The sequence below is a fragment of the Lipophrys pholis genome (genome assembly GCF_963383615.2).
Source record: "Lipophrys pholis genome assembly, chromosome: 6".
NCBI classification, from domain to species: domain Eukaryota; kingdom Metazoa; phylum Chordata; class Actinopteri; order Blenniiformes; family Blenniidae; genus Lipophrys; species Lipophrys pholis.
The window spans coordinates 30,084,079-30,155,667 of NC_137629.1; the positions used below are offsets into that span (position 1 = coordinate 30,084,079).

Genomic DNA, 71,589 nt, shown 5'->3' on the forward strand with positions numbered 1-71,589 from the left:
CTTCAGTATACATATTGTAAAAATGAATTCATCATTGTGGGAAATGTCTGCCAAAATCCACAAGAGCAAATGCCATTTGGGAATGTAAAGGAGGTACATGAGCAGATGACCGGGTTGCGCATGGTTTCTTACGTCCGTGAGCATGGATCTCATATGTGTTCGAAAATTTTAGCTGGTATTCCTCACAACACAAACCACATCAAAATGTGGTGTAAAGCCAGTGAGTTATGATTATTTTAATCATGTCAGGATCTCCATAATCACTTAAATAGAAGTGAATGTAGGCAGTCAATGACGTGGGGATGAATGATGATCGGGATGTTGGGAACTGAAAAGAACTTTGTCACTGAGATAAGCTCCATGTCAGATTAAATGCATTAAATGTCTTAATGTGTTATTTTTCCCTTAAATTAATGAAACGTACTCCGCACAAGAAAATCCGAGCTCTAGTCTTTTTCCGATTTTGCGTTGTCCTTCCATTTAGTTTTAGCCTGCAGGCGATTATGTCACACACATTGACAAGAGAATATCAAATTTACACTCTGTTATAGAAGGGTCGCTGACCCATGGGATAAACATATTGCCAACTAATTGTAGACTTTATTTCAGCTATGTTGTCTTTCTGAATGTTTGTGCAGCTGCAGAACAAACTTCAACCTTTAGACTGGTCACCATGGCCACTGGAGTGGCCTCAGCTGGCTTGTCAAGGTGTTTTAATGGGGCTTGTTGATGGATGACTCCATTACTGTACCACAGCATGCTGTGTCACCTCCAGCTGCACGCAGCACTGGCATGCTCCGCTCCCCTTCCCATCCCTCTCTGTTCCGCAGCCCTATCCGTGGTGGTTGTTTTAATGTTTGCACGGCAGGAAATAAATATGACTGAAAGACAACAGACAAACAAAAATATCTCCTCCAGAAATACTTCCTGGAGACAAGTGAAGAGCTTGATTACAGTGGGGTTGTCGGGAGATGAGGCGAGCGCTGACCGCTGAGATGATAAGGCCCACATCCTGCTGGGAGACGGCCGAGACGTGACGCCGTGTCCTGAGGTTCCACACCACAGCAACCAGGCTGGAAAAGAGGTCAGGCAGCTGGTCTTTCATTTGACTGGCTCGCTGAAGCGGAGCGGCGCTAAGGAGTGGAGAAAAAGGAGAGTGGAATCGGCCAGGGCAAAGCCGCCACAACAAACAAGGTATAGCCCAGATCAAGGTGCTCCCCCATCGTCCTCCTGCACACTATCTGAACCATATTAGTCAAGCCTGAAAAGACTCCCCTCTGTTCCCCGCAAGAACCCTGAAGATGGACGAGCAGCAGGGAGGCAGATGAAATGCAGGTAAAAAAAGGAAGGGGGGAAAAAAAAAAAAGGGAAAAGAGGCAGAGAGTTACAACTTTTCTTTTCTTTCCAAGACAAAGGCCAAGACTTTTTGTCTGCATGCAGCCACTCGGGGCTCTCCCACTAATAAATCCCATGTGTTCATGTCTGTGAGGTGTTAAATCTGAGGGGTCCTGCCCTGTGGCCTTGGGGCAGCGCTGAGCCGAGCCGGGTGGAGGACCCCAGAGACCTGACCGCACTGTCACACAAGATCACATGTTGCATTTATTCTGTGGCCTGAAATTTGAAGTGTGAGGCTCCCACACGTGAGCAATACACAAGACGATGTTTTATTTCGTTCCTCGAATCAGGAATAGTGGGAAGTTGTCGTGAGAGGCGTTCGGTCTGAGACTGATACAAGTTCACAGGCTCCCATCAGGGGTCCTCTGAAATGGGGTGATAAAAAATGTATGACGACACAATAAATTTTTCACTGACAAAACAAAAGAAACAAGCTGCCTTACAGCCATTGTTCTTTCTAGATTTCTTTATATGCTTTAAATGTTTCTCCAAGGAAAACGTCAGCTTGAGGAACATCTTCCTGAAGTTGAACTCTGCTCATCTTCTGAGACACTTCCTCTCTCAAATGCTGTTCCAGCCTTCCGTTGCCCCTCTCCCAACTCTTTACAGATGTGTTACTGCAACTTCGAACATGTCTATGTTTTTGTGTAAAATGTCTTCATTCATCTTCTGTACTGTTTTGTTAAACTAACGTGGGGTTGCCCTCTGATGGTTGGATGGTTGTCACCAATTAAATGTGAATTGCACGGTGGAGCAGTGTTAAGCACTTTAACCTCACTGGAAGGAATTCCCTGGTTAGAGTCTATTCTTGGGGCATTTCTGTGGAGTTTGCATGTTCTCACTGTGTGGATATGGGTATGCTTTTGCTGTTTATTTTTCTTCTCGACATAAAACACGCATTAGAGGTCAGTTGGTGACCCTGAAATTGCCAGTATGCATTTCACAGTCTCTCTGTGTTTCGGACTGGTGACTTGTGAATGGATGAGAATGCCCTCATATGTTTACGCTTTATTGTGACTCTAATGTATTTTTCTAAGAGTTACAAATCATCATTTTTTTTAACCATAAATATCTTACACCTAATGTAAACATTACTGGAATTCAGGTTGTATTAACTGATGCCTATAAATATTGCCAGTCATCCATAAACTTTCATCTTCTTTTGAGTGATTGTTTCTAAATGTTTTCATTTTAAGGGGAGTAAAGTACAATTTGGCTAGAGGGAGAAAATATCATTCGACTGTCTGATTGCATTGTCAGTGAACCAGGAAGTGAAACTTGAACGAATGTGGTCATGAGACTCCTAAATTACCTCCACGTTCAATGTAGAGGCCTACAATAACACACTTTTAATTCATTCCTTTAGGCGAATTCAACAATGCAAACATGTAAATTAAGATGAGAAACCAATTTCCTTTTCCAATTATGCCTTTCATTTAGTTTTATCCGAGTTTGCTGCATTTGCCAAAAGCCTGCCACTGTAATTCAAACAGAAATAAATCACGAGTATCTCGACGACTGCGGGGCAGGAAACACAAGTTTGCTACGGACTACAAACTGTTTAAATTTCATGCTGAAGGAATGTGTCGCTTAACATCTACAAGTTTGTTGCAGGCTGAACTTGGTAGCCTTTTGCTTGTGTATGAGGGTATTTGTAGCACACAGAAACGTGAGAAACTGAGCCCAACTAAACCCGGCTGAACCCCACTGAGCTGCCGGGGCACCTGTTTTCTGCAAATGCCAGCAAGCCTCTGCACCTCACAATAACACCCTCTGCTCGCAGACCCTGCCTCCCCCTCACTCTGAAACACTGAAATCTCTTCCTTCAGGGATCCTGACTCCTCTTATCACAATTGCACAGATCCTCTGTCCTGGATTATTCCCGTCCTGCGCGCTGAGTAGCGGGTGCCAGCAGGCCACGACTGCCGACACAGATGGGAGTCCAGGCCTGCGATGGCTTCCATATGTCACATCGCTCTTGTGAGTCGGTGCGTTTGTTAAAAAAAAAAAGAATGTTTTTCTTTCCATCTCTCATCTCCCTCTGTTTTTGTTCTTCAAAACAGCCCGAGCGGGTAAGGAGAGGTGAACGCCACCGAGGTTAGAGAGGGTCGAACGTGATGCCCATTAATACATTTCATCGCAAAGCGGGCATTCAGCCGCAGCTTGAAGCGTACCTTTTCCTGAAAGATTATTGCGAGGTTAAATGCTGCGGGGTTAACACCTCCACATTTTACTGCCAAAAAACCTACAGGAGATAATTTGTACGTTTCGGAGTGCCCTCGGTGTCCACTTGGCCCTTGGAATTGGACCCATGGTGAGACTTCCCACCATAACTCTCTTTCTTTCTTTAACTTGAGACGTCTTAAAGCCGCCCTGGGGACCCTGTGACATGGCTCTGTGTTTTTGCACGGTAAATACGAACCAATCGGAAGCTGAAAATCTTGCTTTGACACTGCAGCACTGGGAGGTTTTCCCCGTCTTGACTGACACATGAGAACGCTAATATTCCCTGCCTGATTATAATCCCTGTAGTGGACCTCATTAGCCAGGCATCCGCATTGAACCTTGGCTGAGTCGGGTCCAGGAGCTCAGCTGTCAGTCAACACCTTTTTCTTCAGACAAAGGGCATCAGGGAGAAATAATCCAGCTCTCCTTCTCCCTCGAGCTTATGAACAGCCTGTTTCAGGATTTATGTAGACTTATGCATGCAAACAGGCACGCAATTATGGCACGTTAGCACTGGAATGAATGGCGAAGGCCTGCAACGGGACAGAAACAAGCAAACAAAGGAGACGACTCTGAATTCAGGAATCCTGTTTAATTGCAAGCCATGTTGAAATTTTAGGTTTCTATGATATTGTGCATTGACCCCATGACCAAAAGAGAACAGAAAATTATGTGAAATTTACTGACACATCACAGAAAAAACGTTGTGAATACACAGTTTGATTCCCAATCAACTGCTGATGGAAAATAACCTAAAGTTGATGCACTTATACATGAGTAAGTGAAAAAGAAAATTGTGACTGACACATATATATTTTTCTCTTCATGAAGCATTTTTAATGTTGGTAAGAATTACGTGCTTAGACAATAATGGTCAAATTATGTGTTCTATAAATATCACAAATGTAAACGTAACTTTTTACTGATTTCGAGTAAATCAGTGTAAAGTATTTGAATTTTAGACTCTTTGCTGTTGCTTTTTGACAAGTGTTTTACCAGATTTTATACAAACATTTTTACAGTGTGGTTCTCCACAGAAATGTTATTATATAAACAGTTATTCTCTCCCATGCATCCCACACACAAAGTAATTCATTCATACTACATAATGCTCACGCTAATGCAAGTTAACGTATACTTTCAGGTTCACATCCTCAAAGAATGCAACAAAGCCTCCACTTTCCATACTAAAAGAATTAACTGAATTCCTCGAAGTTCAGATGCTGGACAAAGGTTGGATTGAGGCTCCCCAGTGAACTTTGGGTCTACTCTCTGTATATGTCTTCTTATTCATGCCTGGTTTGATTCACCTCTTAGAGCAAACACATCGGCATTTAAAGCAACATCATTTCAAAGCCCCTCTTTCTGCAACATGGAGTGAAATAACAACCTATAAAGTGACGCCCGGCTCTGGGCAGTCTGTCGCTTCAAAACACAGAGCTGCCAGGGTGATTTACGGCGTGCTCACTTTTCCCGAGGGTGACAGCGGAGACAGAGAGGAAGAGTGATTCGGGCCTTTGTGAGGTCTTCTCATAAACGGGTGAGCGATGAGACCCCTCCCGCTCTCATAACATTCCTTTGTTGTTTGGGTAACATACCCAAACAGAAAATGATATGCCATTTACGTCGTTTGCAGTGTCACCAAACACGGATGCTGCTCGCCATCCTGCTCGTTGTCATGAAAGGGAGCTGAAGTGTGTTTTTCGTGGGAAGTTCACAGAGCTTAAGGCAAAAAAATGCACAGAGAAAACAAACACTTGTACAAATTCAATATTTCGCATTTCTGCGTCATTTATCTGCGTTCTGTAACTTTACGGCTCAGCAATGTGCAGCATTTTGTGACTGTGCCAGTCTTGTTGTCTTGGAGTTGAGAGAGTGCCACGGACATGAAAAACAGACAGACGATAGACAGATGGGCAGTCTGAGTGTATCAGAGCTTTTTTTTTTTTTTGCTCATCTGTGTGTAGCCTGAACGAACCCATTCCACCTCTACAAAGAGACATGGGAGGCCGGCACACACAGCTATCTTAATAAGAAATGCTGCAATGCCAATAGTGTGGCCGGGTGGGCTGCTCCTTTACTCCCACATGCCTGTGCGTTCAACGTAGCACTGCTGGACCGCCGCCTGGGAAACAGATGGCAGGGAATAACACTATCACCCACCCTGAACACTGACATCCTGGGCCAGGCCTCTGCCATGCACTTTGCTATCAGTCGGTTTGTATCGCCTTTGAAATCCCCCCCCTCCTTATCCTCATAGAGCCATCACCAGATTAGGAGATATACATGAGTGAAACTGACTGGACAGCTGAGCCTCATTAACCAAACATACGCTCCCATTTTACAATGACTCTGTCTGCTTGAGGACGTTAAAGTGGTACGGGCGGGTCCGGCGGGTGGCTGTTGTTTTGGATTTAGCACAATGGGACTAATAGCCAGTAAGCCAGCCCCTATCTGAGCTCTTCAAGGGCTGAAGGATGAAGACGGAGGTCTCCTTATTCTCTGTCTAGATTTAAACATTTAGACAATTAGCTATTTAAGAGGGATCAATTGGTGCCGGGATTAGGAGTAACAGGAAATGCTGAAATACTTCAGATTAGAAGAAGATTACAAAGGCAGTATGAAGTTCTAATGCCGATTTAAAATGAAATAAGCCTTCCTATTCTGATGCAAAGCTGACATTTGTTAATGAAGCATCTGATCGCCATCGAGTTTCATGTATCTTCTGTGTAAATGATTCCTAGAATTTACAACTCGATTCAGACCTCAAATGAAACCAAACAAATGAATCACTCCCTGTCACGTTTTCTTTTGCATTTTGGGGAACAATCTGTCCTGAATACAGCTTTCATCTTGTTCAGAGTCTTGACAGCAGCATGGGTCCTTTTTAATATCAGTCTACACACCCTCTCCTCAGCAGCACTCCTCTTCTGGCTGGCAGGAAGTGATTTGATCTTGGTGAAAAGCGGGGCATCTGAAAATTCAATAGACTGGGACATGAAGTACTGCTCCAGTTATTTGACCTTCTGGGTTCATGCTGGTTTTGAGAATGGGACATGGTGACGGCGGGTGTTTTTTGTTGTTGTTTTGTTTAGGGTTTTTTTGTGTGTCTGCAATGCCTTGTGATAGCACTCATTTGCTTCCTACATGTGCTTTCTGTGAGTGGTCTCAGAGGCGACAGGTAAACACAGACCAATTTGAAAAAGCAAATCAACGAGGTTGGAAGGCAGCCAGACGTTTAGAAGACGTCACCAGCTCCAGACGAATGGCAGACCTGATTCAGAGTCTGTTTCTAGCCAAATACAGATCAAATACCCAGAAGAGCTTCGTTGTTTCATTGAGACATTTTTGGGAGTTGACCATGTGGCTTGCTAAGTTTTCAAGCATGCATCACGCATCAACCACTGGACAAACTGAGCCAGAATTTGAACCGATATCAACAGTGTTGTAATGTTTCATGCCACGAAAGCAGCAAATTAGACGTCAGACATTTGGCCAGTTTATCCAAAAGAGGTGTAACTCAAATCACCGTATGATTCATCATTTTAAACACACATGAGCAACGAAAGTCATGGTGAGCAGAAACTTAGACGATATCAATATCAGTGAGTTCTTTATATATTAAGACAATCAAATGAATTTGATCTCCAGATTCACAGTCCCAGAGCCAAACTGATTAAGTGACCAACCAAGTGATAGAAAATATTGAGGATTGTTGATAATTGAATAGGTGACTGTGGTTGTGTGTTTCCACAATGAATGCACATATTGATGTATATAAAGTGCAATCTCTGCAGTGGAAATTGTTAGGGAACATAAGTAGTACAAAGTGTAACGTTTCCTAAAATATATTTGCACTTACTAAACGGAACCACAAGGTCACAGCAACATTGACTCACAGTAGAAATGTAAACAACTAATTTCTGAGTCACAGCGAACAAGCAAGTTTACTTGATTTCAAACATAAATCTTTCAATTTCAGTGGACAAAACAAATCCAGCTACATATGAACAGTACATACCTCCATAATGCTGAGTGAAAAAAGGTTTCAATTACATTCTTGGCTGTGTGATTTGTCTGAATCGACCCTTCAACAATAGCAAAAAAGTTTTCTGATTAATGAATAGATATGGGCACAGTGACTCACATGAGAAAACAAAGGATTTTCCAAAAGCCACCCACAAAAACACTCTCATAACTGTAAACAATCCCTTTTTTTTCAGTTTTCACACAGCCCCCTATCACCAGCCAAGTGAATCAGATTCCAACAGTTTAAATAAACACAAACACCTCTGACTACACTCAAAGTTGTCAAATGCCAAATCCCTCTTCGACTAGTTTCCTCTTCTTGCTGTGTATGTATATATCGGCACCTTTGAAGGGTTAAAAGTAAAGCTTTTCAGGCTCATTCGTGGTGACATGTCATCTCTTGCGGCTGACTCATGCTTATAGCTGATGCCTTCACTTTTCGGTTGGTGTTTCAACCTTTTCATGCTCATTCATGGTGCAAAATGTCAGAATACCCCAGAGGCGGTTTCCATGATTCATTTTTCTCTGGACCTTGACTGGAGACCCTGCAGTGTCTTATATCCCCTGGCTCCCGGGGAGGCCGCCCTCACCTGAAACCCATCACCTCTCAGACCACCAACAGTGCCCTCCACTCAAATATGTTGTTTTTTGATCACAAACCATCAAGGGAGTCAGTCAAGAGGGTTTTTTTTCTGGAGGGGGGGGGTCTTCTCTGCCTTTGTGGCTAGAATTCACTGTCCACCCCCCCTTTTTTTTCAACAGGTGGCTCCACATCTGGAAGTTCCAGCTACAGGAGAGCGTGGATCCGGAAAGGCAGATGGATGGACGCACTGTGGACGGTGGGAGTCCTCATTACCCGTTCCACATCCTTCTAGAGGAGCATGCCTATTGAGGCCATTAATCCTTGGCTGCTTCAGGGGTCATGTGTCACTTCTAGTTCATCAACCCTTCGTCTACCACACCATCGTTTTCGCCCTCCCTCCCTCACACACACACACACACACACACACACACACACACACACACACACACACACACACACACGCACAATGTCTGGCAGGCCTGAAGAGACAGGCTTGTTGTGATAGGTCTGAGCTGACCATGCGTGAGGAGCCAAAAGGATGTTTTCATCGCTGGGAGAGGTACACTGACAACAGACAGAGTGGTAACCTCAACAGGTCAGTCAAACTCATCCGCTATACCGGCAGCGCATCCTAAGACCAGCCCGTAAATAATCCACCGACCCCGGAGAGAGGTTTTTTCAAATGCTTACAGTAAATTCTCAACAAATGCCTGGCAAACAACATGGATTTCACTTCCAAGCTGCAGTCACCCAAGAAAACATATGAATTTGCTTTGCTCCCTTAACCTTATAAAAGCAAAGATGTGTTTTCCCAACTCATCATTCCCACGAAATTTAACATGGGAATTGTAGACCTGTCTACAAGAGAAAAGGTAAACAACAGTTTAAACCTTTTAGTGAGAGTGAAACATACCCTGCAAGATGACAAAACATTCATCAAAGTGTCAACAATTCATGTGGGAGTGGAAAAACTACAGCTCTTGTATTGTGAAAAGTGTGGATGTGGACCGGAAAAGTGAGTGAAGAAAAAAAAAAAAGAAATTCTGTCTGAAGAGTAGAAAGTACGTCATTCATCCCACAAACAGCTGACTCACTGTTTCATTTCCTTTCAGATAGTTTCACTTCAATAAACTTTACCCACTATGATTAATACAACATAACTGCCAATCGAATAGTTGTAGGACAAAATACTAATTATGGAGGTTTTTTTTCTTTATTATAGTTAATGACTGGAAAAAAACCAGCAACAATGAAATGGAATACACCGAGATATTTCTGACTATATGCCTCCTTTTATACACGTTTCCTAATGTGTGACGCATTACAGTTGGTATCTAGTAGTTCACTCAAAATCTACCTCACTCCTTGAAGCAGGAACCTCTTTTATTCCAGGCATGTTGAGAAATAAAGTGCCAGAAAAAAAAGCTTTTGAACTCTTTCCAACTCTTCAACAAGAGAGATCCAATCCATGAAGATAAAGGACAATTCTCATAACTTTGTCTCAGGCAGAAAAGAGTACCTACTATTTGGATAAATGATGAATGAAATCAAGTAGGAAATGTCTCAACGTGCTGGATGTGCTGTTCTTGTCATTGGATTAACCCTTTATAGTGCTCTTATTGTAACACTTTTTTCCCCTTATTTACACGTTTCAAAGGACAATGTCAACAACAGTGGTGGGTATACCACAACAAAGAGAGGCTAATGTCTCAATAACTTGTCATGAATCCTTGTGCATCAATTACAGCTTGACAACGACGTCTCCTGCTGTTCACAAATGGACTTATTGTCTGCCAAGGCATGGCATCCCACTCTTCTTGAAGAGCGGTCCTCGGGTCATTGCTGTTCTGGGTACAGAGTTACGAGCCTTTACACATCAACTCAGCTGATGTTCTCTATGAGATTCAGGTCTGGAGAAAGTGCAGGGCACTCGATTTCAAATACCCCGGTCTCCAGCAGCAGTTCTCTAATGATGTTACCTCCATGAGCTGGAAGATGAAATGTCGTCCATGAAGATGAAATGTGTTGCTCATGCAGGGGCACAATGACTGGATTAATAATGTTCTTCAGGTAGTCTGGGCTGGTCACTGTACCATTCACAAAGTGTAGGTCAGTTCTGTGTTGACGAGACACACCTTCCCATCACAAAAAGCCCATCTGGTGACAACAGTGGCTGCTTCAAACCATTCTACTTGACTTGAGTCCAACATCTCTGGCTGCCATGATATCTGCTCAACATGAATGGACGGAGAACAGCTCTGAGCACTGCCCACTGGTCTCCGGCCCATGCAAGGTGATGAGGCCTGTGCCTGGTGGCGTGGTCAGGTACCCTTGCAGGTCTTCCAGCACGCAGACTTTGAGATCAGCAGCCACTTGTCCGAGAACCTGTTTGAAGCCTTTAATGGCGAGTTGTTGATCAGTTGTTAGGTGTTGTCTTGGTCTCATGATGTCAAAGTGACCAGCATGATGAGGAGGACTGTACCAATGTTAATTAAACCGCAAAATCTATTGTTCGATTCATGGATCAAAAAACGGTGGAGAATTTTGTTGTGAAGCTTCGTGTTAGAGAAAAGCAAGTTTTGTGAAAAGTACTGAGCATTGGATGTTTGCATTAAAAACTTTAAAGAAGATTACATTAGGCTCACATGTACAGTTTATAGTGCATTTTACATCCATCCAGAGAGTTCACCCACAAGCTGAATATCCCAAATTTTTTGTGAAAAGGGTATTTCATATTTTCTACTATTAAAAAAAATATTTAAATTGGAATAATTTGTCCCTGGATTCATGTGGGAAATTATTGTGCATTCTAATGAAATTCATGAAGTTGAGGCTGAGGCCTACAGGAGAAATTCCTATAGTTCATTTTTAACTATAGTTGTTGTAGAGCACGCGTTGGTTCTCCAGCAGAAACAACCCGTCCCCTGAGGACTTAAAGCCCAGGACGCAGCGATGTAGATGAGTGAACCAGCTGTCCTGTCTGCCTCTGGAGCCCCATGGGGAAATGCACGCACACACATCTACCTCTCATCTGCCTCCCTGCTTTCCTGATCTTTCACTTGTTTAATGTGGATCTCCCTGGAAGGAACACTGTAATCTCACTTCAATGTCAAACGTGGCACATCCACTCTTATCCATCTCCACTCCCAAGTGTACAAACTCCCGTCCTGGGAAACACGATATCACGTCAAAACAGCAGAGGAGCAGAAATAAGTTATGGGCCGAAACAGTCTGGGATCCCTTGGAAGTGCTCGGTGACACACACAAAAAAAGATGATGCTCCTCTGCTTTCATTTAGAACAGAGCAGCTGCTTTTGGCCCGTGAAACGTGAGATAATTGGTTTTGTTTGCAGCTGCTGAATCCTTTTTTTTTTTTTTTTTCATCCAATTTTTCATCAAAACTGTTCTTTAACACTTCTGCCTCCTACATGCTGCTGACATATGAGCTGTTTAAACAGACGGGAAGTATTATCTCACAGACTCTTCACTGTTGGCCCGGCACCACACCATGCACTCGAGTGCACGTAGTCAATGAGAGAAATCTTACACTGACCTGCAACTGAAATCTGAGTTTTACTCATGTTTGTCTGACTGAGAGTGGCTGCATCTTTAAGAAAAAAACAGAAAAAAGATAATATACATGCTTGCGAGCTAAGGGAGCAACACGAGGAGTAACATTTCACGGAGATATACTGCCAGTGTTTCCTCCATCCTGTCTACCAAGGTCATGTTGAGGAGAACTGCTCATGAGACACAAAGATGTTGATTTCAAATTGGTTGCCTAACATGTGAGGCAAATTATTTATAGTTCCCACTGTATGCGCCTTGACATTTGACTTAACATTGTCATCACATCATTAAAGGTTTGTTTAAGGCTGTTTATAAGCTTGTTTATGGCAGGAAAAGCTGTAATCGAAGAAACAACAACTGGCCTTGGTGCTCAAGGTGTTTTTTTTATTTTAGAGAAATCTAATGAACATCATATTTCAAACTGGAATTCAGCTAAAGAATCTACTGCTTTTTGTTATTTTATCGGCTGTATTTACCCGACAACCATAATAGTTCTTATGAAGTCAAGTGTGGTAACACTGTGGAAAAATATAATTATAGAAATATTTCAAAGTGCTGTGACACATATTGATGCTATGAGTTTTAATGTGAGAACTTAAGATACATCCAGCTGTAATTATGGAAAATGATTCAGCGATTCACAAAATGGCAAAAAGCAACATCAGGAGCACAGTCGACCAAAGAACAAACAATACGAACCATAAACAATATCACAATAAACTGCATGACGCACAATATAGATGAATAAAAGCAATTCATGCGTTGAATTGGTCAGCTAAAACCTTGGTTAAATGGGTCATACTTTCATTTTTTGTCGCGAACGATATGAAGCTTTTGTTTGTTCGCTCAGCACTGAAGATGAACATCTTTGTGGGTTTTTTTCCTATAGTTTACATAAAGAAAAATGCAAACATGAGCTGTATCATAGAGGTTTATCCTTTCTGTAAATAAGAACGACGGGAAGGTAATATTCAGGGAAAATTATTGCCACAGGTGTCTGGTGCAGTAAACGTTATCTACAGCACTATCAATTGATGATACTTTGCTGCATCTTGGTTTGGTGATAGTTACAGATTCTGTTCAGGAAGTTCAGTCACAACCTTAATGCAGGTCATCCATCAGCTGCTCGCTTCTGGATTAACGAAAAACATCCTACGAAGCAGGCATTTGGAGCGTGTCCAACTGGTGAACAAAGAGCTGCCTATCTCTGCCTCTGCTCAGGCAATGCACTTGTTAAACTCCGCATGACGTTTGCCTTTTTTTCTTTCTTTTTTTTTTGGGGGGGGGGGGGGGGGGGGGGGGGTGTTCCTGTAGGCCACTATCACACTGCAACCGAAAAACTTTTGACTCGTCTTTTTAATGCTGCTTGGCTCTCCCCTCCTCTTTCCCTCCCTTTCTAATTTGCTGGTCACAGTTAGAAGCCAGCCAAGTGGGACTTGGTCAGTAATTGGAGTTTCTGCAGTGGCTGCCTGCAGCACAGCTCCAAACGATGCACTGGGGAACGGAAAACTCAATAAGCTCTTCACACTTAAGAGTAGTCATCATTACAATTTTTCCACTTAAATGAACAGTGCACGTCTTGTTGGCAACGCCTTCCAACACTCAAAAATAAGAAAAATAGAGGTATTATTTGCTTTTGGGCGTATTTCTCTCATGACTTTTCCATTTTGAATTATCCTTCATTTCCCATGGCACCGCTTTGTTGTTTGAAGTGGGTCAAGGTTCTTTCTTTTCACAACATTGTCTTTTTCCAGCCTTTGAGTCGTCCAGCCGGCATTTCAAGTGCATATAATAATAAAGCACATCTCAAACAGTCTTTGGCTATTTTCACACTGCAGACAAGTATTGCCCAAATCCAACTATTTTGCTCTTATGAAAACCAGATCAGATTTTTTTTATTGACAGTTTCAAATGTATATGATTTTTTTTTTTTTTTACTAATTGAGACTATTTTCATATCAAATCCTAGAATGGGTGCTTATGTGATGTTTTACACACTGACTTGGTTCCAAATCAACATTTCCAGCATTAAAAGGTTGGAGTGACTTAAATGAATTATACTGTAGGAAGGCAATTCAATTCACTATGACTTCATTAAGTGCAATTAATTTCACAAGAAACTAAAGCCGACAATGAGATCGATGGAGATTTCTGAATGTGTGCCTTCAAGCTTTCACAACCTGTTTATGATGTTATAATCAGTCAGGCAGATATGAAGTTACAAAAAGCAATAACACAAGATTTATAACATTGACATGGCAAAGTTGCTGTACATTAAGTATTTTCATTGCAATATTCATCTTCTGTGACGTAAAGAAACAGACGGTGGTATGATACATCTTAACAGGACCAAACGTCAGCCGGCTATTGAAGTCATGTGCTGTTTCTTCACAAGGAGATATGTCAATACAATGCTAAATTATTTCCATACAAATGGTTCCTATTGATGCAAAAGCAGGTTAGGGTGGAGGAAAACCAGAGAAACAAATGTATTCACATGCAATGAGACAGCGAACCATTTCTGAGTGACAGTTATTCAGGAAAACACAACATTTGCAATGTTGAAAACAAAATAATCCTTGAATAATGAAACATGACGAGTTGAAGTGTGACAGAATACATTAGCTGAACATCCTGTTGGTTTGAGGGCCACGTTAATCCTCGAATGTATTTAAGGTTTAACATCAACTGCATATTTGTCTGACATCCTCTGCTGTGACGGGGATATCGACTGAGCTGCGCTTGAGCAATAAAGAGCATTAAATGGTGATGCCCCCTTCCCACTTTAAGGATTATGTGCTTATTTGAAAGCCCACCGGGCACCAGCTAGCACAAAAACAAAGTGTTGATTGCAAAAAAATAAAAAAATAAAAAACATGAATGCACTGCCAAGTCAGTGGTATGATGGTGCTGCTTGTTCCTCCACAAAGGTCGCACCCCCTCCAGCTGACACGGAAAACAGTCTGCAGGTTTCATGCGAAGGAAAAAAGATGAAAGGGAAATCAAGTCCAAAATGCCTTTCCAACATTTATATTGCTCTGCCTCTCGGGATCTGTCAAAACTCTGGAAAGTGAGATCAGGCCTCTGCTCTGCGGCGGAAACTGACCCCAGCGGAGAAGGTACAGCTCTCAGGAGTGGGAATATGAATTTCAACCTTAAGATGCTGCTTCTGCAGCTCAGCACATGCAGTACGACAACCAGAACACACTATGAATCATGGCCGGTTGTGATCATTTCCTGATTAAGCGCTTCCAAAATTCAGACCCCTCTCACACCTGGTAAAGCACACCGAGAGTCCTGACACGCAGGCGCTTGGGTGACATTGTGATGAATGAGTAAGTGATGAAACACAGAGGCTCCGTGACCCCACCACCCCCCTAACAAACAGTGCCGCCGCCCCTCAGGAGGACAGAATGTATTACATTCACAGCCCTCGGCCTTGGAAAGACGTCAACATGATGTAGCGAAACTGCAGAGAGCGCCGCACGTTGCTCGATTAGGTCTTGTTTGCTTTACCAGTGCTGACAGTTTCATGTTTGTTGTTAAGCAAAGGATGGTAAATGTAACATTAAAACTCTCTGCAAGAAACTGAGCTGCTGAAATTCAGGACACTTTTAGTGTGCACCAAAACTCCCAGTCTGTCGTCAGCGGCCGCCGAAGGGCCAGTGTTGTCCAATTAAAGCCGGAGGAGTGATGACTCGGCTCATCCTCGGTGAGTTATCATTTTCTGGACTCTTCACTATGAGGTGACTCAGCGCAGTGTCTTCCTGTAGATAGCCAGCCTGTGGTTGTGTATGGCGTCACCCCTTCAACACACGCCGCCCAACCCACGTCACCGAGTCACCGTCGAACATAACTTGTCATGAAGCAACCACTATGATGCAACGCTAGTAGCAATATTGTCTACAAGAGTACAAACAAAACTTTTGGCAGATAGAGTAACTGCCCCTCAGCTGAAGGTTTAGCTCTTTGTAATTGAATCTTAACCTGCGCAGGAAGGAATGTGTTTTTTGAGGCATAAAAAACAATCTGTCGGTATGAAATGTCCATAATTCACAGGCTTTTTAGAGGCTGCTCTTGCTCCGCATAATGCTTAATGAGTTGGTGTGTATTTAAACAAGAGGGTCAAGCCAGTCGTATTAATGCTGCTGCAGCAATGAACCACAAAACCTGACATTAATCCTGAGGGTAATGTGGCCCTTCCTGTGGCTAATGAAATCTGAAGCTTTTAAATGGCAGCACCTAATGACACTCCCTGACAGTTCTTGAATTAATCAGCCATGACTGTTGGGACCAAACTAAATAGCACACAGATGGCCCACACCAAAGTTTTGTCCACCCACCCCCAACGTTGCATGTGATGCCATAAGGACTCGCGCATTACGGCTCCGCACAATTTCTCGCAAGGACACCAGGAAAACTTCAGGTTAGGTTTCTACCAATGCAAATAAATGTGGGTTTAAATATAACTCCTATTAATGGACCTAGGTCAATTCTAAACTTTATTTAACCAGGAAAATAAAACCCATTGAGAGCAAGAGCTCTGTTACAACAGTGACCCGGCCAAGAAATAAACTCATTTGACACAATTAGCAGAATACAACAGTTAAAATGAGATAGTGAAGATTACCATAGACAAAATATAAAAAATAAAATGCAGATTTTGTAAGGCAAATTAGAATAAAGTGCAATGAAAGGCTAAACGTCTATCGCCTCACTAGTCAGCAGCAGAAATATCAGTCGGTTTGTTTTTCCCTCTTAACTGCCACAAGCTCGACCAACACTAATTTGACCTGTGAAACTTTAAAACTGAGTTGTGCTGCAGCCAGGAGATGGTTTCTAGCTTAACAAGCACAACTTCCAGAGTACTTCATAGCACAAAGTCTCTTGTACATCAGTAGTATCTAAAACCAGAAATGGCTTTTAACATTTTTTATAAAAGGGTTTAAACAGCTCCTGTTACATTGCAGGTATTTTGGAGATATTGTTTAAAATACCAAACATTCTGACTCAAGTGTTTAATTTTTTTAAGATCAGTTGATGAATCTTGCTTAAAATGTAATAATTCAAGAGGTCGATTTATTCCACAACATCTGGTCACAACACATTTCTTAACTGAATAACAAATGAGCGAATTTAGAAAATAAAAGTTGTTACTGTGGGTTTATGAAAGCAGGAGCCTCAGACAACTTGAGCCAGTCATTCATGTTTCTTTGGCCCATTGTCCAACAAAGAAAATTAGATTGGGCACTTAAAGGGGAAAGAAGGGCTTAGGCTAAGGTTTCAAGTGGTGGCCTGCACCCTGTGTGACCGAGCAAGAACTCCAAATGAGCTTCTGCGTGCAGATAAGTGTCAAACTCCAGGAGTCCTTGGAATAAGGAGTGTCACCGGGGTGGAGGTGGTGGGGAGCAGAGGGGTCCCAAGACTATGATGCCAGTCCAACAAATGAAACATGCGGTTCTTGACGTTCACATCTTCCTCCAGGGGAGGGCTGCGAGTGCAGATGGGGGTTAACGACACGCCGAGTCAGCAGTGGCTGTTTCCCTTAGGGAACTTTTAACAGAGGCGAAGCTGCTTGTCCAAGCAAATACTTGAAATCTTTTTATTTTATTTAACTTTTCCTCATTTGAAATTTGAATCTTATTTTCAGTAATTCTCAGAATGTGCAGAGTCATTTAAAATTTAATAAAGAAGTAGTTGCGCTTAGCTACACAAAACCAAAGATCTATAAATGTACATGTATTTTTTTTTTTTCTATTAAACAAAGACACCTGTGAGGAAAGATCTTGTTTCTTAATTTACCTTCTCAGCAAGTGGCAGTGTGTCAGGAAACATGGACGGTCGTTTACAGTAAAGAAAATATACAATAGATGTCCGTCCTGTAATCTAATACAAACTATATTAAATCTCCAGCGCTGTTGCTTATCTTTTCATCCCATGCGATGGGATGTTTTCCCCAAAATGTCCATTTTTTATCCTGACTGGTACTTATATGAAACGAGCATCAGTTATCATTTACTGTGAATGTGACAGCGTATGACTTTCTGTCTGTCTGTATTTGCCTCCTGATGGACAAGTCACGTGTCTAGGGTGTACTCGACTTCACCCAAAGTCAGCTGGGATCAGCGCCTTCTAAATTTATACAAAGCAGTATAGAAGACGGACGGATTTCAGTCACCACATTACTGTGAGCGTTATCTTTATTCATGTTGCCAGGCAATCAGCCAGACATTAAATCCAGCCAGGCCTGTCAGAGGAGTAGTTTTGCTTGTCACAGCTGGACACAAATATGAAATCTGAAACCGCATGATTGCTGATTTGATTGCTCCAAATATGTGATGCATGCAATCTTCCCAAAGCAGATAAATAAATTAATTTACAAACTACCAACCACAGAGAAAGCGCTCTCTCGCTGACTTTTTTCTTTTTGAAGCAGTGCCATGGTGAATAAACATCTGCAGAAAAAAAAAAGCTCATACCCATTTCTTCTTTCATATGCAACAAACAACCCATTCCAGCAAACCACAGAGGCACACTGTGACTGCTGCCAAGGGAGACAGAGTGTGAAAATGACTTTATATGAGTTGAAAACGCATCACAAAGCCAGAAAATAGAGCTTATTTCACACACTGGGATGATACTGAGGAAGGATATATCTCTAGAACTCTTGAAATTATGTCCTTTTCTTCTTTTAGTCATAAAGCTGTTGCTTTATAATGTCAATCTGCACTGATTAGAAGCAGCTCAGAGCCACAGGGGAAACCAAGCATCTGCAAAAGGTTAACTTTCAATGCACACAAACATCACCAACGCTCAAAGCAAAGTTTTTAAACAACAGCGGCGTCATTTCGATTGAACTGCGTGCCTTAAAGTGACAACAAACATGGAGCATACCAGGCTTATCTGCTCTGAAGAGCCTCCCCCGGTGCAGTGCGGCCTCAGCGTCCAGATAATGAGACAGATCCGAGGGACCTGGCCGCAACAGAGGGGAATGCGCCACCACCTCAACCTACAAGGCATCATTCTTTGATTTCTTGTGTTAACTCCACCGCCTCCTCTGACTGTTGAGAGATGTCAGAGATCAGTAGACCTCTGGTACCTGAAACCCTTGACCGTGCAGGCCCATAGCCACAAGCCGTGTTCCAACAGAGATGCAGTTTCAAAACGAGGACAAACAAGCTCTCATCGCATTTCCAATATTTCAAAAAACTTAACGACTGTGTGTTTCTGGCTTGTTTGTCTTTTACAAGAGGAGCATTGACAGAAAATGCCATGAAATAATCCAACTTCATGCATCACTGGTACATTTTCCAAAGAACAGTTTGGAATGAATGAATTTGGGCAAAAATTTGAATGCTGTAGTAGTCGGCAAGGGGGTGCAGTGGTTAGGAATTAGTGGTTAGAACACTGTTAGAAAATCACATCAAAGCCCCATTTCTAACAGAGAAAGGCAACTTTCTGTTGCGTCAACTTGTGTGAGCAGGCAATTCAGAAATTTTAGAACATATTCAATGCTCTTGATAAAAAATAAAATGAAATCAAAATTGTTCTGAGGATTTCTTCATACCGTTTGTCAATCTGGTGTGATGAGCAGAATAAGGAGGAATTGTGTCTCCCGCCGTAATTCTTTTCCAACCACGATCCGAACGCCAGGATGTTATTACAGGTGGAAATTCTGAAAAATAGCCCGAGGCTTACGGGGTTAATTCCCTGCAATAACCATGAAATAACCTACTGTGTGTGAGTATGATTTCTTTTTCTCTGACCTGACCCTGAAAAGCACTTTAACTTAAGGAAAACTTAAACATAACCTTAATGACTCCCTGAGAGTAGCAGCGTGCTAACCCTGACTGAACGGTGATCTGACATTGTATTTCCCACTAAGTATGTCAGCAGCGTGCGCTCCGGCCAGAAACTTGGAGTAAACCAAAATATTCAACATCCGAAACTATAAATCAAAAACTCTTTCATGCATTTCTTACATCCAGGCTGGAGATCTGGAATAACGTATGATCCCAGTAAGGCTCCAAAACTGTTTATCTGATTGAAAATGTCAAGTCAGCCTGGCCTTATTTCTCCCGTATTAGTTCACTTTCACTGGCACATTGCAAAATCAAGAACATTATTTTCAAAGCCTCCTACTCACCAACACCGCCCTCACTGACCGAACTCCATTATTATGTCAATCCATCTTACAGTGTGTCGATCCCACAAGCCAAACACAAGCGCCGCAGAGTGCACAGCCTTGATCTACACAAAATAATTTACAACTAGAGCAACATCATCAGTTATTTTTATCTTAATAGAAATACACTCCAAGTTGCATTTATGTCACTGAATTTTGTTTTATGAAGCTTGACCTTCAGTTCAACCCAGAATATATCGGTCATCATCATGAGCCGGGTGTCTCTGGGTTCATCTGCTGACTTATTGTGCCGTAGCGGTCCGGCAGGAATGTTACGGGTCCGCAGCAGATGAAACCTGAAGCAGGAGAAACACGCGCCGACATGCTGAACCACAGCCAGACCCCACAGCATACCGGCCTGGTCACCAGCGACTCTCTAAGAGTTTCATGATATCAAAGAGAGCTGGTGGATGATCTCAGAGGCGTAGCTATCTCTGAAGTGTGCTTTAACACAAACGTATACAGCACACTGCACTGAGTGCATGTTACTATGAATGGCAAACCTAACAGCTATAAATTGCTTTAAAATCTATTTCATCTCTCAATAGTGTTCAATCGATACGCATGAGTGATGAGCTATTTTTATCTTTGGAGACATCTTCTACACTAACGTAACCCCTTCAGTTATTTACTGAGAGAGCGAGAGAGAGAGAGAGAGAGAGAGAGAGAGAGAGAGAGAGAGAGAGAGAGAGAGAGAGAGAGAGAGAGAGAGAGAGAGAGAGAGGGAGAGAGAGAGAGAGAGAGAGAGAGAGAGAGAGAGAGAGAGAGAGAGAGAGAGAGAGAGAAGAAGAGAGAGAGAGAGAGAGAGAGAGAGAGAGAGAGAGAGAGAGAGAGAGAGGGAGGGAGGGAGAGAGAGAGAGAGAGATGTCGCTGACATTTACCAGCTGAAAACTCATCAACATCTTATATTATACATCCTATAAAGACAATGTGGCAGGAATATTGTGTCGATCAGATATGATGCTTCTATACTTCCAGGAGCCATAATATCCTGTGTTTGGCTCATTTAACTGAACTGAACCAGAGTTAATTCATAAGTGGATGGCAGAGTCCACACGTTCATGTAAAGACAGTAATCATGCAACAATCGCACCAAGATTCGGTTTTATTGCACCAAACATAACAAGTATAAGCAAGCTCTATGCAAGTCTTTTTAAAGACTACACTAGTATGTTCCTGACAATGACAGACGTAGATAACAGCTTGATTAGCGTGGATAAACTGACCGACTATTCAGGAGCCATTTCACGAAATTCAGGCCTGCTTTGTCCCTGAAGCGTAAACCAACTTTTTAGAGGTAATGTGATGGTGAAAATGTGTTGACTGTACTCAGCGATGTGTTGACATCACGACGCTGAAAGGGGAAGCTGTGGTGTGAAAGACTCCAGCCTCTCGGCACTGATATAGCAATGTGTGTGTGTGTGTGTGTCTGTGTGAGTGTGTGTGTGTGTGTGTGTTTTGCGTGTCGATTGGGAGAGTTTACACTGAGGCATTGGCCATTTGCTTGACTGTGTCAGATCTAATGCCGGGAAAAACAAAGCGTGGCAGTTAGTGAAACTAAATCGCAGGAACTGTTCAATTGACCCTGAACACGAGCCGCCGAGTTGAGAGAGAAAGAGCTTTAAGAAAATGTTATCCTTTAATGGAGCACCAGTCTCCTTTAGATTTATGGCTGTGTGCATTCACAGATAAAAATGACGTGAAATACAATTCCTAATACCAAATGTCTAGTTGCTGCGTAACTGGGGGAGGTCAAGCGTTCTCTGTGAAGAGACGCGGTTCCTTCAGAGACGTTCATTCATCAACATGCCAAAAGTACAAAGGACAGCATCTCCTCCGTCGGCTCCCTTTTTATTTGTCTTTCCTGTCTCTTTTCGTCTTTTTAAACTCTTTTCACAGTCATATTTAACTTCTTTAAAATAACCAAGGCACAAAGAAACAACCATAACTCTTTTTTTCTTTTTCTTTTTTAATGGCGTTTGGACTTTGTTTGGCAGAGAAGCATCAGTAGCTCTTTCACGTTTCCAATTTAATTTTAGATGCCGCTCATAAATATTGTACCCAGCGATTTGTCAAGCAAGCAAGCGGGACAATGGAGAAAAGAATTTAGGGAATATGAGCATTCATTGAACTGTCAGGTGCTCTCCATCTGCATTTCATTGACAGACGTATAAAAGCCTGTTTAATGGGTCTCTAAGCTCATGTCGAGAAATGCCCTTCATCTACCCCTGCTGAGGCAGGTGGGGACCGTGGTGGCTCACATAAAACAGAAACAAATTCTGCTCTGGATACTTGAAGTCCACCATAAAACATAACGTGTCATTAATGAAGTTGCCTTTTCTTGCCCTTTTTTTCTTTCTGTTCATAACAATAGCAGCTGGGGAAACAATCACCAGATCTGCCTCAACTTTAAAGTCTGTGCCACCATGAATAATTTACTTTGATTGCACGAATCAGAAAAAAAAAAAAAAAAAAAGGAACACTTTTCAATGACGGATTGGAGGGTTTTCTTTTTCTCGGAGAGAGCAAAGAGAATTCATAATGGAGGAAGGTGACAAGACATCAAAGAGAAATTTTACAGATAGATAAGAGACCAAAGAGCTGTGACTTCAAAACATCGCCAGAGTTTTCCCACTTCACTCCTTACAGCCCTCACTTTTTCTTTACTCGCCCACACTCACATTAAAATAGAATTTTTCCTCCATTTATTTACAGTTTTCATTCCACTCTTCCAGCCGAAAGAAAAAGAGAACTGTTATACATCTGGAAAGCTTTAAAAAAAAATTTTTTAAATCAATCAATCACAGCAGGAAGAGACATTTGAGCTGCGTAAAGTCCTTCCATGATCACCATGAAACATTATACTACTGTACTAATGATATGAATAATTAAGCTTTGCATGCATTAGCTACGTATTCCCGTGCCGGCGAGCTTAAGTCATCTTCTAAGAGTGATTAGGATTAATTCGGTATCTTAGTGCATAAAAGAACAATGACCAGAGAAGAGGCGCCATGAAATTCATGTGTGAATCTGGTGATTAGTGGTTCGTGTTAATTACTCGCAGGGAAAAGCTGGTCGCTCGCTGTAGCTGGTGTACAAACTGCAAACATTGGCCACTTCTCACATGGTTCATTCTCAAAACTATTTATCTCAACACGTTTATCGACAAAACGTGGTGCAGTGTTCTTCAATGTTTATCAAATGGGACGTCTTTGGATCTTGATACATTCTAGAGAGGAGTTAAATATGTTCTCATTATCTTCAGCTCCAAGAGGAGAAGAGGCAAATGGTTTTCCAGGTTTTTGTGGGAGATACATAAAACTGATTTATGTCTCAAACTAGAACAACTCTGTTCAAAATCCCAGGATACAGTATTATTGCTGAGAGGTGACATATCATTCATCCAGGTCAGGTCTTTACATGCCGTCTCTGACGTTGTAATTTTGCGTGGACTTAAAAGTTCAAATGGGCTCTGAGAAAATTCACGGGGGTTGCAGTTTGAAATGAAGCCGTAAGGTTCAGTAATATTTCATTACTTCTTTCTCGTCAAAGCCAAAGCCAAAAAAATATAAATGATCCTCCCACTGTACCAACACTGTTTCTGTGGAGACAAAGTCTGCCGTAGATCCAGAAGCCATTAACAAGCTATCAATTCGCTTATTATGTGAGTAACACTTACGAAAAAAGAAAAAGAAAAGAACACCACAGCGCCCAGGTGCTTTTCATATTAGACAGAAAGTGCTGATTTTTGATGGTTTTTAAAGCTTTGTGTCTTCAGTGAGAACCAGTGGGGTTACAAGCCCCACACAGACTGTGGAAGAAGAAACTACTGAGATGTGAATGAATGCTGTGCTGGTTTTCGACTTTATGAGCAATAATGAAAAAAAAAACACCCAAAAAAACAGTATAAAATATCAATGACCAACAGAGATTTAAGAAAATATGTTTCACTCTTGTATGGAAAGTTGCACAAAGTAAAGACGTACTTATGAGGGAAGCGCTCGACTTGGCTAAGCGATTAAACATCTGCTCCCTCACGAGTCATCACCAGAAGTATAATGTTACCGTTTCATTCATGTGTGAGGTACGGCTCAACTGTCATTCAACCGCTTGCTTACCAGTCGGAGCTATTGAGAATTCAGACAGCGGTAAGTGGAACAGCGCAGATGAAAACAAAGAGGATGTCCTCTGGTCAAACATAGTTGCAATTTGGCAGTAATTCCACCTACAACACTAAAACAAGGTAAAGGCTCTCTGAGACCACTGGGCTCGGAATCTATATTTGTAAACTTGACTAGTTCAGCAGATGTTTCATTTGGTTAAAGAAAGAGGAATTAGTCGCCAGGATTCACACAGAAAAGTTGAATCAGTGGAAGCGGCTACATTGGAGCAGTGGTTAGTGCTCTCACCTCACATCGAGAATGTTGTGGGTTCAAATCTGGGCCAGGCTAATTTTTGTGATGTTGATTAGTGACCTTAACTGCCTGTAAGTGTGAATATTGTTTGTCTCTTTGAGTTTGCCCCGTGAGTGACTGGCAACCTGTCCAGGCTGTGCCCTTCCCCCGTCTCAAGTGAGCCGGGATCGATCTCAACTTTCCCCGACCCTGAACTGGATAAAACGGTAAATAAGATGGATGATATATAGCGAACAAAGTGGAATTGCTTCAAAAGTGCCCCCGCCCACACCTGACAACTTTTATCAAGACGGAAGACAAAGTTGATTGCTTGAAAGGTTCAATGCAAAGACGTCCGGCACAAGTTTTCATATTTAACCTTTTTCACGCCGCAGTACAGACGCACACTTTGTGAGCGTTCAAAGACGCCTCATGCCTTGTTTGCCGAGTCTGTCTTCTCCCCCAGAAAACATTCCCTTATCTCTCATCTGTCAATTCACATTTCTCTGTCTTGTTGCATATCCATGAGGCCAAGCCGTGGCATGCTTCGCACCCGGCACTTGAAAAACAGAGGAAGAAAAAAATAAAACGCCGTCCATAAGGAAGTAATCGGCCATTTCCAAACTTCGTGCCACTCTTCAGACAGATTCGCCTTCTGATAATGACAACAATATTAAAAAGGAAGAGAGCCGCTGCCCACTTTGAACACAACACACCCTTCGTCGAGCTTGTTTTGACTCTGATTCACCGCTATAATGGAGGGTGGATGATCGCCCTATCTTGTGGAAAAAAAAAACCCTCCAGGAGAATAGTACACTCAGTGACAAGAGGCCTGGTGTTTTTAAAAGTGAATGGAAGCGTGTAAAAGTCTGGCAAGGCGCCACTGATTCCCCTCTCCACAGCACATACCAGTACACATCAACGGTGAAGTTAAAGGTGAGGAGTCGAACTTGAGGAAGTTTGCGAAAAAGCAGTCAGCACTCGCAGTGAAACACAGAGCACTGAGGGTGACGTCTGCTGCTATCACCTGCCACCTGGAGAAAAACCCTCAGCAGATCTTTAATACTGATTAGACAGCAGAGAGGGATTGTTTGTTGTCCTATAATATCTGTTGGAGAATCTGTGCTTGACAGGGTGATGAGGGTGCGAAGCGTGTTTCGTACATGCTTTCGAGTTTGATCCTGCCAACAAACGTACTGACAAACGTACGCTATAAAATGAATTGGGGAAAGTGATGTGAATATATTCTTTTAACAGCAGCCGCCATGCAGGTGCAACATCACAGGATAAAAATCTGAACCCTGAGCCTGCGAATCCGCTGAGCTGGAAGTCACCTGACTCCATGATGAATAAATCAGCTCCCTGAATGTAAAAAAGTTGCCTTTTTATCTGTCGGCAGCAGCCGTGAATTGTCTTCTCATGCTGTATCTTCTGCTCCGATCTGCCGGCCACTTTGCTTCCAAAGTCTGATGAGTGATGCTGGACTGATTATGGAGACAACCGCCTCCTGAGAGTCACGCAACATCAGCAGTAGGTCCCAGAGGGATCGTCCGTCCGGTCAATCAAGGGGAGGGAAATAAAGTTTAAACCTGTTTGGAAGCATCATAATTTCTATTTGATTTGATTTGAAAATCTGTTCTGGAAAGAAGTGGAGAAGGAGGATGAGAAGTTAATTTGTATTTATAGGATCACTGTTTTGTAAATGGCTCCGCTCTTTGGACCAGCTGCGCGCCGATCTCAAGAATTTGTGATTATTCTCAGTTCATGGCTGAGTTCAGTGGCTGACCATCATTACAAGAGATAAACTCCAGCTGGAGATCCACATTTAGCAATAAACAGACCTCCTGTCTGTCATCGTTTCTTACCAAAAAGGCAGCAGCCAACAATTCGTTGTGTTATCTGTATGTTTAGCAGAAACTATTTAAGATAATTGCCAACTGCTGCATATCCGGGCAACGGCAGCGCTCTGTGGTGTTTCAATGATTACTAGCAACGCGATTCATGCGAGTATGAAATTAGAGGGAATGTGTGCGACCGCTTTGATTCAATGCAACAGAAAGGGAAATACAGACTGGCAGAAAATCGCTGGTCTATATTCCAGGGGGCTTTAGTGAGCCCAGAACATTTCTCCGTTGTATTTGCTGTGCTGCTGATAATGTCACAATTAACGGCCGATAAGTTAATCCACCCAGTTACTGATTTCTTGGCATTTCATGATATGAAGCGGAGGGCGCCTGAGGGGAGCATAACATTTGTGTAAAGCCCCAGACGAGTGAAACTGAGCCGCCGCCCTCTCATCTCAACTCTGTGACTTTCTAATGAAGATGTCACACTTCCTTCTCCTGCCAGCGATTCCTCCAATAAAGCCAATTAGCGAACCCGACCTGCTCTCACTTTAACATGGAGACTGAAAGTCGTTTTGTGACGGAGGTTTTATTTGTGTGACATTTCAGCAAAGGTGCGCGACAGTCTAATTGTGTGTGTATGTGACATCACGTGTGACCCTGGTTCAGGGACATCTTAACTCTGTGTAATGTGATATATAACACCGGTAATGTATTTAATGTATTTGAAAAGAAAGAGCAGCTGACCCTTTTCAGTTTTGTATTTTTTTTGTCTTAACATAGCTACAACCTGTACAACCTGACATCGTGTGGAATGGATGATATATTCATCCGGATTTAGAATGACGCTGTATAAAGCCTGATTAACTGCATGCTCAAATAGAATACATTCACATTTTTAGCTTGTGTGTTTTGTGGGTATTTAACTAGGAATGACACCAATTTTGTCCATTTTGACACCAAAATGAATAACACCATTGCTGATATCCCACACCCAAACTGGATTAATCAAATAAGGGTTTTAGGTGCATCAGGTCCAGTTTAACCAAGAATAATCTTTGGAAACAGTGTTGTTTCTATGTTTGTTTGTTTGTGGACAACGAGAAGTGTTTGGACGAAGCACTGGCAACCTACATGCACTAAAAAAGATATTGTTGGTAGGGGAAGTTATCAGACATGCCAGAGTGTAATGAAATATAGTTGTGAAGTTGTGAACAGGTGAATTTGTCCCCAAAACCTATAAACTGACCTCACAAAGCATGTTATATGATTTATTAGTAAAAACTGGTGTGGTCTGGGAGAGACATCACATAGTCTATATTAATAAAGGTAAACACTCTACATCGTTAGTGTGTATTATTTTGCACATCTTATCAAATCAGCATCCACAAGTTGGCACCTGTTCTACAAGGTTTCCTTCTTTTTCTGGATTTATTGGGGTGATTTGCCTCATTACGATTCTGTCAGGTTGGTCATTGCATGATATTCAGGAATATTTTTGATTGGTGACTGGCTGTTCAGACCATTATTATTATTTTTGTGGGTTTTTCTGGATTGTGTAGTGTTTTGCACTTCCGGGCCACCGTACATGCGTCCTTAAGCGAGACACTGAGCCTTAAAGTGCTTCGAAGGTGTATGAGCACCTTGCATGGTGACATGATCTTTGGTCAACCATGCAAGATGTGGGTGATTGTGTATGTGAATCAGTGGATGTTACTGATTATTTAAATTGTGTTTAGAGCATTTTAGTACTTTATCAGAACTTTTGAAAGTAAAATATATTTAAGTCTTCTCTCTAACGTCTAAACATTTTGCAGTCACACAAAAAGGACACAATCGTTTTTTATATAACCATTACAAGTCCTATGAGGTTCACTCATACTTCGGAAAAATATTTTTTTCATGTATCAGAGTATCTGATAGGTGCTGGGGGAAATGGAAGCGTCACCTTTCCGCAACAATAACAACAACATGAACGTCCTGCTGCTTATCATTCAATCATCAAAACAATACGAACAAACATCCGCACACCTCATTAGCATTCAAGTAATCTTGAGCTATATATAATAAGCGGATAATAAACAGGAAACTGGTGAATACTGTAAATAAAGCGGCAAATCCTTTCAAAAATGAGAGAATAATCTAACCACAGCTGAGGTGACACCTGTTGACAACTCCGGCAGGACACACTGACATGTGTTCAAGTCCAGAGGAAATGCAAAGATAGTTTGTCATCATCTATATTACACTTATCTTTAGGAATGTCTGCCTGTTCTCTAAAACCGAGGCAGGAATCAGGAAAGGTCGTCATTCGAGCCCAAATCCAGACATCCACCGCATTCCTTCATCAAACATTTCCTGTAAACAGCCAAGTGCTTCCTGTGTCGAGACGCGCGTGGCTGTATTGCTGCCCTCGGACTGCTGTGGCTCACGCTGCGTTGCCAGGTCTTGCTCTACATCCCTGGATGTAAAAAAGGCAATCCTCCGCTGGCGTGCACTCACGTCATGGGACTCCGTCCGCCGATACACTCGGAGGAAACGCCATCTGTTACATTTTCATTACAGGCTTTGCTTCAAGCTAAGACAATTAAAGCTAATAGAGTGCAAATGTTTGAGCTCGTTACTGCCAACTTTATAATGTCTCGCACATTCTTGTCCATATCCATAGAGCTCTTTAATGACTACCAAATTTACTGTTGTAAACGATCATGGGTAACACCTGGATTCAGCTTACTCGAGATATCCGCATCAGTTCCGCCACTAATACCCACATTAAAAGTTAATTTAAAATAACTCTGCAGGCAGTTACCCCACATAGCTTTCAAACTATCCCTGAAATGTTATATTAGATTGAATTCTGAATCATTCCTAAATACTAAGTGGGTTGTTGAAGGCACTATAATCTGTGGTATCTGTCATTAAGTACGATTGGAAAGAATTACCAGCGCTTTATGTCAGTGATCAGTGAGAAGCTCTGAGAAAACGCTGTGAACAGATTCTTTTTAAAGGCACTTGGGCGAATTATCTCTCAGCTAAAAACAGGACAGGCCTGGATAAGCATCTTTAGCCTCGGGAGGGGTGGTGGGGGGTGGGGTGACTGGCCACCCCTGAGGCGAGAGGATTGCTTCACATGGAGTGAAGGCTTCAAGTGCTGCATGTAAAAATGGAAGGTGTTCTTGTTGTTGGATCTCGAGTGGGTGGCACAGACATGTTGGCCTCTGGGACCTGAGGCCTTGGACAGACAATGGCCGCGCTCTGTGAAGCGGGAGCAGCGGAGTCCAGGGTCACAGGGCCCCTCTTCTCAGGTCTACACCACTGAAGTGACTGTTTGGTGACAACACATAGAAAAAGGCTTGTGAGGAGGGCCGTGGCAGAGGGGGGGTTGTATCTGGAGGTTGTGACCAAAGGCGGTTAATCCATCATGTGTCACTGGAGCCCTTTGGGGACTCAGATCTTAGGAAACAGACTCCACATAAATCCCATATCAGCAATGCAATTATATTCAAGATTTTTGTATTTTATCATTTGTAGTCCAAAGTTTTCTCCACTTTCATTGAGCCTGCTGAGTGCCGCTGCTCTAACTCCAAGGGTGGAGTATAAAATGTCGTAATTGGGTGGACTTCAGTGTTGCTGTTTCTTCTCTGCATGCATCACGGAAAACATACAAAATTTATGGTCCTTCCAAAACAATTTCATTCTCAAGTGGAGATGTAGAAACTTGTCGCCTTGATGTGGCTCTATGGCTGAACGAGATAAGAAAAGTTCTTGTACTGCTAGTGGTTACATGCAAGTTCTCACAATTCACAGCAAGAAATGCAACCTTTCCTGTTTATTGTCTGATAAACAAATGAAAAAAAAGCTTAACTTGACTTGTTTTATAGCCATGCGGGGTGTTGGTTTACATGCAGCTTTTGTTCATGGAAAGAATATAATCTGTGTAACAAAATAAAACAAATGACTTCAGGGGCAGAGAAACAAATAGCAGGAGTGATGGAATCGGGCAGCGTCTGATAAGTTTTTTCCTGCAGTTACTCCCAGTGTCACGGACACTAACTTCAAACGGTGCGAATGATTTAAGCTATGTCTTTTAGCGAGACGGAGCGGCCAGCGCCGCCGAAAGGTAGAGAATGGTGTGAGGAAGAAAACGTCTGTTCAGCCGGTGTAGATACAAAAGCAGGAAGGCATGAACCTCATCTCACACCTTCCCTTCTTTCATCTGCTTCCCCCCATAAGCTGGTATTTTGATTCCTGGATTCCTGGCAAGCAGCCCTGTTTGCAATTCAAAGACTTTTCAACAAGAGCATCTGTTTGGGTATTATCATAAACCTGCATTCCCCCCTGCACCCAACCCCCCCACCCCCACCTCACCTCCCCCCATTTCCCCCTCCTGCCCTCACTCCTTTTGACTTGTTCCTTAGCTCTGTGCCCTTGTATGTTTGTGGAAAAGGGGTGGAGATGGTGGGTGGCTTTTCCGTGACCCAGAGAGTCAATGATACATAAGCCACATGACCAACTGGTTCTCTTATCCCGGGCAAACTGGACTCTCACACACACACACACACACACAGACACACACACGTTCTCTGAGGCACGCTGACAGGCAGACCTGCAGGCTGACTTGCAGCACATTCACAGCTCCACTGAACTTGGCTCTCGAGCTGTCGTTTCTCTGACAGAAGAAAAGAAGACACACGCATACACACGCGCACAAACACACACACACACACACACACATACACACACACACCTCTGTGGGAGAGCTCAGATAAAGACGTGCCTTCAGTCTTGGAGTGGCGCTGTCACACACTGATATACAAATACGCATTTAGACAAATACACAGGCACAGTCAGGGAGCCACCACACACACACTCACAAATTGACACACTCACTTATAACACACACAGGAGCAGTCTCCCTCTCTCTCTCTCGCTCTCTCTCTCTCTTTCTTGCTCGCTCAACTGCTCCCCCCTACTCCCCCCTTCTCTCTCTCTCACTCTCTCTCTCTCCCATCCACACACACACACACACACACCACTACAGTATATCAGCGAGTGACTAGCGGAGAGCCAGAGGGGAGTGCAGAAATGAATGTGAAGATCCTGACGCTGGTGATTGTGCTCTTGGTGTCTCTGCTGTGTTCTGCCAGTGCTGGTGAGTACAGGAGCGGCCAGCCTCGTCGCCGGTCGTCTCCTTTGCTTTCTATTTCTCTCTGTTTGCCTTGTGCTTGTGCAGGCTGCTGTAGTTGATCAGTTACCCAGCATGGTTAGGCTTGTGTGGGCTCTAAAAGGCAGGAATATCAGCACCTGGTTGTATATAGTACTGCACTGCAGTGGTTATACTGTCTGCTATTGTACTGCCTTTGCATTATGGTGAACTTGAATATAGGGTCGAGCTCAGATTGATCATTTTTCCTCCCTGCCTCACCTTGATGTAAGCTTGTAACTCTTGAAAGAGATAGATTATGAGGAGATTTTTTTATTGATGGACATTTACATGGAGAGCTATTCCTGAATGATGGATAATGCTGAATGTATGTGTGACTGTTATGAAATGTAAGATATGCATGGAACACGTTCTGTGAGGTGTAATGGACCTGATTAATTTATGGCTTGATGTTTCCCACCTGACCCGGGTGCTATATGACTACTACATGACTGTGATTGTGCAGCATGGCAAACACGGCACCTATATATGTGCACGTGCCTCCTGTGGTGATGATAATGAGGGCTGTAATTGTTGTACGCGTTGATGAGGGGAGCACAGATCCCAGGTGGATGGATCGTCTCTGGAGGGGCTTGATGCCTTGTCAAGGTAAAATCCAGGCAAGTGCTGCTGCGTCTCTGGAGCCACAGATGGACTACATATCTAATCCACCGCGGACCTGAAATGTCTATGATTTGGATTAAAATAAAAAAACACTGACTTAGGACAAATGTACAGGGCTGCGGTTGCTCATGGGAGAGAAAACAGGCTGGGAGAATTGTGGCTAAGGGGTAGTTTGGAGACCGATGGGGAATCTGCAGATTTGATGCAGGTAACATTGTAGTGTGAAAAAACAACAGTTAGGCCTGTGTAAATGTCTAGACTATCCTTGAGATTGTCACCTACCCACCAACTACAGCTGCTTAGAAAGCACAGACAGGTTGTGTTTATATTTCATACGATGCTGTATAGCATGGATTTGGATCTTATGTTACATGATATAGCATTTAAAAAAAAAAAAGACAAAATACAACACACACTGAAAGAAGCAGGCCCTTTCATCACACAGTATTAGATGCTCTATAGGCTGAATGTTGCTAGGTGCTGAACAGATTGTGGTTGTAAGATGCTGTGTAGACTTTATGGTGTCCACTCTGTGTATCGATCCACGGCCAGAGCACTCACAGTTCCCATGCTTCCCAGCACATTCGTTACAGCGACATGCTATTTTTGTCTGAGGCTCTCTCTCAGCACATGAGTAAATGGGAAGCAATTATCTAGCATCATGGTCAGTGTCGTTTTTCACGCCCTGCGTGTGGCTAAGCATGTTCCACGCCTGAGAGCCCACCGTGCTACACCGGCGACGGGTAAAAACAAGGGCTGCTGCGCCTCGGGCTTTCAAGGGAGCTTATCCTTCTCAACGCTCAAGTCATGCCCGGTTATGCGCCTCTGTGTTCCCTGGCTGCTACTGTAGTATCAGAGCTCCATTGACAAGAGGGGAAGCGAGAGAAATGGAGTGAAAGAGAGGAAGGGATGCAAGCGTGGTTGCGGCGTTGATGGGTGTGGGGAGGGATGCTAGCTGGAGAGTGTCTGCGTAGCACAAGCCTCTGCTACAGTATGCGCTGTCGCGGGAAGGTGTCGGAAGAGGCTCTGCATGTAGGCAGTGGGTGTGAAGCCTTTCATCTTGAGACAAACGCTTTTCTAGTTCAGTGGGCTTTCTCTCAGGCATTGTGCGTGTGCGTGTTGTGTGTACATGTGTGTCTGAGTAAGAAGAGATGCAATAGAGAGATACCCAAAGCGTGTGAGCAACACCCAGGGATACAGGACCCCGTATAGGGTGGGGAAGTGTGAGCCTTCATTGAATTCACCACCTCGATGCATATAACGACGAACTCCTTGTGCAACAGGCAATTCACCCCAACAACCTAAATCTAGTCGCAAAATTCATTCAGCACAGTAAAAGAGCTGCTGTGGCCTTCTCTATGTAATATTAGCATCCTTTAGCAGCACACTTCAATTACCCATCCTTGAAAAGCACTCTGGCTCAAGAGTGGGCTTCAGCTTTAGACATGTGGTATCCATAATTCATTCCGAGGCCGATCGCTCTTCCTCCCTCTGTGTAACTGGTAAGGCTGGGATATAAACAGTCCTTACTTGCAAAACATTCTTGCGTCTGTCACGGCCTCTTACAAGATATCAAAGCTTAATTATAATTATTTTTTTTCCAACGTGGAAACATGCTGCCAATGCTCACCTAGGGACATGCAGGATAAAAACAATAGCAGCTGGCTCAGACAAATGCATACAGACACACACACACACACACACACACACACACACACACACACACACACACACACACACACACACACACACACACACACACACACACACACACACACACACACACACACACACACACACACACACACACACACACACACACACACACACACACACACACACACACATACACAGGTGCAGTTGCTGTGCAGCCCAGGTGGAACAGGTGAGGCTGTGCCGAGTGTGAATGGGCAGATCAGAGTCATTATCTGGCAGAGAAATCGTCTGCTTTCGGAAGGGGGCAATTTTATGAGAGCTGTCAGCAGCACTATTATTCTATATTAAACTTTGATGTATTGTTGGGGCTGGCTGCTCCAAAGGCACCAGCATGCATTCGTACTGTACTTGCCAGCCGCGCTCAGATGATCAACCCAGTGTCACGGGTCAAAGTCCAACTCAAAAAGAATTGAGAGCCACAGTACACACAACCACTCATTAAAGTGCATGGAAGCACAAAAGCAGTCTAGTTTAGTCTGACTGTCGTGTTAAACAACAGCCATAGGTGTAAACCAACCGTAACCAGGAAGCTTTAAATCATAACGCCCAGTTTTCTAATGTAGAGAAAGTGTTTGTGCCCGTGGACGTGATTATGGTGGCGGTGGGGAAAAGAAAAGCACCTAAAACCTTTCCAGATGTCCAGGGATAACATAATAACAGTGGGCAAACACGTTGTGTCAAAGGGGGAGCAGTGGAAAGGTTATTACAGGATTACGGAGAATCACAGCGTCTTTTTTTTTTCCTCTCTTTTGAAGGTGCAGGAGCTTGTTGAACCAGTCTGACTTATATCTTTCTCTCTCTAGCACGCACACACACACACACACACACACACACACACACACACACACACACACACACACACACACACACACACACACACACACACACACACACACACACACACACACACACACACACACACACACACCTGGATATAATCTCGATCCAGCATTACGAGGAAGCAGAGCTAATGACCTGCAGCATCGTTTGCGGCGTTGAGACACAAACATGCAGATTCGGTTTGTTACCTGAGTTAAGAGGGATTTGTTTTCCTCTTGTTTGTTTGTCTCTTCTGCATTCTCAAATGGCTGAAATAGTAACTTCATCCAATGTTTTTGTGATCCCCACATTATATTTTAAGGGGCATGAGAGGGGATTTTGGTTCACAGTCACAGATTTTCCTCAGACTATTTACACTTTGGGCGCATCACACATGGCTTTCACTAGTGGCGTTCACTCAAAGTTCAGCGATTGTGTTATTTGCTCTCTACTTCTGAGAGGTTTTACAGCAGTCAAAGTTAGTAATTGTACCAAAAAAGTGTCCTTGATAAAATCATAGATAAAAATGTTTGATTCTTAATATTTTGGGAACTATTTTAAGAACTACTCACTCTTTTTTAACACACATTCACATACATCAGGCAGCACTCCAGTGTCCCCAAGATTTGGTTAACTTTAAAATGACTTATATGATGGTTTTTGTATCAGGAATTATCCTACTTCAATAGGCGTGTGAACATCTTGCAGAAACTTTCCTCGTCTTTGAAACCTGTAGCTTCACATTTTTGTGGTTAAAGTTGCCAAACTCTAAACTGATAGAAATAAAGGCGTTTTTTTTTTCTTTTTGACATTTGTGTGATGAAGTGCTGAAATCATGATTTCCAAAGAAGTTTATTCATTCAAGAGTAATTTTTCAGATCACTTGATGAAACTATGAAAATTGCCAAACCCTGCCAGGTTTTGTGATAAACAACTCAGTGCGGCTGGAGGGTTCAATGAAAAGAGGCTTTCTGTGATAAAGCACTTCACATCTGTATGATATCACCCAACATGAGCCGGGTGAACGGCACTCGCAAATAATTGCTCTGGAGTGGGAGTTGAGGAAGAGATTTAGTGAAAAATCATAACTCATTTGGTAGGGATATAAGGCTAACCTTTGGGTGAATACTCGCCGGAGAGCTCAGATGTTGAAGACTTTGGCATATGTGACTGCTGAGCTGCTGTAATTTAATTCAGAACTCTTTGAATGAATAAATCTACTCACTTAGATCTTCCCTTGAGAGCAAATCCAGTGAAGGGAAGGAGGAAAAAAAAATAGTAATAGGTAGTAAAAGACAGTCCAAGGGGACAGAAGAATAAAAGGGTTGGACAGGAAGAGGCTATCTGGGAGCTGAAATGTTGTTTGAGTGACATTTTCATGGAGGAAAAAAAATGTCACAGCTTCATTTAAAAGTTCACAGCTGGTGATTTGGTCTACCTGTAAGATTTCCATTGGGGGAATAATATCTGTAAAGAAAATGTCTGTTCAGCTATGTAAGAGGCATTTCCTTTTTACTGCAACAATTGGAGTTTTGAGGGCACGGCCCTTTATTTTTGGGCAAGAGGTGGAGAGCCTGCCGAGGGAGAAAGAGGAAGGGTCCTATGTTAACCAGACCTCATGTGATCAACAGACCCTATCCTCAGGCCTGGGGCACTCCTTACAACTTAATTAGTGCCAGATATATATATATATATATATATTAAAACTGCTCTGTTTTGTGCCTGTTTCCAATATTAAGGTGATTTACGACTCTCTTTTTGAACATTAAGTGTTACATTTATAGTGGTTGTAGCAGCAAATCAGTTTCCTGATCAAGATCTAGGTGGACATTTTTATTAACAGGCTGCCAGACCACAGAATAAATACTGCGGTTTTAGGGAATGTAGGCACTTTAATTACTTTCATGCTCAATTTGTGGGAACCCAGAATAAGAAAATGTGACCTCTATATATCGATTCAGAGAAGTTCTCTGCAGAGGAAAATGGTCATTTTACCGTAAAAGTAAAACTACTTAGAAAAATCAAAAAAAGATGGTTGAGAATAGTCTCGCCGTCGATGCCAACCGTCTATAGGCGTCATTGCGGATTTGTGTTCATATATGGCTAAAAGTGCAGCAAAGCTGTCTGTTGTGAGGCTTTTGTGAGTCAGACAAGGGATTACAGTGCTGTGAAGATGGCGCAGTGTGGATTGGGGCAATGGAAGTGTAGTGGGACTTAAGAAGATTTTCAGTTCATTTAGTGACGCCCCCACTGGGATCTGCCTAAACTCAAAGCCTCAGGCAACACAATGTGCACGTTTCCTTTACGCTGAGAGAATTATAAGATGTTGTGTTGCGTCTCATGAGATTCTAGACTGTCATGTAGCTTATGTTCTCACCTTAAATCAAAAGCTTAAAAATGGAAATAGGAACAATACACTTGGTCTTCCGCACAACGGGATCCTTTGCCTTGACAACATGGGTATAATTCATTTATGAAGTCTTGCATTATTCATCACAATAGATCTGTCTTTCATCAAAAATATTATTTTTACCGGAAAGCGAGTCCACGCATACACGCACGCTTCCAATCCCGGTCAAACAATTGATCTGCCCCTGACTAATAGTGTAGACGACAAGACATCAGGCACTTGGAGACCCTGAACATGAGAAGATGTTTGTAAAAATGGAAGGGCCAAGCAATATATGGAATTCATAAACATGCATCCCCATCAGGCAAACAGTTTATTCGGACGAAAACCTTGTGGACACAGAGGGCCAATAAAGATTGAACTTTAGCTCACCGGCAGCCCCGTGGAGCTGAACCTGTCAGTAAAAGTCTTTACGATTTTTATTTTTCCACTAAATATGTGTGACGAGATTGCTTCTTCGGTTTCATTGCAGTGCCTTTGCCCGAGAGGTCCAGTCTATGCTCAGTACACAATAATAAAACTTATATCACGAGAAATGTGTTCAGCAGAAATGCACAAAAATGTGACAAAAGCACTTTTAAAAAGTCAATTTCATTTCAGCTTATGTACATCTTTTGTATTAAAAAAAACCTAAAAAAAACTCACATCTAAATATCTGCATTAAATCTATAAGGTAGTCTATCCAGTTCAAACTCCCATTCCTGAGCTATTGTTTTGTGTTCTCCCTTTTGCTTGAGCGGCATCACAGTCTGATGCAATGCTAATGCGATTTTCCTTTAATAATACTGTATATGCTATTGGGAGAGGGGATGGTCTCCCCGGGCTTTAAAAGCTGCAGTGAACCCTGCGCAGTATTGCTGCTCTCCCTCTTTCTGTTTCACTCTTTTTTTCCCACATCTCAAATGGGAAAAGGTTCACAGCATGGGGGAGTGATGGCACAGGAGAGGGAGGGGCTGTGTTTCACATCTGATTAGCGTGCCCATGGAAACGGAAGGTTGGAGGATCCCTTTGCCCTTGACGTGCAATCTCTGGAGATTGGGGCAACGGTTGGTATCCATACCTACTGACGGTACCCTGCCATGCGTAAAGGTTTACCCCGCTGCAGTAAACGGAAACAGTAAGGGCGGCGTCTCCCTCGCTCCTGCACTTGGCTGCAACGGCAAAACGAGTGGAAAGTTGCGAAACGAGATCCCCCCTCGGAGGGGTTTTATGATTGCCGCTTAGACTGCCTATGTTCGGCAGGTCCTAACCTGCAGTAACCTTGTAGCCACACACTCAACTCCTCAACCGGAGTACGATGGAGAAGAAAACCAACATGCAGTCGTGGGGAGTCAGTGGCTTCATTAACTGGCTCAATGCTGCCGCCGGCCCTTTGAACTGACAGCGCTCTGATCATAGCAGAGTACGGCGTCTTACACCTCATCATTTCATACACTCTCCAATTCAGGAGCATATATAGCCGCACACTTCACAGGCGGCTGATTGACTCAAAGGGACATCTGCAGAGAGCTACAAGCCAGAGGGCCGCGCAGTTTGTTTTCAATTAGTTCTGAATCTTTTCCCTGAGAGTTGGGGGTAACTTTCAGAGCAAGGTGGACTACGGGTTAAGTTTAAAAGCTGAAGTAATGGCAACAACTTTTCATGCACTCTAGTTTCCTTGCAGAAGTTTGTACGGACAAAGCTGGCCTTCAGCTCAGCCACAAGCCTCGCATTATCATGGCACAACAATGCTGCATATCAAATAGTCCCCGACAGAAGTAAAAGAAAGGGCTCATGACCAAAACAATCCCCCCCTCTGGGGGGAGCACTCTGAGGCCAAGTGTGGTAGCCCACAGAGGTGGTTAAAAACATCACAGACGCAGTCGGAGGGGTCGACCATTCAGAGCCGGTGCAGTGAAATTTGTAAACCGAGAACCAGGTTGATTCCAGCTGACAATGTCATTCTTTTTGCTCCAAACTAAGCGCCTTTCATGGTGGCTGCCATGGTAACGTGGCCTGAAAGTCGGCAAGCAATTGGTACCAGTTTCTGCCAAGGCCCAGACTTACTGGTAAGCATGTAACAGGCAGCATTTCCGACTTCAAACACTGGATTGTGAAAGATGAACAAGGGACAGCCTCCTGAATTAGGCACCAATCCATATGTGCAGGATGAGCGCGTGGGGAAGCTGTCAGGCTGCGAACAAATCCACTGTATGAAGCTGTCGCAACACTGAGGCTTATTCTAGGTTAAAAGAATGTTTGGCTTGTATCTGGCACAATTAACACATTTCCTCCGTGGCTTAATAACCCTGATCCTCTAATGTGCTTATGCAGTGGGAGCATCTCTGCCCATAACGTGTCTCTGTCTGGCTGTGTGCGTTAGGATGTCTGTGGTAATGGCATGCTAGAGAGGGATTCATTAGCTAAAGCTACTCCTCTCCTTTTAGTGAATGAAGGAGGGAGGCACGCAATGGAGACAGACGGCCTGCTGCTCCAACGTCATGGTTATAACCATGGCTACACACACCAGGGTATTTATCCTTCCTCTCTCTCGCTGACACAAATATTGTTCCGATAACCCTTAAGGATTATACATGCACATAAATGATACAACCACCTGCATATTTGGCACAAATTATCCCAGGCATCATAATGTATTTCGAGCCAATACTGTCATGAATAGGGATGAATAAGACTTAGGGGTTAGGGCCATTTTCATATCGCATGTGTTTGTGACGAGCGCACAAAAAGATTTTTTCCATTTCCAATTTAAATGCAATCAACGTTTTAAACTGAAAGACCCTCAGCACCGATGGAAACTAGAAACAAGGGTCCCCTCGAACGGCTCAGCGAGGCTGCACATTGACACAGCGAAGCTTTGAGCAAAGCGCTAATGTCAGCACGCTTGTAATGACAATGCTAACATGCTGATATTCAGCATGTATAATATTTACCATATTTATTTTCCCACCTAAAGCAAAGTCAGCAATGTAACAATGGCTAATTTGCACATAATGTAAACTACATCTCAGGCTGATGGCAATGCCGATAATTTTACATGGAAAGTTCATACGGGGGGGGGGGTTGTCATTGAATTTATTACATTAGAAGGGGCAATATGCTGATGTGATGTACTTTTGATGTCAGTATTAACCTGGATCCTAAAACAAAGAGAGATTGGATGTTTTCATTGGTTTTTAAACTGTCGCAGAAAGTAATGTTCATAACATTGTTTTCAGTCATTATTACATAGTGGTTTTCTTAAGTGCTAAACAAACAAAACAAAAACATCCATGCAGCACTCTTGAATTTTCAAAACATTTCATAATAAATCATATCTGAAAATCTTGATATAAGAATGCTAATCTTTCATAATAATAAAATGTTTCACCACTTATAAGGAAAAATAACTTCTGCTCGAAAGGCTGTGGGTTCTCTAGGGTATCTCATCAATTCCATAAAAATCTCTGCAGTCGATCTTCTATAAAGCTTTATCATCTTCAGGGTCACAGAGTACCGGAGTCAGTTCCAACTTAAAGTGGTGCTAATACATTTGATTGTTACTGGCTGGCCAAAGTGGCACAGTAAATGTAATTGTTAACCATTGTTAATACAGGTTGTTTCTGTCTTGCTTTGGTCGATTATGTGACGTTTGACATTGAAACAACTTGACTTAAAGTTCAGGTAACACATACCTTATTACCAGTAATCACTACAAACCCATTCTCCCAGCAATTTGTTTACACTTCACGTCTGCAAAAAACTGCTGCAGGCATGATGCAGAGGTGTCAGATAGGTGATGTAGGGAGAGATAAAAAAAATAAAAAAAACACAGACAGAGAAGAATACACCTGAAAAGCTCAGTCAACCGTAAAAATGCATCTGGGAGCGTGTACACAATTGATTCATAATCAGTGTGACTGTGAGTGATGAGCAATACGAGTAAACAAACAGATAAGATTCAAGGCGACAGCAAATCAATTAGCGGTGACAAAGAAAATTAAACACCGCTAGGATTCAATTCGGGTGACCATTCTTCACTCCGCGTGTTCACATTGTGCAGCAACAGTTTGTAATGATGGCGGCCATGTGTGTACTTGTTGCAGTACTGAGACTCACAGGCTGATTTAGTATCATTGCTTATGTCCTAGTAGCAGAAACACCATTATGCCGTGGCTGCATTCATAAGTGCGGACATTTGTTATGTGGTCAATTTGGCAGTCGGTACAAACAAATCAGCTTTACAACTATTAATAGGCAGCTCGTGCCCATTTGCCATGCTGTGTTCCCGTACCAAATATGCATTGTGATGTACAGTTCACTCCCACTTGCTGATTAAATTGGCATCAAAATTGAACAGAGCCACTCCTCTGGTGCAGCAAGATGTATACCTCTCCAGGCTCCAGTGATCGACTGCTGCAGATTCGACAGGGATAAACTGTCTGTGTTCCACTTCTGGGCGGACCGTGATAAGACAGAGTGCTGGCTATTTGAGAAAGACAACATAACGGATATCACTGCAGAAGGTGGTGAAACTAGGACGGGGAGAAAAAGGGAACAGCACCGGCAGTTGTTCATCATGAGTCTGGTCAGTTTGTGACACCGTCAACCACTCCTCTCTCTGCCTGATCCGTTCTGCCTCTCCTCCTGTGCACACACCTACTCCTCTCCCTTCAAAGGAGGCAGCAGAGACGCAAGCAGCACTAATACCAAGACATTCCTGAAATTCCCCTTTTATGAAACTTTAATTAGGGAATTACCATGTGAGGGAGGACATGTTGAGATTTGGTGTAAAGAGGGCAAAGCCGGGGCTCCAAGGTCAGCAAAAGCAGAGATAAGACACTTATAACTGGGAGACGTACATTATCTTACCATTTTGTTGTTTTACCGGCCGAACGTGAACGTAAGAATTTCTCATGGGAAAAGATCAAATAAGACGCCCCAACAACTGGATCCAATTTCAATGCAATAAGATGTGTGCGATATCTTTGTTTATGGAGATGGAATATGCATTAACCAATGATGGACCTGCCATGGAAACAATCATAACATCTTATCCAGGAGCAACAGATGCTGCCACGTTCAATCTGTAGGTATTCCACCACAGATGGGTTGAGGCACATACTGCGTTGTGTCTGTCACGCTGAGATGCTTTCCCCACAGCCTGAAAGAGCAAATCTATACTGCCACTGTTATCACTGGGCCTGGCTTATTTTTAGCAGCTTTCATTACACTTTTCCATCCAGTAGCCAGATTGGATAGGTTGCGATTTGTCAGGAGACTCACGAGATGTTCTCCCTTCAAACCCTGACGCTGAGCAGTGGCTGACAGCTTGCCATGGCGGGAGACATCTAAATTGTCTCATTATGGACCCGGGTTATGACAGGCTGAGCCACCCAGAAAGGGACTGTCAGAGGAGTTGTATGTGCGCACCGAGGTTCAATTACTTTACCATCTCGCACCACAGTGCGTGTACGTTGCGAATAGTCGCCGAGTGTGACTTTCCGTATGTATTCGCACACTTGTTAAACTTGCCTGTCACTCAAAACATGAGCTGGAGTCCTTATTTACTGCAGGTATCACTGTAAGACATATTATGTGTCAGACTCCTTTAACCCAACAACTCACTGATGGACAAATGGTGCCCTGTGACTGTGTCTTTTAAAACTTCCAACACTGACACAAGATTTATTGTAACTTTTCACACCGACAGTGTCTCTCATTTCATGGAGCAGTCAGGAGTGTTTGAAGTGGTGGAAAGGTGGAATGATTTAGACGTCTCCTACGATCTTTCATTTCCATGCAGTACATGCAACTCAGTGCAAAGCCTTGCATGTCTTCAACAAGTCCATGTGCTCTGCTTTTCCAATTACCGGATTCACTGTGTAGCACCTCTCAATCAACCTGCTTGCATGGACTTGATTATTCTGGCCATCGTCATGTTTTTGAAGTTGCCAGTTTTAGCGATTGCATATATTCGAGAGGTGCTGTGGTTTGTGTTATTACCTGCTAACTCCCTGCAGATGCACTATCTTAGTCAGCCGACCTTAAAGAAAAAGAAACTATAAAAACCATGAGAGCAGCGATGAGACCAGCCCATATCAGAGTGATAAAGCAAGAAAGAAAGTAACTGGTGCTGTTCTTTATATTGCTTACAAGGAGGGGGTAGTCATAAAGGAGTTTCCTTTTCTACTGCAACTCTGTACATTATATTAATCCTATTTCACCAGCCTCCGTTAAATATTTTCATCCACTGCTTCCATGCACGACGCCCTCCCAACGACACAGGCCAAAGTGGAGGACAAGGTTAATTTGTTTCCGTTGCACCCTTCTTTCATTACGAGCAATAAGAAAAATCTGCAACACAATGTTGGCATTCAGTAGCGCTAAGTCTGCTATAAACCAGTGGTTTACAAGACCTACAGTCAAATCAGATTAACAATTTCATAATTGCAAGCTATGAATAACCAGATTTTTCTGTGTTGCAAAAACAACAAAGAAAAACAGAATCACAAATATAATCATGACAGGACAAACCTCATGACTGAAATACTTGATTACAATGACAATTTAAAGAAGCGATATCAGATCAAAAGTGCAAAATACTAAAAGGGAAGTTATGAAATTTTTAAGGCTACATGTTTGTAATTCTGTGCCCTGCATGTAAATGCCACGGATGTCTTCAGTAGTGAAAGTGGAGAAACAGGACCTCCCTTTAGCACTTGTGTTTGCCTCAAAATCTACTCAAGCCCCTGGATTTAACAGAAATGAGCTGAATGCCTGCAGAATGTGTGAATGTTGCTCATTCACTGTGTATCTGCAACAATAACAAAAGGATAATGTGAAGATTAGTGCTCCTGGGGGCAAAGATGTGATTTTGTGGCTTTAGATGCGGAAATATGCGACCGAGGTTTTCCTCGCTGCAAATGAATTCGCTCAGTGTTAGCCCACAAATATACTGTGTAATATGCTCGCGGAAGGAGATTAGTGTGGAAATGGAACTTGAGATGTCTGGCATTTCAGGGATATACATTGAAAACATTCAACAAGCTGTCTGGCTCAGTCATGCAATTCACCATTATTTCAAACTGACAGCTAGAATTCCTTCGCTTTTTCCTCCTCAAATGAAGCGTTATCTTGAAAATAACTTGGTGAAGCCACATCTGAAGGTCGTTATTTGATTGAGGCTGCAAAGACTTTTCACCTTTTCTTTAATGCTCATTTGAATTCAGCACTTGAGAAAAGTCTCGCTCTATGAGATCACAGCTATTATCCAAACTTGAGGGTTTTTCTTCAAAGTTTAACTGAGGCAGCGTCCTTAAGGCTGCAGCTGTGCCTTCCTCTTATAACAGCATTTAATATCATGACTCTGCCACCACTAAATACAGTAAGTGTTGAAAAGAATCTTAAGGAAGAAGTGAAGTTCACATCATCATGGCTTTTCTAAGCTGCTCAACTGCTGTCCTCAGTATACTTTCTGCTTTTACAAGCGGCTGCAGTCAACTGGCTGACTTATCTTAAGCTGTGTCCTCACCCAGGCTCTCATAAAGCCAAGGAAGGTCATTCCCTGGGGAATTCTAAAAATGGTGCCCGTCTTTCGGTGGCGACGAGGGGAGACAGGAATGTCATGAACTCACGTGAACAATGTCAATCAGGTTTGCGGTTGGAGACACACAAAGAAGAAAATGTGTTAGTTTGGCTCTGAAACTCTCCAGAGGCGATGACTGAAGATCCCATCGTATGAGAAAAGAGGACTTTGAAAGATTCACTTTGTATATTTAACGTCAGGAAAATTCTGTTGAAATCTGCATCGTAAAATGAAGGTTTTGAGTTAAAAAGTTATTTTGGAGAGACGACATCTCGAGTGACACTAGATGAGTTGGTTTATTTGAATACAGTTTATGACCCAGAGCTCATGTAAATCGATTAGAAGGACATTTCCACACTTTGTGAATCCTTTGAACATCAACCACTAAACCTTAAGGTTTAATGATCTTTTACACGTTATTAATTAAGACTATTATAAGCTATTATGATTAGTTGCTGTGATATTTTACCACTTTATTAGGCCCACTGTAACAGGACTATTACTGCGTTTTGGACTAATCTATAATGTGAAAGATCACCTGCGTAAAATATTCGATTGCATTGGTGAAAGCAAACTCCTCACATAATTTTGGGGGATTTCTAAGAGGAGGTCTACTGGGTTGAAAGGTCACTGAGAAGCACGGAGGGGAACCAAATCATTTGGAAAAGAGGGGCTTAGGAGGATCAGGCCACACTTATTGAGAGGTGACGGAAAACATCTGGGATCACTCTCAAACACACGTAAACCCATACACACCAGACGCCTCAAACAGTCACACATTCTCTGAGAGACACACTTTGCTATTAAACTCATCGCTGGGCTTGGATCAAACACAGCGACAGGATGCGCCTCCGCAAGGTTTGGTGTGATGTGGTGTTTGTAATCCGCAGAGAGAGTGACGGAGACATAAGACAGCAGGGTTTGAGTTTCTAGGCTGCTTCTATCTGCTGTGTTTTGCACTGGACCGCATCGACTTGATGAACTACACTGCAGGGTGGGCTACGAGGGGCCCACACACACTCTCACACACTTATCTATACATGTCTCTTGTTTCCTCATCCATTACCAATGTAATCCCTATTCAGGCCTTGCTGCGTGTTTTCCTTTAAGCATTGATAGAGTTGGCTCATTATCAAAATGTGATACCCAGGGGTGAAATGCAGTTGCGAAACATCATCTAAGGTAGAGGAAATAGTTTAGGTGTCTGAACGTTCTTTTTCTCCGCCATGTGTCCTGCAGGTCCGATGGCCTCCACGGAGCATGGCAGAGAGCTGGAAGAGGCGGCTACGGTGAGAAAAATGGTCCAGCAAAACCCTCCACGGGGCGGTCAAACCCACAGACCAGCCGGCTGGAAGAGAAGACGCCCACGGCCCCGCCTTTCCCACAAGGGGCCCATGCCGTTTTAGAGCAAGGTGAGTTTCACGCAAAAAAAAAAGATGTTCGTGTTTTGTTTAGAAAACGTAACAAGAAACATGCAGGTAAGAACCAAGTGTCCTGCAGCACAATATGTTTGCCCACTGGACCAATTTTCTGTCAAGTCAGAGCTGCACAATTCTCAGGAGAGTCTAAGCTAGAGTACTTCCCGATATAAATTAAATCATATCTGCTGACTAGAGAGGAAAGACAACATCTTAGGGGACTTTCTCAGAGGAATATGATGGCAAGTGCTGCAGAATCAGCTCGGATGTTTTTGATGATGACAAACTGAAACTCTTAAAGGAACAGTGGAAATGCACATAATGACCATTGCATCCAGATTAACCTCTAATGCCAGGAAGTTATTCTTGGCATGAAAACCAACTGCACGCCTTTGTAGATTTTGGAGTGAGCCTTTCTTTAAATCTATGTCATTTATTTTCCTCATACGGAAGAGAAGTTGTTCTTAGAAACCTAACCTGTTGAGTCAATTCGGCTGGAATAAGTCTTTACTCTCTGTGTGATTTACCCAATTAACACACGTATTCCAAAGATAATACTGAGCAGGGTTGGATTTCTTGGCTGCACTGATTTTCTTGTGAGGGGTTTTATTTGACTTGACATCAAGTAAAATCAGAGATAATATTTTACTTATCACTTTCCACAGATTTCTTTTTTTGTCTTGAACCAAAACAATATCTCTACATTTCAACAAAAACAAATCAAGCCTAAATGAGAAACAAAAATATACAATAGCCAATTACATACCACCAAGGGCATACAAAGGCCATCCCGCTAAAGTCAGCTCGTCACTGTGAAATGAAGGCAACCGCGTGTTTCTCCCAGATGCCGTGAGAGACAGAGAAACTCGACAAGACACAATATCCCTGCAGGAGGTGCCGACCATACAGCACTGATCTGCAGAGTTCCACCATAAATTAAACCTGTAGTGAGAGGAAGCTGCAGCCACAGAGTGTCAGGGCATGGTTAATCAGTTTTAGGGAAAAAGGGATCAAAGCCAGAGAGTTTGGAAGCTCTATTCTCCAAAGCAGCCCGAGGCTTTCCACAATGTATGGCGAATTATGGATGATTATGGTATTTTTCTGGGTGAAGTCATTTCGGTGTTTAACACTGGTCTCCAGACGCTCGCAACAAAGGTGAAAACAATGAGCGAAGAGATGAAGGGAGGGCAGTCTTCACTTGAACGGACAACGCAGGCCTTACAACTTCTCTCAGTCTGCCAGTAAAATGTGAGAATCCTCTCTGTGAGTTTAGCGGTCAGAGCTTATGCTCAGTGCCAGAATGCTGGCCACATAATAAGGGGAGCTTCAGGAAGTTGTGAAGCTCTGTAAAACTGAACGGCTCAGTGAGTCACAATGCTGTCTCCGCAAACACCACTTAAACCACAACAGCTGAAGGTTTCCTTTTTTTGTTCACTTCCCTCTCAGGCTCCCCTCATTCTGGCGAGGTTCAGAGTTCACCTCATTCAAGGATTTCTCTCCACATAACATGCCAATTTACCCCAACTAGACAGCAGTGGGAATCTGGCTGTCCATTAGCAGAGTTTTACTGATAGTGCTAACAAACCTTCACTCAGTAAATTATCCACAAAAACTTTTGGACAGATTGTTCGAGGATTGCGAAATGCAAGTGAATAAGTTTTATGCGGTGAGAATATATATTTTTTGTCTCCCTTAATACTACAGAAAAGATCTCAAGTGGTAGATGATTGAAATTTGCATTGACCGTCCTGGCTTTACCTCATGCAGTAGGGGTCAGATGAGGAAACAGAAATCACACAAACTGACTGAGCAGCTTGTGCTGTTTTATGAAACTTCCTGCCAATGCTACACTTTGTTTATGGACCGCAATTCTTTTTTTTTTTTCCCATCACTATCAGTGAAACCGTCGTACTGACCGTAGTTGAGTTTTTTTCCACACTTTTACTTTACACACCGACTGACAACCAATCTGTGCGCTATCAGCTCTCATGACACATCAGCCTGAATGTCTATGTTCTCCCTCATGTGCCCTGCTTTCTTCCACACTTTGTGCTGATAATGGGAAAACCACCTCTGGAAGCAGCTGGAGTTGCAGTTTGTTTGATCAAAGCAAGAGTTCAATGAAAGCGTCCAGCTGAGGACCGGGACTCGTACACAGTCAGACTGACATGTCATCATTGCCCAAAACCTAATTACTACACTGTTTATAGAAAGATCGGGAATAATAATCGCTTTGACAGTGTCCGTCCTCAACGTCTCAGCTATTTAGTAACATCACCTCATTTCAGTGTCAAAAGCAGCTCATCTTTTATTCCTTATGACACCTGAGGCAGAAAGGATTTCTCCTCATTACACATTCCAGATGTGAGCACGTCCAAGAAGAAAGACGGCGACCCAGGTCATCCTCTCTGAGCATCTGAGTAGACGCACATCAAACCATGCTATTACAACTCTTGGATCTAAGCCATGCCAGTGACAGTCTAAAAGACGACAGGATATTACAGATTTAAAGCCGGAGGCAATTTGTGCAAGCCCCTCATGGCCCTGAGTGAGAGAAAGCCCATGAATGACTCTTTTAGAGAGTTTTCCCATCACGACGATGCAGAGCAGGTCTCCTGTAGGTGCTCACTACGTGATGTAGTGCGACTTCAAGGCAGGCTGCTGCACTGAGATCACCTCATGGACACAAAGGACGGCAACAAACGACAATGCACAAGGATGAGGCTTAGATATACCGTACGTCTGTTCTGGTGGTATTACATGACCACAGAAAAATGTATTCTTGAAATAAGAGGAGGCTCTTATCAGTGAATGAACCTTGTTGTCTGGATCTTCAGATGTTATCACAGGACAGGAGGAGATAAACGACCTGGGAAGATGAAAGATTTCCTCATTGTCAAGAAGCGATCCAGTTCCCCCGAGCGTAACGTAATGTTGGGGTCTGTGTTGTGCAGTGAGATATACAGTTGTTTTTCTTGCTCCCTGCAGCAATTTCCAATCAAAGACCATGAAATCTGGTAGGAACATGTCTGGGAGAGCCTTTTCTTTGAGCGACTCCACCGGAAGATAACATGAGGTGTAGCAAAGAGAAAGCTTTTGTAGAAGCGCTGAAATTTTGAGACGTCTGCATTTTACTTTGGCAGAATAACAACATTACGAGACTTTAATGCACCATTGGAAGAAACACCTTTTTTCCAACATTGCACTCCGCGACACCATGACAGATTGTGTCACTTGTCTGGCGTAGGAGCGAGGCAATGTGAGACAATGTGAAGTTCAGGCAGAGTTTCATGAGAACAAGCCAACCTGGATATACTTCTAAGAGTCCAGAGTCGATAAAATCACCGCCATGTGTGCTTTGAGTGCAACGTCTGAATTAGAAACGTGTGCGACACAATGAAAAAACGGGCACTGCCTCACGAGCTGACACTAGAAATATCAGGTCGGTTAGTGTTTTATTCATTTTAAACTGTTAAAACGTCCATGCAGCCACTCGTCAATGGTGGGAAAAGAGCCGAAAGACGGAGATTTTCACTGTTGATGAAGTTCTTTGAATGTTTTGCAAGTGAAGGTGATTGATGTCTGGTGGAAAAAGAAGATAAAGGCATGGTGGTGGTGCGTCTGTGCCTAGCGGCGGAGTGTATGTGTGCAATGACCATCTCCAAGCAGCGCAGGCTGGGGAGGCAGGAAGCAGATTATATGCACGGCCATGTGGACAACAGCGCTGCTCAAAATGATGCAATAAGCAGCAGAGAGGAAGAAAGTCAAAGTAAAACAAGGTTGTCAGAGATGAAGTAAAAAAAAAAAAGAGAAGGCACGTTCTGAAGCCTGTTGGGTAAATTCTACACGGGGATGTTCCAGATGCAAAGCCTGTCGATTTCTTGCCTCTAATTTTGGATGATGATCTTTGATTATTTTCACAAATGAATCCAACAGAGATGCTCACTTGTGCAATTTAAAAAACAGAAACGAAAAAGGAAGCCTAAGTGGCTACCATCCTGTGACCTCACATAAGCACATTTATTTCTTAAATTAAATATTTCTTTCCAAATAAATCCAACTCCAACAGGGTTAATAAAACTTTCTGTTTAGTTGATAGAGAATGTAGTTGCCAGGAACATCCCTACATTCATGAATCAATGTTTAGTTCAAAATTGTACTTTGTCAACATAAACATGCAAAAGTGGATTTACCTTTTCCTTAATACTTGACTTGGTGCTCAACCAAACGTTCTTTCTTTAATGAAGATCTGAATTGGTGGGCCTGTATATTTTTAATCTAATTCAGCCAACAAACACAAAAGCTTTCACTGAATATTGAATAGTCTTGTCCATAGGACAGCACCAATTCTATTCCTATATATCTGTTTCATGTGTTTAAGTCCTGATGAGTAAGCTTTAATTTTTATAAGAAAAATGTCATGAACTGAAACGTGAAATGTGATTGAGAAAGATAACTGAGGAGCCTCTGACATTGTTCCCTGTGACATTTCATGATCAAATCACAATGTTGGGAGAATAAGAAATGAAAATACTGACTGTGCCCGTCTTTTCTGCATGACTGCATGGTGAGAAAATCAAACAACGCCTCTGATGCTGCTCTCTGTGTTCTTCTTCTCTTTTGCAGGCACTGTTTTGAGCGCCCTCCCCCAGGTTCTGATTTCTATGCTCTTCCTTTGCCTTGGGGGGCCTTGCAATGAAGGGCCTACGCTTGCCCAGCCTGAAGAGTGATGTCCATAGCACCTGCTGGTTCTTCAAGCAACTCCGTCCACAAAAAAAAATCAGGACAAGCCGCTCACCCTCAGCTCGAGGAGGAATTGGGGGCAGGGAAAAGTGGGTGGGGTGGGGTGGGGGGTGGGGGGTATTGAGCCCGAGCTATCAGACTCTATTTCTCTGTCTCTCTTACTCTCACTCCTTCACTACTACTTATCTATCTCTGTCTTCTCCCAAGTATTTTTTTTTTCTTCTATTAGTTGCTTAATAGAGCCCAATCATAACGACCTCCCTAAGTGTCTCACACACTTTGCATGACATGTGGTGAAGAGGGAGCCCGGTCAAAACAATCTGAGTCTTAAATGTCCCTTCTCCGTGACGTGGTATTTCCACGTCTCAGATCCAAGGTTACCGCAGCCGCTGATTTTCATTGCTGTGTAGCTACTTAACTTTTCCAGAGGGTGAGGGTGCTCATCGTGCAGAGGGGCAGTGTCAGTTGTACCAGTTGACAGGAAGTCACATTCGGAATCACTTACGATACTCTGGATTCTGCTGCAGAAAAGGAATAAAAGGTCTTGTGTTCAAAATGGAGAAGCAAAGGCGTCACATCTGAATGACATCATACTCATGACTTAATTTTCATTGTTAATGGTGCTTTGTACCTCAGAACGACAGCAGGTTGACACGCTACGTTTAGATGGGCTCAAAAGCGAGCGCATACGGTCAAAACAATCGATTCAAGTAACAGAATAATTCCTTTATTCTTTAATCCAAAGCTATTTGGGTGTTTCTGAACTCATTACCGCCTTGTAAAGGGAGGGAGGGAGGGGTTTACTGACATGCTCAAGGTTACTGTTACATGTCCCACCTTGGATGAGTCCTTTGACCCCCAAATCCCAATCCTATTCCCAATCCCACAGCTTTCTCACCACATTGCTGCCCTGTGCAGCTGCTCTACACGACTGTTAACTGGCAGTGGCGGTCCGCTCTACCGACGGGCCGGCTCGCCTTTTAATGAAGTGCCAAATAATAACCTTCTCCACAATGCTGCCAGGAACGAAGCGAATGAAAGGTTAGGAAGAAACACATTACCTCTCGTTTGAAGTCTTGATACACTGATACTCATTATGCATTTTAAATTATTGCAAACAGAAATCCCACGTGAGACGATGTTAGCAAGGAGGATCAGTTAAATTAGGGCAGAAAAAAAAAGAAAGAAAGAAAGAAAGAAAAAAGAATCCGTTTCAAAGCCACCATGATCAGCCTTCCACTAGTGCTCTGGCTGTTTTAATATTGAGCATACGGCTGGTTTTACCCTTTGACCGATATCTTTCACTGACGAAATGCTATGCCTTTCCATCATACTGGAATATATTACTGTTAATGTTTATTTCTGTGTTCTAGTTTTATTTCTTTTTCTCAGGGTGCTGTGATATAGGCTTGTACTAGAGCAGTCTATTTTGTGCATTTATTCAACAGAACACAAGCATACAGTACATTTAAGACTTATATGAGCATATTTTCGTATACTGTATCTTTACGCTCCATCTATGTATAACGCCATTATAGCCATGATTTATTCAGATTCATGATCGTTCTACTACATTATGTTGGATACAGTTGCCTTTCTAGTCTGCCCCTTCCACAGCACAGGTGGTCGTGGCTTTGATCATTACACTCATTAAATCCAAGAGTTAATCTTTCTCAGATGGATCTCCTCAAGGCTGGCCGGGGCCACTTAGTCTGAGCTCATTGTTAAATTGGCTTAGACAGAAACCACACCCTTCCCCCTTTTCAATCTCCAAACCCCCGCTGATTCAGTGTGTAACCGTGTAACATATTAGGACTGTGACCTGTGGAGCAGCCACCTTGCCATCATTTGTTCATCGTTGTTGTATTGGGTGTGCAGAGCAACTTCCTACTTACATTTTGTTTATTTCATCATAGATTCAGGTGAATATCCGACTTCCATCTGCTGCATTTCAATCGGCAAACTCCCTTGTTTCCAATCAGATGAACAACTGACAACACCTTAACCTAGATTTTCCTGCAGTTTTTCCCTCTCGCCATGTCTCATGCAAATAGTAGAATAAAATGCAAGTCTTCTCAGCCCCAGCATGAGAAGCTTTTATTAAGAGAGCATCTAAGATCACAGTGGTAATCCACCCAGCCAAGCTCACCGTGATTAAAAATGTATTAAATCCTAGGGCACTGTGAAGTGTAATAATTTCAGTTCCACCATTATTTTTTCATACCCTCTCAGACAGAGATGTAGATTTCATTAATGCGCCTCTGGAGTGAGACAGCTTTGCTCAGGATGTCTCATGTATTATTGGGGAAGATAGTAGGAAGATATGAGCTGGGGATGAAAGTTCAAAGCCGCAGGAGTTGGGACGCTGGAAGCCGACTGGGCCATGACATCGGGGTTCAAATCAATATTTTCCCCATCTCAGAAGTTATTGCTACGGAGCCGAGCAACGTCTGTATTCGCACTGTTTTTCATGAATGTATCCTCACCATCTGCACCAGCCATGCTGCCCTTTCAGAGACCAGAGCAAACCAATGTTTATGCGAAGTACCCTCTCTTGATCTTGGTCTGGTTATCAGTTGAACCCCAAAAAATTGTAAAAAATAAAAATCAGAAGCCAAATATCCCACTGATCCAAAGCCTCCGGTGTCAACTTGCCCCAACAAATAGACGTGGCTTTGCTCCAAGACTTCTCTGCATGGGTTTGCAAGGCTGCACTTTTTGCAATTCCATTATGCTGCTGGAAAAATACACCCTGAAAACAAGAGTCTGTTGATATGGAATGGTTTTCCAGTGTATTGTGACAATTTTTTTTATTCCTTTTTTCTTTTTTTTTTGGTCTGATTCTTGTCTAGCTGGTTGTCCAAAGCTTACTTTTTGAATACAGTGTGAAAAGCTGTATCTTTTGTGGATGTAACAAAATAGAAAAGTAGTCTGCAGCACAATATGTCGTGGACACGTGAAAGCTTTCAGGCATTCTTTTCTTGTAGATCATAGCCCACAGCCCTCCCCTGCACATCAGGTTAATGGGCCTTGTGGTGTGGAAGGACAAGCGCGTCCAGGCTCAAACTGAAATGGTAAACCAATACATTATGCTCGGGGAGCAAAACCATTTTCCTTAATGGTCTTTACCAGCAAGGCTTACCCAAGAGAAACGATTCCTATTCTCTCAATGTTTTCTCTCCAGTTGCTCTTCTCTGTGACCATCACAAGGCCTGAGTAATGTTCCTATGCACTTGTTAGCATGTTTCCCCCGTAAAAGAAAAATACAAAGTTTGCTCTGCAGGCTTGTCCCCTCCGTGTTTAATTCCTCACTTTGTCCAAATACATTTGCCTGGGAGTGTGTAAAGATGGGTGGAGATGGACATGTTATTGGTGGAGAGGAGGATAAACTGGCAGCAGGTTTTACAACATGAGCTGAAGACACAAGACACAAGACCCCCCCACCCCCCACCCCCAAAAAATAGACCCCTTTTTATCATGTTTTACTTTACCTGAATCAGTTCCTTCTTTTCATTTTTTTTTTTTTTTTTTTTTTTTTTTTACACAAAACCAAACATTTTGCTTACTGTTGAAGCGGAAACACATTCCATGATTTTTACCTTATGGATCTCGAAGCCCATCAAAACTCTTTCATGTTGGCCTTCGGGGGCGGGTGTCTGCAGGATCAAGTGATACGGCTGATGTTTAATCCAATGCATTCACACTTTTCTACTGGCTGGGCAACCCAAAGGATGACTAGATTTTATCCCCCGTGAGAAATGACTGTGATCTGTCATTATCCCGGAGCCTCAAAATGAGACTTCCTACACCCAGAATAGCACAGCCCCCCCCCCCCCCCCCCCACCCCCCCACACCACCCCCACCCCCCCTCCTGCCTTGATTGTGACACGTTCTCCATCTATGTAACCACTGTGTCCGAGATCAGCTACATTCAGAACAATCTTAGGAGAAATGCAGTCTGTAGGCTTATACGCCATCGCAACAGTGTTACTAAGTCTCAAGCAGAAACCATTTGAAAGACAATGTATTACTCCTGAAACTTATATTCTGTTTATGGTGTGTGCTCATATTACTCACCAGGCCAAATGTACAGTCCCTGTCTCTGTTTTGATGTTGAACTGGGCAAAAATAAATGACATAAATAAATAAATAAAACAAGTGTATCAGAAATGGTTGAAATACTGTGTACATATTTGAACTTTTGGTTTCTAATTTATAAAAGATAAGCTTTAGCTCTTGGAGTACTTATTTTATTTTTTCCTTTCATGCGTAGCTTTGTGTTTTTATTTTCTATTTCTGTAAAGTGTGTAAATATATCTTTATGATAATAAGTAATATTAAAAATCTTATTTTAAGAAAACACATTGTTCTGTCTTTTCTGGCTGTTAAATACTATAAATTGCTTATAATGAAAAAAAAAGAATGGATCAACAGTAATGCAAGAAGACACTGGTGCCTGAAGGTAAATGCCAATGGAAGTGACCATGCCGACAAACAAATGTTTTTGGTCTGAAGTCTCATGGGAATAATACCGTTTATTCCCTCTATTCTTCTTGAAGACCGCATAAACAAATGGTTCAAACTCTTTGGGGCTGCTGCTGCTGGATAAAACGTCAAGGAATCCCCATAATCAGTGGGTTTTATTTCCAAGCATGACACTTCACATTTTGTGTCCAACTCTCCCGTCATAAACTCAGTGTTACCGTGAAAGGCTTTTAGTCTGACTACTCATGAAGGGTTCAAAATGCTTAATTTATTCTCATGTTTTGTTCTTCAGAATTAAGTTCGCCAATAGATAGAGAGATTGAGAGATAGATAGAGCATACAAACAACACATAAAAAGGACCTCAGAGCTGCCAATCTTCACTGTAAGGCAACTACAGGAGCATTTATTATAATCCAAAACAGACAGACAGTGAACTCGAGTGATGGTAACTTGTGGGTCAGCCAAAAGATTCAGGTCAACCCAAAAGCACTTCATTTGTTTAGCTATTTCAGTACAAACAAAAATAAGTGGCTCTAGGACTAACACCCCCCCTTTCTTGGAACCACAAAGTGTTTTTTTTTTTTTGCTGTGCCACTTCTGGAAACGTTATGAAGTTCCTCTATCTATCGTCCATACCCACGGCCTAAGTCAGTCCCAGCGGTTGGTAGGTTAAAGGCAGGGAACAAGTCACCAACAAGCTGAATAAAGAGACACACATTCACTCAAACACACATTCGGGCCTGTTTTCAGTTACATATCGTTCCTATCCTGATGACTGTTGGAAGAAGCAAGTTAAGACAAACCATAGCATGGATTAACTGAAATGCACAGCTCACATGTGTCAAACTGAATGATCCATTTGTCAACCTTTCTACTCAGTGAAATAAGTAAGACAGCCCAAATGTTAAGAAGTCCACACTAGACGATCTCATACCGTTGACTTTTCTGATTAACAGAAATTATTTCTTTAACGTCTCACCTCAAGTCAGATAAGCTTTTTGTGTATTTCCCCAGAAACACACCTGAAACTCTAAAGAAGATACAGCAAAAACCACAACGCATTTATCTGATAGCGCTGACCATTAACCTTTTCCTTCAGTTGCATCCAGTATATAAATTTATTCACCGCAATGTGCGCATGGAAATGTAAATCAACGCTTCATCCATTAGGAACACTTCAGCAGTGACAGGTAGCCTTCCCAGATTGTATAGTGCATACTAAGCATGCTGCACATTAATGCTGAGCATGCATGGGAGACTATGGATATGTCTAAATGCAATGAGATTCAGTGTGCATACATGTCATGGCTGCATACAAGGGAGTGTGCTGCAGTCCTGAATGCTGAATAACCAGAAAGTGAAGTCTGGATATTCAAGCCCTTCCATATACTTTTAGGTAAATGCTTGATGGATTATGCGCCGACTTCTATATTTCCTCCGAAGAAGGAATTTTTTACACAAACATATTATAGCAGAAAAGTCTATTTGTTATAATGTTTATCCAGAGAGAAAAGCCACAGTGGCTGACTGTGATGAAATACACAGGGTCCAGCATGGGAGCCACTCTTCCTCCACAAACCCCACAGGGACCACTCAGGGAAGTGTCTGGTTAACGCAGAGAGCTGACATGTCATGATAGACAAGTGGTGCACCCCTGAGCCCCAGCAGACCCCGAAAGACGCCCAAGGTTATACCATCAACCCTGGGTCAGCTGTATAATTGGGCTTGGGGTCACCGGGAGGATATGGAGCGTGACAATGAAGCTATAGAGTTACAGTTTTGTGGTCGGGCAGCAAGGGCTGCTGGTGGGGCATTGCTGCAAAGGCCAGACGTCCCTTCAAAGAGTTCAAGGTCCATCTGTGAGAGTGGCTCCAGCACTGCTGTGTGTCGCCGCCACCAGCTCGCTGCTGAGAGAGTGACGGCGAGGGAGGCAGTGGGCACTGGGTTTGTTGTGGAAAAAGAACTAAAAAACCTCTTAGATCAATTTTAATCATGTGAACGAGTGTCAAACACAGTTAAACTCTCAAAAAGTTGTTTAAGCCAATAATGAAATCCCTTCAGTCTGACTAAACAAAACTGAAAGTCAGTGAGACAGGAAGTAAAAGCCAATTCCTAAAACCATATCAATATTCTAAATAAATATATTGCAAAATATTGATTTAGTGATTCACTGATGCGCTCCATGTCTACATGTTAGGCAAACCAGATGCAGCCAGACTTCCTGCACTGGATTGTCTTGACAACAGATCGTATTTCACTTCATTATTTCGACATTACATCATACCCGGTGGCAACAAGTTAGAAGTAAGAGGCAAAGTCAGAAGCCCAAAGCACAAAAATCAAGGGAAAACCGACTACAAACAAACAAAATCCATCATCTGAAACCCTGTATACGTACACCACGGTGACGCCTATCGGATGTAACAGCTGGGTTGCTCATGGCACCGTATCGCAAATCCAGCTTCTGCCACATCATAAAAACCTTTATTGCAATTGGCTCTCTCTCTCAGTACCACCAACAAAGCCCAGAGAGAAGCCGACAACCCCACACTGATGGATATTACCCAGCTCCTTGCCGTCGCTCCACCACCTGGACTCCATGGACTCAAATTATAGCGACCGTGCAGAGTGTGATTGCAAATTAAGCACACTTGTAACAAGCAGGTGCTACAAAAGTTCTGATTGCATTTTTATTATTCTTATAAATGTTATTCTTTAGTTATGTGGCAGTAAGTGGATGATGGAAGAAGTGTGTGTGTGGTTGCGTGACGATGGAGCCAAGATCTTCCAGGAGTCGCACTGTTCAAGGCGGAACCTAAACGGAACAGTCAAAACCACTAAAATAATAATTTCAAGATCAAATTCGAAAGCTGTAGCATTAAGAAATATTTTGGTTTGTATTTTACACCTCGTGATTATTTCATAACTAAAGTAACTACAGAAAACACCAACAAATGCTCCAGTAATTCATTGGGGGTTTTTTTCCCACTAAGAGCAAAGCACAGTGCGTCTTTGCCATCTCCAGAGCAGCCATCTTGTCCAACATCCACACAGCCGAGTGGCAAATCGACAAGCACACATCCAGTCGCAGGTACAGTGCGCTCAGCGGTGTTAGTGATTTCTTCAGGCAACGAAAAGCAATTACGCCATTGACCAACAAAAAGCAGGTCTTTGGTGCAGCGTTTTCTTCATATGGCTCACAGGTCATTGACTTGTAATATTTCCTCGGTTTAATAAATAACTGCAGCAATAATCATCGGTCAGGACGTGACTGCAGATGTTCCTAATGAAGACAGGTTTATTACATTTTTTTCCATATAGTTTTAAATTGGAACAAATCAGCTGAGGTTGTTCACTTTATCATATACGCAAGCTTCTCAGCTCTGAATGCCCAGAGACTCCTAGACTTGTTTGTGAGGACTCAGTTACTTTCCAAATATATACAGTTCAGGAAAAACATGCAAATTACTTGATGATGTATAATTAATCAACGACTGTCTGCATGAAGAAACAACTCGTACCGTATCACAATGACATAGAGTAGTATTTTTCCACTCAGTGTGTGTGTGTTTCATTTGATAAACTAAAAGATTTAGCAACATTCTGATGACAGGACATTGATGTTTCTGTCGGGCCACTTCAGAAGCGAACACACGAAAAAACAAAATAGCAGAGCCTGGAGCCAGGTAAGGACCTGCAACAACAGTGTGTGTAATGCACCTCAGCTGTGTTAATATGGGCAGCTCTGCTGTGGTAACGGATCACTGGAGTGGTCATAAAAACAAAACGAACACAAACACAGGACAAGAGGCAGCTGGGGGAGAGAATGCAAAGCTGGGGTTGAAGTGACATAAAGAAGAAAAAAAAACCTACTTGTGGCTGCATGGGTTGCCAAGATTTTCACCTCCACTGTACACGTGTTTGGGATTTTCAGTAATTTGAACTTCCCCTGCTCTTTTAAAGCCACTGGAGGAAAACATGACCGTGGCGTCCAGTAAATTTGCACCTTCCTTTTAACTTCAGTCCCTTGTCAGTGAGCCAAGACTTCTTTCAGGATTAATCTATCCACTGTGAAGCTTAGCCACATTAGCTTTAGCTCAGAGGCCATGAACAAAGTGAGTTCACCAGCCCTGAGGCTAATACAATCAGGGTCATAACTTTCCCATCATTAGAACGTTACACATTAATGACGGATGGACTTGGGATATAAACTGTTAGCTTCCTTAAGCCCTTCCTCAAGTGTTCCCTTTATGGGGCCAAGAGGACGTTTCCTTTCCTTCTACAAAATGAACTGCGGGGTCTTTCCCCCCGCGATGAAGCATGAAGGTATCTGTGCAGAGGAATGGTAACACTAGTGAAATCCTTAAAGCCATATATATAATGGCGATAAACAAGAAAACATTCAAGGATGTTATGTGAGCCATTGTGGTGAGCTCAGAGTAAAACTTTTTACAGCAATGTTCTCTGTTGTTTGGGTGCTTGGGATATTTAAGCTTCCGCTTGCACTCCTGCAGATGACTTGTTTGACAACAAAGGACGTAAGCAGCTTCAAACAAGAATCCAAGGCATCCAGTTGTCCTTGAAGTTTCCTCAATACCTTTCCTCTCTACCCAAACAACATACTTGTGCATGCTGAGCCAGGAAGTGCGTGAGCAGATCCGACGTGTGTCACCGAGAACAACAAGTTTATCGGTGGCGTGCATGGCGCAGATTATCTGAGAGGGCACATTTTGGACGGAGATGTTTGAGGAGGCACAACCCAAGGTCACTTCAGTAGAGCCCGCTCCTCTGCTCCCTTTAAACCAAGCATTCAAAGAAAGAATTCTCTGCTGATCAGGGGCTGATCTGTGTGCAGTTATTATCTTGTTAAGAGTCCGTTAAGAGGCCATGTCTCTGAGGGCTGAGCTGACCCCGTCAAGAAGACATCATCCTGCAGCCATGCGACCACAGAGGCGTTAACATTTTAACCTATTTGCCACATTGGCGCTCAAGGACACAAACTCTTACACACAGATGGCAACAAGCGTCACTTTACTGTTTCCAAACATTTCCCGGATGTGTTGAGAACCTCAAATTGAGCGATCCTGAGAGTGGACACTGAATACCTCTTATGGATGATCCTAGAAAATCATTAAGTTAGTTAATGAGGCTTTGATGACAGATTTTAAACCCTCCCACATTTGTAAGGAACATGAATTTGTCTTATGAGTATGTTGGTTGCACCCATGAACAAATTATACGCACCAGCTCTGTTAAAGCTTCACTCTGTCGCCTCTGCTCTACATATCCATCACTCCATTATGCCTCCTCATCATTTAGATAATCATTCTTTAGAATCATCCACCATCTCTCTGTTATTCACACCAACTACTGCTTTCACCTCGTCGGGGTCACTGCTTTGGAGAGGACCGAGAAGGATTAGAGAGTTCAGTATGAAAATGTAAAAACCTCAGAGACTTTTTCATTTCTGTAGCCATTGATTCTTGTTTTGAGCTTCTGGTTCCCTCGGCTGCAGCGATCAGCTAGTTTTGTTTCTATTAAAATCAGTTGCGCCTTAAAATAAAGTCTGGCTCCTTCTGTGGATTAAACCACTGACATTTACTTTTGTTTATAATAACTTCTCAAGACAAAAGACCTAAAATTCTTTAAAAGAGGCTTGAGAAGATTTATACATGCAGACCAACCTCCACAAAAACTTGTCCACACAGAAGAATTTAATTTGGATATATTTATGTGTGCAAAATGTGTCATTGATAAATATTTGTAAACCTTTTAAAGGAAAAAGTAACTTTGGGACTGACATTCTGACAAATAGCTCAGCCAAAGCACTTTGTATTGACCAATAATGTAATCATGGCCGCTATTGCAAAATCTGTCAATAATATTTTTGCCCGTTTTCAATGTGATGAGCCCATATTTGCCATTAATATTGGGTTTTTGCGCAGTATGCTTATGAAAACGAGTTTTATTGGATGATAACATTCATTCACTGAGGATACATACTGTGCAAAACGCTCCCAGTCAGGGTTGTAAAACAATATTTTATAACATTATTCGCAAGCTATTACACTTATTGCTTTATTACATTCAGAATGGCCAAACCTTTAACACAATTTGTGTTACCTGCACTTGCTTCCCACTAAAAAATATTTGAAAAACAGAATTATTACGTGACCTTAATAAAGTGGCAGGTTTAATTTAAACGGTCACTTGCTGAGCGAAAGCAACAGGTTTCAGGCTTAAAATTTGTCTTCATATTCAATCAAAGCATCTGTGTGGGCAAGATGGGAAGCTCCGTGCTGGTAAAAAAACAAATTAATTGGTCATCTTTATAAGCAGCCAAGTAGCAAAAATGTACTTTAGATAAGCTTGAGAATCAAACAATAATTCAGCAAGCCATTGTGGTTTGGAGAGAAACACAACTGATTGCGGTAGAAGCTGGTACTGAGCCATTCAAAGGGGAGACAATGATGTCGTGACACACACTGACCTATAATTGCCACCAGCAGAGTGTTGAGGGGCAGTGATTGGCTGCCTCTCAGGGCCCTGTGGCCTCGGAGGATAAGAGCAATCTTGCAATTGCACAGGATCAGCAAATCACTGTCAGATGCCCACTGGGTAGACCGTTCCAAACAGAGACTACTTTCACATCAGCATCAGAGGCTTTACAGAAGACAATAAAAGCAGGATGGTTACAGTAAAAAAAAAAGAAAGAATCCTTTGGGCATGTTTCATCAAACCGTGCGGAGGTCTCAGAAGAACAAAGAGCATTTGATTTTACTCACAGGATGTTGCGAGTGCATTTAATGCATGAAAAGTAATAGAGCTTAGGAAATGTGAGCTTATGAGTCTTGATCATTGAGTTGTGAGAAAGGGGTTTGTGTACATGTCTAATAAATACATTAAAGTGAAGGCAGAGACATCGGTCAGCGAGAATGTGTTTAGTTGGTGTCCAGGCATTTCGAATTTGCCAGCTCAGATAATGTGAACTCCATTGAAACCATAATAGCACGTTTCCTTGAATTACTGCCCACAAACAAGCTTTTGAAGGTGTCCTGTAAAACTGTTCCTATTACCCCATCAGGCGGTTTCTGATGTCTTAATGCAGGTCAAGTCCCGGACCTGCAGCTGCACAGAGAAAGACGGAGCGGCGATGTGGAAGAGGGTATGTGGAATAAACCCAGAATCAGCAGCTCTGCCTCTGCTTCCTTTCTTATCTGCTCACACAGCCAGTTGAGAAGTACACAGGCACAGCACTCTCAGACACAGCCAAGCTTTGCTGGCACCTCTCCCCCCACTATGGAGGGATGAGTTTGTCCTCCCCATCTACACCTCTGTGTGAAGCCCAGCACACATCGAGCAGCAGCAGCAGCAGCAGCAGCCATGAGCACATTTAATTGGCCAGCTGTCTGAGTGGTCAGAGCTACTAATTACCTCAAAAGCGGTGGACAGCAGTTTTCAACAGTCTCTCCAGCCATATAGGAGCACACTTCAGAGGTGTACGTACGAGTGCGGACATGAGCCATATGCAAATATCAGAGCACTGTCCTTGCCCCTACGTTTTTCGCCGAAGCGAATCTGCACTTTAGTATTTCTCCTTCAGGACGGTAATTGATTAAAAATTCAACATATGGTAATACAAAGCTTGTGAGTGAGGCTCAGCTTGCAGGCGATATAGAGGCAGTCAAGTCTCGACTGTAAATGAAAGTGACATCCTATCAACTCATTATCTCCACTGAACTGTTTATGAGAACACCAACCCTCTGTGAACCCCTTTCTCCTTCACCGCCGAGATTCTGTCAAAGCTCTGCGTGTGCATATGCACCGTCGGGTGACGTGGGTAATTTGTGCACGCGTTGTGGTAGGTTGACATCTCTGACTAACATTGCATGTAAGGCTGGTAAACACAGACATCAGCAGTATACAGAGCACACTGACCGTGGACGCCACCGGGAGTCACAGCAGAGATGAGTCAGGAGAGCCGGAGGCTGGAGGAGATGATGAAGGGCCGGCAGGTTAATGCTGGAACGAGCACACATTGCTTTAATATGAGAGGCACTCACCAGTGTTGATGGTGTGATTGCATATCTGTTCAGCTGTGTCAGCTAGAATGGTGTAATGCTATATAATCATACCTCATAGTTTTCATGGACATCTTTATTGTGGCGCTAATCTTCTCCCTTAGAAACAGTAGACGGAAAAAAAAAACTTGAGTTAAAGACCAAATAACATTCATAGGCGGAGGCTTCAGCATTGCCCATCAAGGTATACTGTATGTTTCTGGTTGAATACGCACAAGGGACAGAACTGTGAAACAAAACCTGGTCAGGAAAACGGGACAAACATCATTATTAAAGAGTAAAACAAAATGAATTGCAATACGTTTTATTACACTCTACACATAATTGTAAACTACATTAGCAATCCTTTCTGTTACGTGAAGGAGAAAATACAATGTTGAAGAGGGTTGCTCGGTTTACAAGCTTGCCTTCGAGAGACTATATGACTTTGATTGTCATATAGAGTGGGAAAAGTTTCACTGCGTCAAGGGAGGCAAATGTTTAATTCGGAAACGCCAAACATCTTTTCGCCTTTAAATTACATTGATTTGGTTGTAGTCACATTTAATAATAATAATAATAAGACTCATGAACCAATGACATAATGTACCTGCTGCAGTCTGAGGGTGGTAGCCATTAAACTCAGGTCAGAGCGATGAAGGAAGCCAGGAGAGGAAGTCTGACGAGGGAGAAAGTCCATGACAGAGGTCAGCCGGCGGTGGAGGATGGGACAAGCAGGGCTTTGGGACACAAACAAATGTAAACATGGAATTCTTTTAGAGTAACATGTAAACTATTATTGGACAACAGTGTGATGCTTTCCTGTGCATACCTGCCCTGACCTGTTAGAAGCAACAACAGCAGTCCAGAGTGTTATACTCACTAAATTAGAGGAAAAACTGTTTAGAAACATTTTTTTTAACTCAAATTAGCATTACACGAAGGACATCTTTATGTGTACCCCAGTGCCGTGGTAATAGAAGATTACAGTATATTACTATAAAAAAAAGTTTGATAAAGACTGAAATGAGCAGCTAATGTGGAAAGAGAGCTAAATATTCCCTTTTATGCTCAATTAACTGCATTTTTAATCAAATTATTACCACATCAGCCACAGTCTCTTCTAACACACTCAGTGTTTTCATAAAAACATGTGAAATAAAATTTGTTTTGACTGACATATGTTTAAAAATAAGTGCAAATGCTACTTCCAATGAGATGGTTTCATCCTTTCACGCGCCAACGCCTCGCTGCATAGAAACACACTGAAGTCCTCCATTGTTCTCTACGTGATGAACTTCAAACCTCAAGTTCTGCTTCACTGCCTTTTGTCACCTTCAAACAAACGTGGTGTGGATCTTCTTCTGTGGTCTGAAATAGCAGCTATCAACTCACATTACAAAGCACTAATGCCTCCTACTGTTAAGGAATGTGAATAGCCAATGGTACACAGATTTTTATAAAGCAGTATATAGACTACTTCTTTTGTTTAATGTCAAATGTATTCTATTTCTTTAATCCAAACTGCTCAATTGTTTATTACATAATTTTGATTACTAAATGTTAGTTGTGTCTATTTCTATTTCAATTGTGCTTGCTTATAATACCTTTTTTATTATTTCTTTTTTTCATTCATTAATTACCTTGAAGCTTTAAAAAATTAATCGAGCACAAAAAACATAAACCTACATCATCTAGAAGTGTTACACTAAGAAAATAAATGACTGAAAGTATTTTTAATATAATATAATGAAACCCGAGCTGATCACAAACATAAGTCAACATAGATAATATTTAATTTTTATTTTCAAATGTTTGAAATTGTCTTAGTGGATCCGATATGCAGATGTTAAAAAAACGATCTAATTTACATATTACTGATCCTTAGCAACACAGACAAATCTGATGTTCTGTTAAAATATCTCAGAAATGGACCCACTTACAGTTTACCATTAGTCACACAGGTTTGTGTAGTTTACATAACTTTTCTTTTTTTTCCGTGGGTCTGGATCCATGGCGCGTCCATGCTTTTCCTGGGGAACATCTGCCTGCAACAGGTAAACATTGGAGGCAAACCACATGAATCAACCCGCGGTCAGCCAATCACACGTCAGGGAACCGGTGCGGGGGAAGGTGCTGAGGTATCCAGAGTACGCTGGGACTGATAAGGATGACGTCGGATTAGGGATGATTTGACATGACTCAGATCTCCAAAGGTCACGTGTGTGGGCGCCACAGGTTTGGAAAAATTACAAACAAGTGAAAAGAGACTTACAAAAATCTGACCTTATATTTCCTTTGATTTTGCTATAATTAAACATTCACTGAATCTAAGCATGAAGCAAGTATACTGAGTAATGTAATTCGAGTAAGTGTGTTATCTTGATCATAAAGGCCCAGTCCTGGCTGGTAGCTCGGGACCGTCCCTTCAGCGGCTCCTCCTCTAATGTAAACATGACCTCTGTTAGACTAACAGCAGTCTGAACAGTTTGAAAAGTGCTCTCATTCCACAGAGGCTCTCCGTAAAACCAGACCCAGCACTCTTCAAAACCCCAAAGTGCGTGTGGCACGGCCTGCCAGAACCTGAGTGACACATTCTCGGCTCCAGTTTACAGATAAATCATTGGCGTGTTTGGCTGGGCCGACTGGAGGTGAGCGCCATGTGTTCCTGTCATCACGGGTTCAAAACCAGCTCGTGACCTCGGCGAGACATCATCTGTTTCCTTCCCAAATTTCCTGCCGTGTTCCGCTGCGGACTATCTAGCGAAGCAGAGGCTTCCTTAACGGATAATACTGATGTCTGCGCGCCCTCTGATGTTGGCGTCCCTTGAAAAGAAGACATCGGCGATTATCCATTTCCATGCGGCATGAAAAACCACAGTGACGCGACACTCGCACAAGACAGTAATCCCCCACAGAAAACAAGAGCTCAATTTTATTCTTTGTCACCGTCTCTAATTTTAATCCTCGATGAACGACTGCGCTTATCAATCACCTGACATGGAAGTTACCGTTTAGTTAACCACCTCTGTTTCAGTTTATTGGATTGTATGTAAGTTCGGGCGACACTGCTGCAGAAACATCTTTGATCCAAGTACAAAAGAATGCACGAGTACATACAATCTGTCTCCAAAAGCTCTGTTCCTGTCAATCATCCCCCCCCCCCCCCCCCCCCCCCCCCCCCCCGCTCGATGTGTTCACCTTATCAGTGTTATTTCTCAGTGTGACTTGAAAGATACAAGAAACTGATAACGCTCGTGACTACAAATACAGACGTTGTATCGCAGGGTGATATTATATTTCAAACGGCCTCTAAAACTGTGTTTGGCTACTTGTTAGTAATAATCCAGCTCACAAACCATGAAATATAATAATGTACTTGAATTGCAACCAGTTTTTTTGAATGAATGCTAGAGACTCAAAGAAAATGACATATTGATTGCTGTGTACAGTCTGTGTTCAAAATGGATTGCATTTCAGACATTTAACCCAAATTCCACAAAACTTCTCAAAAACAACATTGACTTTGGGAGGATAGAACTAGAAATGCAAAATATAGCGGCTTATATTGCAGTTAAACAAGCAGTATCATATCCATTGTTGAGGGGAAAGCGTTTATTGTGATGGCCTGGAGCGCTGACAGGGTACGGCTCTCCTTGGTGCATCACCAGCTCCTGATGTGGGAGTACGATCTGTCACTGGTTATTTCTTTCAAATACAGATGACAATTTGTGAAATATAAATGTCATTTCTGCAGAGCATGTTGCCAGGGTACAGGGCTCAGTGTTGTTGCTATAAAGGACAGTCTACCGCAGCTAATAGTTTTGTCAGAATACATTAAGATAAAGTCGTCAGACTGCAGCAATAACTCCAAATCCAAAACCACACACTGTGGAGTTTGTCTAGTGAGTCAATCAAAAATAAAAGTCTCTGGTCACAGTTTGCTGGAGACTCGCACTGCAGTGACCTCAGCCCTCCGCAGACCTTTCACCTTGTGCCAACAGCACAACTCAAAAGGCAACAAAAGGGACACAAACCTCTGGCTGTTCGACACACTCGGCAGCTCCCGGGGAAAAACAGGGCAGCTCTGTGCTCAACCTGGATATCTGACAGCTTATTATCCCGTTAGATACGCTTCATTTACAGTCCAGACAATATATGAACCGCAGCTGAGGCTTCCAGATAGACATCAATTGCTCCTGGCTGCAGTTTGATCCGACTCATGTTTGCTTTTCGGCTCATTGTTTTTGGTCACGTAGAACAAGTCCGATTGTTTCTTCTACCAACAGGAGATCAAAATTACTTCTTGATGAGGGCTAGAAAAATACTCTGTGTATTCGTCAGGCTGTTGTTCTTTTCGAGAGAAAATTGTCTTGGAAAATGTCAGTGGGCCAAAAAGACGTTCACTTCACCAATGCCCAGTAACGAATTCAGCCTTTCTCTGCTCTTCACTTTACCACGTCCACGACTTTTACTGTGCAACGAGAGCACTTCAGCAGAGCTGAACTCCTTTTCAGGACGAGACATATTCCACTTCTTAAAGTTCTGTATCCTATTTGTACTACTTAGGTAGTTAATGGTGTTTAGGCATAAATCATGTTGTCATAAATCATTTCTAAACCATTTAAAAACGAGGCCAGTCGGTGTGTTTCTATCACCCCAAGGTCATTTCGTTTTCAGACTGAGGAAACTGTTCCTCCGTCGCTGAATGTTTAGGGACTCTGTCAGCGTCGGGCTAATTGCTCCGCTGTGTGATGCGTCTGTGAGGCATGAGGTGGGAATGTAAAACACGAGTGCCGACGGCCCATGGATGCCATGTATCAACAGATCCCTTAAATGTGTTTTGACGCAGGCATGGGATGAAATACTGAATGTTACATGAGTTTGGGGAGGAGAAATGTCTGTTCGGCTTTAATTCCAGGTCAGTGGACAAAAGCCACACAAGCGTATGGCTGATGATTCGACATATGCTCAATAAAGGTTGCCTTTTGTGTATCATTGGAAAATAAGTCATCTACTTTAGATGGTTTATAAGTTATGAGCCTAAGAAAAAACGCTTTAAGCCTGTGAGCCATTAACCAGGAAATAAATAATATATTTTCTCCTTGAACAAGATCAAACTTTTATGTAAATGTTTGATGCATAATAAGCCTATGGATTCCTAAACACAATTATTCACAATAATAAAGGTTTATACACTAATTACAAGAGGTCAAGTGTCTCCTTTGTACTAAGCCAACAACAATGCTCCTGCACACACACTAATAAGAGATGTCACAGCTATGATGTGTTGGTTTTTTTTTTTTTTTTTTAAAGAGGCCACGTCTGTTTAGCATCACCTTGGTTCTCTGGACAAAAAGCCAGAAAACACAACTGTGGTGGTAATCGTTATGGTTTCAAAGCTTGTAAAAGGTGCAAAAGAACTGACTTTGCATGGAAAAAGATCATGGTAAATATGATATATACAGAATTAGATATTATATGGACATTAGATACGTCTGTAGAATCATCGCATTGTGATTCAGAAACAACCAATTAAAACCTAGAATATCACCACACAGATTTACATCCTGCCAGCCAAAGCAGAACCGAAACAGACTGATATAGATATGAACAAAAACATTAAGACAAACATCTATCCATCCATCCTCTATAACACGATATCCCGTTCAGGATCGCTGGGCGCTGGAAGGAATCCCATGAAGACAAACAGACCTGTTAAAAAACTGCTCAACACATGACGTAATCATGACATCTGATTTTAACTTGCCGCTTTAAGAAGTCAAACATTGATCCACATAAGCCAGGCCTCCCCTCCGATACAACAACCAGCGCTTCAATCCGCTCCCTGAAGATCCTTCCCGTGAACGGGGAGACAGATGTTTATGCGGTTGCCATGACGACCTGGATAGGTGTTGCACGATCTGCATCACCCGTTCACAGGGTCATCAAACAGCCCCGCCTGTGTCGGCTGCTGAACTGCCATCGCCCCACCAGGACCGGTGCCGTCACGTCAGAATGGGGACACGCACCAAAGAAAATATACAGATTTTATTTTCACATAAAATGCAATTTCACCCAAAAAAGAAAAGCCCAGGGAGTTTTTGATATGTTCACCATACGATTTAGAATAATATTCCCACAAATTACTCCATGAAATAAATACAGCCGACTAGAGTATTTTTCATTCTCTGTTATTGTTTTTTTTTATTATTAAAGTTTCCTTTTGCGCAAGGTATTGTATTTCTTGAGACATGATACATATACGTAAATACATTTTCTCCCAGAAGTAAGCATAAACAGATAAAATTGCACTCCACAGAGGAAACCGGTCTGAGTTTCCTGTGTTTCTAAAGTTAGCAGTGCCTGGGATACATCCATAAAAATTCACAAGGACACTGTGTGGCCGCATTTAAGGAGGCCACGGCTCTAATTATCAATTAACTGGGTTATTGCTCTCTCCTAACTCAGTCAGGCAGAACATACGTGCTGCTCCGTATGTGTGATACACGACTAAAGCTTAAAACATGGTTGTTGCTTTTTTACGGCTCTGCCATTCTTAAGTAATTTCCTGTAAAAGCGTCAATGCATCCGGGTTAATTGTTCATTTCATGGTACAGCAACATATTTTCCTCGATACCCACATGAGAATAATTAAAAACATATATAATGTACTCCTCAGTGTTGATATCACGCTCAGGGCTACTGGCAGTAACAGAAGGGAATATGCACCCCTGACACGTTGAGCCTTTGGGTTGGCCAATAAAATCTGGTGTTTTACCGACTGAGAGCTTTGAGGTGCAGATCTGGTGCGCCGTCTGGCCTCCTCTCCAAACATTTGTCTTCATCTTCATCGTGGCTGCTGGCTCTGGCCTCTGCTGCCAGCTCCTTGTTGCTTGTTTGATGATTAAATACGTTTTGATTTGGTGGGCCATGTTGTAAACTTCCTGTGCGGTTGCACCGTCGGGTCTGCGTTCCACACCGCTGCTCCCCAATGGGCCTCGCGCAAACGCCATTATTATCCCTGCAAATTAGCCCAGTTAACCTGCCCCTGCTCCAGCTCACTCTTTGTTAACCCCTCATTTTTCACCGTGTCTGGACCGTGGACCAAAGGATTGTGGGAGCCGGGTCTGCCCCTCCTGCTCGCCCGGTGTCGTCCACAGCCTTGTCCCGGCAGATCCTAACCCCGGTGAATATTAAACAGGAGAGACTGCAGGAATGCCTCGGCTAAATTGGCAGCAGATGTTGTTGAGGGGATTTGGTTGAGAGGTGTTTTGTCTGTAAACTGAGCTGTAAAACATCGCAGTCCTGACAGATCTTCTGGCGAGCCTCTGAGGTGAAACAACACGAGGGTGAATGCAGACCTTCGGGGACTGAACACCCAGCCATCCGTTTAATGGTCACCTATGAAGAAACGCCTCAGAAGATAAGCTGAACAAAGAGTTGAAAACATCAAAGAAAGGGGAGGACTTCAGCTGTCCTCCCTCCGTAAATGATTTTCTCAACAACTCTAAGATTAAATTGGTTGATAACCTTCTTAACACCACAACATCATCTCAGATGGCCGCGTGTTGTTGTCCTCCGCGTGACACCGGGAGGGTTTTTTTTTTTTTTTAATGAGCCAGGTCAACATGTGGTAGTCATGTCAACTCTCAATAAGATTACATTTTAATTTGAGTCGCAATATCGTTTTAAAAACCTAACATGGGATCCAGGAAGGGGGGTGGGGGGGGGGGGGGGGGGGGGATCTGCTTACCTGCCCCGCACGTCACTTTGAGAGGAAGCAGGCCTGAGATGTCTGGGTGTCTGGGAAAAAGATGAATGAGTGGTGTGCAAAGAAAATGATTTCGTAGTTTGTTCCAAATTCTAAACCAGCCATCGCTCCGGGCCACAACTGCCGACATAAACTGTGACACATGTGATTTCTTACTCCCCGCACAAATTATGATGGTTTGGACTACTGGTGCTCTGGCTCCGAGTCTCAGAGGCGCAGGAAGAGGAATTGATTGTGGGACCAAATCAACCGAGAGACTGATGAAAATAAATGTTTTCATTGACTGAAACACTTTTACATGCAGAACAAATCAATTAAGCTCCCAACATACATCCCTTAAAGTGGCATATATTATTGTTTTTATATGGGTAATGTGACATTTCAGAATGTGTTGAAACCCAAAGACAGTGAACACACAACTCTTCAGTTCTCCTCATTCAGGAATTCTAAGTCTTTTAGGTTGTTGTTCTGCAAAACAGTGTTGCTGTTTATACACAGTCATCAGCAAAATCAGATAAATCCACTGTATGTTTTATGTGCAAA

The 71,589-nt window shown here is 42.6% G+C and overlaps 1 protein-coding gene across 1 annotated transcript; it reads left to right on the forward strand.

Annotated features, from left to right (window-relative positions):
- The first annotated feature begins 31,298 nt into the window (after positions 1–31,298).
- apln (apelin) lies at positions 31,299–53,311 on the forward strand. The gene is made up of 3 exons (XM_080465240.1): positions 31,299–31,378; positions 45,805–45,977; positions 50,610–53,311. The coding sequence occupies exons 1-2, from the start codon at positions 31,312–31,314 to the stop codon at positions 45,969–45,971; spliced, it is 234 nt and encodes a 77-aa protein (XP_080321366.1). The 5' UTR covers positions 31,299–31,311; the 3' UTR covers positions 45,972–45,977; positions 50,610–53,311.
- Positions 53,312–71,589: the final 18,278 nt, after the last annotated feature.

Bases quoted from the DNA above. Each gene is read 5' to 3' on its own strand.
- apln (XM_080465240.1), top strand. From the start codon at position 31,312: ATGAATGTGAAGATCCTGACGCTGGTGATTGTGCTCTTGGTGTCTCTG. The intron at 31,379-45,804 runs GTGAGTACAGGA...TGTGTCCTGCAG, and splicing joins GCTGTGTTCTGCCAGTGCTG to GTCCGATGGCCTCCACGGAG.